Source organism: Amblyomma americanum, chromosome 5, assembly GCF_052857255.1.
Source record: "Amblyomma americanum isolate KBUSLIRL-KWMA chromosome 5, ASM5285725v1, whole genome shotgun sequence".
Lineage (NCBI taxonomy): Eukaryota > Metazoa > Arthropoda > Arachnida > Ixodida > Ixodidae > Amblyomma > Amblyomma americanum.
The window spans coordinates 134,158,528-134,230,343 of record NC_135501.1 but is presented as its reverse complement, the minus strand read 5'-3'; the positions used below and the strand labels follow the sequence as shown (position 1 = coordinate 134,230,343).

The 71,816-nt window shown below is 45.0% G+C and overlaps 1 protein-coding gene and 4 long non-coding RNA genes across 8 annotated transcripts in view; 1 reads left to right on the top strand and 4 right to left on the bottom strand.

The window, feature by feature from the left end:
• LOC144135051 (uncharacterized) overlaps positions 1–6,068 on the top strand; it is an 8,560-nt gene extending 2,492 nt beyond the window's left edge. The window contains exons 2-4 of the long non-coding RNA XR_013315359.1: positions 4,175–4,239; positions 4,884–4,967; positions 5,741–6,068. This is a non-coding gene — a long non-coding RNA (uncharacterized LOC144135051). The remainder of the gene's footprint in view (positions 1–4,174; positions 4,240–4,883; positions 4,968–5,740) is intronic.
• Positions 6,069–8,526: 2,458 nt separating this feature from the next.
• On the bottom strand, positions 8,527–22,240 carry LOC144135050 (uncharacterized). The gene is made up of 5 exons (XR_013315358.1): positions 20,162–22,240; positions 14,075–14,144; positions 13,227–13,316; positions 11,784–11,885; positions 8,527–8,666 (listed from the first exon to the last, which is right to left on the bottom strand). It is a non-coding gene; the product is annotated as an uncharacterized LOC144135050 (long non-coding RNA).
• Positions 22,241–24,685: 2,445 nt separating this feature from the next.
• Positions 24,686–48,657, bottom strand: LOC144132697 (uncharacterized). 4 transcript variants are annotated; one of them, XM_077665286.1, is made up of 5 exons: positions 48,508–48,657; positions 31,355–31,424; positions 29,740–29,829; positions 27,760–27,861; positions 24,686–24,840 (listed from the first exon to the last, which is right to left on the bottom strand). In XM_077665286.1, exons 2-5 carry the CDS (start codon positions 31,416–31,418, stop codon positions 24,830–24,832), a joined length of 267 nt encoding a protein of 88 aa, XP_077521412.1. In that variant the 5' UTR covers positions 31,419–31,424; positions 48,508–48,657; the 3' UTR covers positions 24,686–24,829. The 4 variants fall into 4 exon arrangements, with proteins under 4 accessions (XP_077521412.1, XP_077521410.1, XP_077521411.1 ...); XM_077665284.1 differs by lacking the exon at positions 48,508–48,657 and adding an exon at positions 37,358–37,555; XM_077665285.1 differs by lacking the exon at positions 48,508–48,657 and adding an exon at positions 32,085–32,262.
• LOC144132698 (uncharacterized) lies at positions 43,929–48,402 on the bottom strand. Its single transcript, XR_013314912.1, has 4 exons — positions 47,983–48,402; positions 46,711–46,775; positions 45,752–45,838; positions 43,929–45,042 (listed from the first exon to the last, which is right to left on the bottom strand). It is a non-coding gene; the product is annotated as an uncharacterized LOC144132698 (long non-coding RNA).
• A 17,865-nt stretch (positions 48,658–66,522) lies between the features above and the next one.
• LOC144135049 (uncharacterized) lies at positions 66,523–69,349 on the bottom strand. Its single transcript, XR_013315357.1, has 3 exons — positions 68,703–69,349; positions 67,432–67,496; positions 66,523–66,559 (listed from the first exon to the last, which is right to left on the bottom strand). It is a non-coding gene; the product is annotated as an uncharacterized LOC144135049 (long non-coding RNA).
• Between the last annotated feature and the right edge of the window lie 2,467 nt (positions 69,350–71,816).

Below are 71,816 nucleotides of genomic sequence, written 5' to 3'. Positions count from 1 at the left end.
TCTGGCTGCGCCCTTGCGGATTCCTTTAATGAGTATTTACTTCATTATTCTGAGCATGCCACAAATGAAGATTTTTACAATTTTATGCCCGTTAGAAATAATTATTCTGCTTTTCTAAGCCCTGTAACAGAGGATATGAAGTTACATCAGTTTTTTCTGCTTTAAATAATTCTTCAAGTTGCGGTGCTGAAGGAGTTCAGACACGTCCGGTGAAATATGTGTTGGATGTGTTACGTCCATATTTAACCCATATTTTTAACCTTTTCCCAACGAGTGCATGTTTTCCAAAACGAATGCAAATCGCTAAACTAACTATGCTCTTCAAAAAGGGTGATCCTAATGATATTAATAATTACCGACCCATCTGCGTCTTAAACATTTTTTCAAAAGTAGTGGAGAAGCTTATCTATTATCAGATTTGCTCGTTCTTTGATTTAAACAAAGAAGTTAAGTAAACATAAAGAGTTTATTTTTTGCGAATTTGAAAAAAGAACTTTATACTAATTATTTATGTCGACTTTTATAACGCATTCGATTGTATTCATTACTCAACTTTTCTGAAAAAACTGGAAATTTATGAAATCCAAGGAGATTTTTTGGCACTTATCAATTCATATCTGAGATTTCGAGAACATTTCGTGCAAATCGAAATGGACGGTTCTAATTTAAAATTGAGAGTTGAAGGCTTTCCTCAGGACAGCATTCTTGATCCGGTTCTTTTTTAAAATTTACATCAACGATCTCACTAACCTCTCTACTAAGCCTAACTACATTTTGTATGCCGACGACGCTAGTATATCTCTAGCTGCTCCAGATTGCCATATCTTGCACAATGACGCGAATTCTCTCCTTAGCAAGCTTAAAAGGTGATAAATAGTGAACCATTTAAACACAAATGTTAATGAGACAAAAGCTGTAATATTTAGTCCTAAATAGAGGCAGGTAAATTGTCATGTAAGCTTAGTTTATGGTGGTGCAGCAATATAAATCACAAATAATATTAAAATTCTGGGTGTTGCATTTTCTCAGAGCATGCTATAGATTGTCACATTGATGCTTTTTTAAGTAAGGTAGCTAGAACAGGTGGCTTTATTTCCCATTACAGATCATATCTCCCGCATCAATTAAAGATCCTGCTTTATAATTCCCTGTTTAACTCTCTTCTTAATTACTGTTTTCTGATCTGGGGCACAACCACGTATACAAATCTGCAATAGGTCTTCATACTTCACAAAAAGCTTATCAGAATACTTTCCAATCTACCATACAACAGTCTCTCGCAAGGTCTCTTCCCCAAAACAAACAAGGTACTAGTATTCAATCTTTACAATTATAAGCTACCACTTGCATTCCAGCGGGAACTAAAATATCATCTAGAATCTCTGCATGAGTTGTCATTACTGAAAGAGCACTTTGTGTTACCCTACGGGTCATAAAGAGGAGTGGATTTTATCAACTCCTACATCCAAATACGCAGTGAAAAAATTATCCTTCACGCTTCCAATACTATTACAGCAACTATAAGAAAATCCGGGACTCACGTGCTCAAAATATCTAAACACGAATTACGAGAGCTTCACTGCATACATTCTTAAAAACTGGGCACGTATTCCTATAATATGTATATTTACTCCTGTGTTTATATTACTGCTTTGTACCCTCAGTATTTATTGTCTTGAGTGTTGTTCTATATTCTGTTTCTATTTCATTTTATTATGGAATGATCCTGTTATTTTTGCTCTGCCAAATTGTGAAGAGATAATATGTATACTTGTGTGTGTCTTTCCCTGCTTTGCTGTTGCTGCACGGGCCTGTGGAGGGGGCTGCTGGCCTTTGTGAAGCTGCCGTTTACGAGCAGCTTTTACCCACAGCCTCCTCCATCATACCGAAGGAAAGAAATAATAATAATAATAATAATAATAATAATAATAATAATAATAATAATAATAATAATAATAATAATAATAATAATAATAATAATAATAATAATAATAATAATAATAATAATAATAATAATAATAATAATAATAATAATAATAATAATATAAAATAATAATAATAATAATAATAATAACTGCTTTTTCATCCTGCAGGGCGACCGTTGGCAGCGCCACTGGGAGTATAGCGTTGGCGTTGGTTGTGGGATTTTTGTTTACAAAACATATTAAGAGATGATAAATACGGGTTAACCAATAGAACCGGCGGCAAAATGTTGAAACAGCAAACAAAAACAAAATTGCCTTCCTCTACTACGCTGAAGCTTAGTCATCAAATGAAGCAAAATCTCTGCCCGTCTCTGCATTTCAGGCGCTGCGGGGGCATCGTTCTAACTTCGGCTGAGACCTTATTTTCTTTGCCAATTTAAAATATGAATTCCGGTCGAAACCACGCGTTCTCGCCTGGCCATTTATGTATTGATATCGACTCGGTGAGATCTATCAAAGTGTGCAAATATTTTTGCAATCGTCTCCGACAGTAGAGTGGCCCTTTAAAGGAATCGTCATCGTTTGATAAGATTGTTGCAAATGAAGCTGGACTTCAGTGGTGCTTCTCTCAAGCACCAGTCACCTTTGCAGCATTCGAAAGTCGAATTAACAAAAGTGGAATCGCTCGATGAAACCTTGATTGTCATGCCAAGCTTTCTCGGGCAATATATTTGTGAATTGAGAAATGGTATGGTACTGTTGTGCCACTATTGAAGGTAATAACCCATTACTGTGATATGTAGCAAAATCTTTGATTTACAGTGTTTCCTTCGATTCCATCGAACAGTGAGGTCTGCCACAGAGTACCAGTGGGGAACGATTTTGATGATAGCAAAAACTTGATAAGAAAAAAATACAATATTGCCCTTGGGTAATCTGAAGATATAATGATTGTTATACTGAATCTTTACATTATATGAAAAAAATGCGTTCGTAAACAGTTTCCTGTTAAAGAATGCTTTTATTCACAATTTCTCGGTATGGGCTCGTAAACAAATAGCGATCTTCACTTTGCGTAAGTTATTTATCATATTTCCCCAGCCTTTATGTAGCAATAGGCTTAGACTAAAGAATGGCTATGGCGATGTGACGACGCTCTCTCGCGTGCGCACGGATGAGCGAAATTTGACACTTTGCTGCGGTAGGTAACGCGCGGCAACAACGCTTGTTTGATTTTACCTTATTTTATTTCTTGAGGCTCCCGCTACAAAATAGGGGAGCAGTCTATATATACCTTAACCTTAGCATCGCGTTAGCGTTTGCTGGTCCGACTGGACAGGAGCGCGTTGGTGAATCCCCCACGTAAGTGCTTCATTGCAGTTGGTGCCCATTAATCCTTTGAAGGCGATAGAAATATGCCCAGGCCCTGACCAGAGGACGAACGCAAAATTTTGGTTCGAAGTAGATTGCAGTGCTGAGGGACTACAGATCTGGCACTTTCTCCATACTAAAATGCGCTTTTTTATGATGCTTTAGTTATGGTTTAGTCGGTGACTCTGAATGCGAACTTTTTCTTTGGCATGGCGTGCAGCTTTAGCGTAGCAAAAATGCAAAGAATAATAAAATATTACCAACAATAAAATGTCAGTGCAGCAAGATTTATCTTGGGTTTGTGCTTAAGGAGTGAAGGCCACAGATTACTTACACATTTTACGCGCTATCAGCCCGAGATTTTTGCACTTTTCCTTGCTCTAAACCATTCGTATACGGCCATCTCTCGTCATTGTCTGATCATTGCAGTCCCACTAAGTTTATATCGTCCGACCTTTAATGGTTTGGCGTGGTGGATGAATCAGCGCGTAGCTTTTCGAAATTTCGCTCAGTAAATCTCCATGTAGGTTTCACGCGAATGCTTTATCAACAATATATATTCTCACTGTGTGTTTGCGAGAGGAAAGCAGTCACCGCTACAGCATAATTGGAGAGAAGAAATTACACTGCATAAAATTGAGCAATGCGTCATTTGTTTGCACGCCAGTCGCGGTACAATAAAGCAGTGTGCGCCATTGACATCATCGACGCTTGATTGTGACCGATAAATAATTTACCAGGACCCTAAAAGAACTGGCTTGATATGTATCTATGGTAGAGTAAATCAGTCACATCTTTTCCCCTCCCCTTTTACAATAAAGGCCACGCATCATGATCGGCAACAGAGAATCATGCTGTTATTTCATTCGTTATTTCAGTGCTGCGATGAAGCTCCTTGCCTTCGGGGTTCTGATGTGTGCCTTCCTGGCTGAAGCGGCAGAAGGTGAGCATAGACATTTTGTCAAAGGCGCAGCCGCTGTCACATATTTTTACTGCGAGCTCTCTACTTCTATGCCCTCCTATTTATATCATCAGTTGGTTACTTGGTTTGGCTTTGTGTGTGTACGAGGCTTAAAGTGCCAAAGCGATTCGAGCTGTGAGGGAGGCTGTAGTGGAGGGCTTTCTTTAACGCGTACAGATATCGCACAGTACACGGGCCTCTAGCCTTTAGCCTCCATCCAAAGACTACCGCCGCTGTCAGATTCGAACCCACTTTGGGAGGGCCAGCAACCGAGCCCCATAACAACTAAGTTAATGCGGAGGCTGATCCGCAGGTTACTGTTCAAGTTCATAGCATAATGCAAGGAATGCGATTACGCCACAACGCCGATCGTGCAGAATTATTCATATTATGTTTCGTGATACTATTTTTTTACGGAATTAAATTCTTTTTTGTAAGTTCTAACAACACCTTTAGCTAGAGTTCGAAAATAAGCCAATGCCCAGACTTTTTTCTCCTTTCAACGTGAGAATAAAACTGGCCAACCTTTCTAATCCAGAGGCAGGCGTTATCGCCTATTTGGGCGTGAGAAACACCGTGACGTGTGCACAACAAAACATTCTGTTTCTCTGCCACATGTTCGTAAGATCCGGCGTGCCCAGCTCTGTTCTGCCAGCTTGACGCCAAGGTGGGATGCTACCTCACAGCGGACCAGTGTCGCTGTTTCTGTGGTGAGAGATACCTCATGTTTGTCTGTTGGTTTCATTTACTTTCTCGGCGCGCAACTCTTGATAAATGACAGGATAATGACTGTTCCTGAGAAATATGTTTTGTTTTATATTCTCCAAAGTTAACACTCCTAATACTCGCTGTCTTCAATGATTAGCGCGAAGGAACTATGTGGGTTTATTATGAATTACGACCATTCTTTTTTGTATTCCTGAGGTTAAAAGCTTGCTCAAGAACTGCTAAAAGAGGAAGTGACCACACCGATAGTGTCCATAGAGGCGCACAATGTTCTCTGATTTTTATCAGGCTTTCTCTCTCGATATTTCAGGCAGGTAAACATCTATCGATTGCACTAGCGGATTTTCATTCGCAAAATTTTGCCCAGTGATGTCTGCGCAGTTTGCATGCCTAATGTGTGTTTTTGAGTTGTGCGTTGTAGATACGTAAAAAGATCAGAGGGCTTTGGAGAGACAGCTGTCGGTGTTCCTAGTGTCCGCGTAGTTTAGTATGCGAACCCAACGCGATCGCTATTTCGACACAGTCGCATACATAACGCCGTTACGTATGCGAATATGTGCCACATGTACTTCTTCCAGAGTCGTGTGTAATGCCCGTGAGCTCTTTTTTCATTCGAGCCTCTTTGCGTTTATTTACAACCGTGCCTATCAATGTCATTTTCTTTTGACGTTAGAATATTTTCCAATATTGACCGCGCAAAGTAGCGTCACCTTCCTGCACGGGAGTTTCACGGATATCCTTTCTTTTTTACTTGCAGTGACCGATGAAGAGCCCTGCTTCTATTTACGCGACAAATTTTCACCGGAATGTCATGCACCTGATGGACTGCATTGCTCGGCAGAGTTTGGAAGCTGCAAATGTCGGTGCGGTCCTCCGCCTCCTTTGAATTCTCATTGAAACCTTGGATATTTCTTTCTGCGCTTGAAAGCTGCACAGAATGCTTCAGCTTCGCCCACTGTCTCAAGAATGTTGCATCGGCATGATTGCTATTGTTCATAAGCACTACAAATCAGTGCCAGCAGTGGCAACTGTACAGCTAGTTCTTAACATGGTCTTATCTCTGTGCAGCACTGCAGGCGGTATGAATCATTATGGTCAATAAAGACTGTTCTACGCCCCTATCTAGAGAACGCGCTTCCTTTTTAGACCAGCTCAGTACTGATGAATTCTATCCGGAGTACTATAATCTTCGAGGCTACGCTGACACAGAAACGGAGTTTTTATGCACCATGCTGACGGACAACACCACTACCACTTTAGTAGATAGTGAAAACATCCAGAGTTGCGAACCATTGCCACAATTAAGAGCAGCGACGGCAAGTTGGCGTCCTTTCGAAAATGGTTTGAAATTCATTTTTCGCATCTAGAATACTTTTGATCCCTTGGTAGGGGTTGTTGAAGACTAGAATAAAATATTAGAAAAGGGAGACAAAAATTCAAAAATACCACAAAAACAAAAATACCTCCGGAATAACATAGGATAACACTTTCACGAAGTCAAACGCGAACACTGACATCGAGTGCACATTTTAATGTTGCAAAAAAGAAAAAGAAAATGTAAAACGTACATCGGAAAGGCGAGGTCATTTCGCCAAAAGCAGAAAATAGTGCCCACCGAGCCCGTAGTTACATAGAGAGAAGAGGTTAAAACTCTACAATCTAGTCCCGAAAATAGCAAGAAATCGCTTGCGCCTCAATGAAAAGCAGGAATTTTATAACGCCGTCGTGATCAATTGTAGGATTATCTAATTTGGGGCACTTCTTAATCCGGTTGGTAAGAGATACTAGGCGTGTGTTTTAAATCTGGCCCGGAAAGAAAGCAGACCGAGGCCGTGGCCCCTTGTTGTGTTGCAATGGAAAGAAAAAAATGTAATTTTACCTCTCAAATCTTATTTCACTTCTGTTTTTTTCTAAGCAAGACATTTTTACAACAAATAGAACAATGTCGTTAGCTTAGGCGCAACGTCATCCCCTGCACAGCAAAAGTCTGAACCTGCGATAACTGCGCACCAGCCTAAAGCAGGAGTTGACGAAGAAATGGAACGTAGGGAGCGTTAATTTTGGCCTGAGGAGTTACATATATGGGGAAAGCGATACTAGGTGGTGCCCTCAGGGCACGTAGACCTTTTCGCGTTGCTCGTTGGGTGCTGAAGTTTGCGTTTATCGCGACAAATTTTCGCTGTGATCTTGAACGCAATCGTATCGTAATATACATTGAGTCCACTTCTCTAATCCTATAAAATGCAGTTCGTTCTATTTTCGAAGGACAGCAATTGCATACCCGCAACTGTTCTCCCCCTACATCTAAACAATTTTTCTCTTAGTCTGGGTGCATTTGGAACCCGATCCTTCAAAGCTGTAACTTAAATTTGCACTTGTGCTTACAGCACCTCTGAAAATAACTTCGTACAGATCTTGTTCGCAATAAAACGCTTTTGCAGCCTTTTGTGGCTATGCCAGTGGTTTTTCCGCACCAAAAGGTGCATTTATTGCTGAGAAACTGTATATCAAAGTGGAATTTTTTTTCCTTAGCCCTTTATTCAAACTTGTGACGGCAAGATGGCAATCAACTCCGTGATACCCGTCTAGAAATAAATGGTGGTTCCGCCTAGCTTCCGGGATCCAAATGCCAAATTATTCTTAGCATAATCTAATTTTCATTGTGTAAACTGCCTTGGCGGCATTACGCTTTTTAATTGTATGGCGTTTTCTAGCCTAAAAAGCCATATTTCATTTGAAGTAGCTTTTGTCATTATAATGAGGCGATCTGATCGATATGGGTACAACTCAAGTCATGTTCAGTCTACCATTAATGAAGCCGTAGCTGAAGAAATATTATTGCTCGTGATAACTAGCTACTACTCTCACTCCCGGTCATGAATTACGTAAGAGATGTCGTCGTGAACTGTGACCGTATCTGGGCTGGAAAAAATTTCTATCAGGAAAATCGCGACGCCTTTCTGCTGCTGAAAGTAGGGGGATAAAATCTCCCTCTCTTCAGCCTACAATGGGGTCGATCGCTTTTCAAGGCTTTTGAGATGTTCTATGATTAAAAAAGTGCTTATGCATTGTTCCATCAAAATAAAGAATATAGGAGTAGAGCAGAATGGAGCGGGGAACAAAACAGAGTTAGGGATATGCATGCGAAATAAAGAGGACTAGGGAATGTCAAGTAATGCGTAGGACAAATCGTCAGTACTGTCTCAGAGTTACAGGATGAACTCCAAGGGATGGGAAATGCGGCATGGAGCGACAGGGCGTTAGGTGAGCGCATGAGAACAGCAAATTTTCGAGCATACGGTTACTGAACTTTTCTTAGGTGATAGGTAATTGAACGTCACTGGCAGAGGTATCTGCGCATCAATGGACTTTGATTCCTGACGGTGATCAAAAAAAGATTGCTGTATCCATGACATCAATTATTTACGCACAATAGGCGGGGCTTTATGCGGTGAAATCATTTCTAACAACGAGTTCGAAAAGGGGTCAGATAAAAATACACATATTTATTGCTCCAATTCTCAATAGAATTTGTTTCAAGCTATGCTTGCTGATTTAATACTCGACTTCTCAACTGATGTCTCCTCTTGATATTTTTTCTGCTAAACAAGCACTGCGACTCGGGGATCCGGAACCCCTGAGCGCATTGAGCTGGCTTGGCTCAGTCAGGGGTCACTTGGGAACTGCAAAAAAAAAATGGATTCGACAATTAAGCGTCAGTGTCAAACAGAACCATCGGAGTTATTAGAATTCTTCGAAAGGATTGAGAACGACGCTGTTCCCGGCGCTGGGTGAGTTCGTCTAGTCGGCGGCGAGCCTCCGCGATTGCATTGTCTAAAGCTGTGTCTTCATCTGGGGTATCCACATGTGATGGATGCACTGGACGTTTTGGCGTACCATTTTATCTGGGAAGGTGAGCCGCTTGTGCATATGTACGCTGGTGAGGAGACGTATGGTGAGCAGCGGGCTCAGATAAAGAAAGTTCAGGGAAGTCGTTGTCGTCACATGCGAGAGCTGTAAAGCGATTACTTGTAGGAACATCCATTTTTGCAGGCGACTTCTGAAACTTTTTCGCCTGCTTCTTCTTTGGACAAGCGGGGAAGCCAATGTCATGGTCCGGCGATTTGCACAGTGCACAAGGAACTGTTGGTTCATTCATGTCGGCCACAGCTGCTGGATTAGGGCAGGTATTTTGCATATGTCCTTCTTTGTGGCAGTGATAACAAAAAATACGACGAGGTCAGAAGGGCTGTGGTTTGACGATCGCACCGTAGTAGGTAAGGTACTTCGGGAGAGTCAACGGGCCTTGCAGGATGAGCAGGTATGAGCCCCGGCGACCCATAGGCCGTGCTTGCATACAACGTGAGTTGAGCAGCGAATATTTGCGCGCACCTCCTCGGGAGGGCTCGTGCTGTCGACATGATAAACCATGCAGCGGAGTGTGTCAGGACCAGATGCAAAATATATTTGCACGAGGACATGCTTGCTGTCATCCAGGGGGATCCGAGTGACTGCGCAAAGTTTCTGGGCGTCCATCAAGGATGACAAGTTTACCGTGATGGTGTTCGATGGGCGATGGACGACATACCCGCAGTAGTTCGAGAAGCCAAGAGCGTGGTAAATTGTGGCTTGAACATTCCGGGCAGGGATGGCAGTCATATCAAATCGCAATGTAGGCTTGATGGTAACGCGGAACGAGTTCGCAGCAGGCGGAAGAGAGCCTTGACTCAAGGGAGGCATCTGTGGAGGAGGCTCAGACGCTGGTGACGGCCCTTGGTGGGAATACTGAATTGGCGCGACGGGCACAGTTTCTTGAGTGCCACTAGCACGGATGCGGTGGAGCAGTCCATGTCACAGGCCAAAGTCGTACCATCGGAAGACGGCGCAGGCTGGAGGCCCGGAGGCGCTGACGATTGCGTGGACGTGGAGGCTGCGTCAGGTGGCAACACAGCGGGCATCCGCGTAGCTGTCGTCGACAACGCTGAATCCATGAAGACGCGTAGCGCGGCCTCGCTCGGCAGCGCCTAGCTAAGCCTAGCTTGCCCCTGAGCGTTCCGGTTGGGGTTTCTCACTTGAGAATGCGCCCACCTTGCAGGGAATTTCTCCGCAGGGGCGTCGTCAGAATTCGGTCTCACGTAGGGCACTGTCCGACCCACGCCACACGCGAGAAGACAGCGAAAAGCGAAAACACAAGACCTAGAAGCAGACACATAGCCACCCACTAGGTCTTCGTCTTCTTCGTCGAAGCCCCAACTCGCTCTGTCGAATTGCAAAGTCAGTCTACAGGCACTCTATCCTCTGAGTCCAAGCTCCTCGTGTAGTCCGACATGCTGGCTCGTGGGCTGCGTTTCGTCGCAAGTACTGTCGTTCAGATTAGACACTCTAGACGCGTTTACATTGAAGGCAGTTCTCGAACAGCACGATAGAGAAACCGCGCAGAGCAGCAGACGACTAACAGCGTGATTACACAGTTAGGTGGCACTGGTGAACGTCGGAGTCGGCTGGTGTGTCGTCTGCGGTGTCGTCTGCTATAGTGCCTGGTTCTCTTTCATGCGCATGCTATAGCATTTGAGAACTTCTTTTTCATGTAATGCTGCCTACGTTTTCTAGTTTGAATGAATGTATTAGCGAGGAAATGTAGTGCACACGGCCGCATGTCAGACTGCAGAGTAAGCTTACACGATTCGGGGAAACACCCAGTGGATAGAGCACCTTCTGGGGTATGTCTGTTTTCGTACCTTACATTTATAGTGGCGTTGTACAAAGATTGGTTCAAAATGACGCAGCATACTTTGTCACACATTTCTTAAAGCACTCGCCAAGTGTTAAGAGGCGAGTCCATGAATGCTCTGTGAAACGAGAACAATATTTCTGATGAAGACAAGTTTCGCAGCATGAATAAAACGCACACAGAAGACAAGGAACAAACAAGACCGGACTGTGCTGCACTTCCAACTAAAAAAAATAATGCTGCGAAACTTGTCTTCATTATGAATAGCAACCAAATAGCTCAAACCACCGTGTTACTTCAAATATTGCTGAAAGTTTTGCTTACATGTGTTCCTACTGGCCGCGCTCCCATTCCGTACCCCCAGCCGGGAATGATTCCCACGCTTAGGTGTTTTAAAAATGCATCACCATCGAATATTCATCTTCCATAATCTATTCTAGGTGTGTATTCATATCGGTGCTATGCCTAATTTTCACTCCCAAGTTTTCCCCTAGTCTTTCCAGCCGTCGACAGCAGCGCCCCCATATTTCGATTATAACAGTTTGGTGTTGGTCTATACCATATCATGCTTCTACGTCCCTTTGCTGCTCGGCACACTGAACGTGCTGCTAGTTAGATATGCTTCATGCAAACACTTGCGATACAAAGAAAACAGAACAAATTATATTTGGCCCCGAAAAAAGTGTAAATACGTCTGACCGTATTCAAATTAACTGATTACATGAGCACGGTAGAGAAACGCGCACCCAGATCAAAACAAGTGCGAGCAGAGTTCAACAATACTATGGGCACTACGAACTCATATCGTTATTTAACTGAAGTTTCCGTGCGTCCAGACAGGGTTACCTTCCGACCCATCTTTTTTAACGTATGACAAAACCTGTAGACTAAAGTAGCATTCCTGAGCTCTGTATTCCTGAGATAAGTAGTATTCCTGAACACACAAAAGTGAAAACATGCGGGCCTGTTGCGTTATCTGTCGGGGCACTGCAAAATAAAGTCATTATATAACGCAAGGAAGCCTCAATGCCTTAATGCTTACTATTATGGAAATAATAACCGTACGCACCGCATTGACAGTCGCAGGCGTCCCCTTGGCTCCTGCAGGTTAGCACGCGATCTTCGCGGCATGGCTGGTCAAGCAGTGAGGCACACGAATCTTCGCCTCGGGCTTGAAAAAGAGGGAATGAAAACGGTAAAGAGCGATAAATATATACTTGAAAACAAATTCCTGCTGTTCGTATCCACTGTACTGATATGAGGTGTTGGCAAGGCACTATTATTAGCGGAATCTCAGAATTTGGCCAATTTAAAGGAGGGACGAAACATATAAAAAGAGAGAGAACAGAGCTTTATGGCGAAGAAGCGCTGATCACCGAGCATCTCCTGCGCCGCAACCGCCGAGGACTAGGCATGCCATGTCTCAGGAAAGAGATATTGCCGATGGGGAGATTCATTAGCTGCCACGAGGATGAACCGGAAATGTTTCGTTTTTGCACAGGCTTTGGGGTATTGAGGCTAGGGAGGAGAGGGTTGTGGAAAAACGGGTACGGTGAAGGGGTCTTCTGGTTCATGCGGCGAAAAGAGGATTGCTAGAGGTTGGTAAAAGATTTGAGGAGCAGGAAGTGTGTGAACAGATTCTTTGATGCAGTTACTGCAAGAAGTATATTGTGTTTATATTAGACAGTAGTGCACGACGTCGATGTATCGGACAAGGTTTTTACAGGCATGCGGTTTTGAAACAATACAGCTAAAGAAACTAATTTCTGACGCGAAAATTCTCACACACTAATAATAACAGATTTTTGCGCACATAGGTATACAGGTGAAACTCTATTTCTAAAACATATATAGGTCTTACTACAGCCAGTATTTTAAGAACTCACTCTGTGTTGAAGTGAAAAAGAAATGAAAGTTAACATGTGATTGCATATATGCACTGAGGGCACGCCTTCGCTTCTTAGTGGGCTGCTGGAATGTATTGCTGAAATTGTTAATGGCTGTTAGCGTAAACCTGGAATTAGAGAAGAGCGCTGTAGGTTTTTGAAAAGCTCAAGAGACGGCATGGTGGAATTGGAAGAAAAGGGCCGCACAAGTGAAAAATGCTCCGTAGAAAGGCTGAATTACAAGTACAGGTCCCCGCTTTATGAAACGGAACAATGTTTCGGCCATCACTTATTGATTTCTAGGTAATTGCGTGAGACAAGCACGGCATTTCCTGCTTTCTAACTACTTTTTTAGGTTACGTATAATATTCAAAGTTGATTTTCAAGAGTGGCATAGAAATAAACGAAAATTTCGACTTTTTTGCATACTGGTTGTTATCTTTGATCTTGTAGTGGAGACTTCTACATTCTGCCGGATACCGGCTCGATGGCTTGTTTGTTCCAAAGAAGAAAAGGTGTCCTCACTAACTGCGACTGAAATATTGTGTTCCGCCATTAAAACAGTTCAAATGTTGACATTTATGTGCACGGAAAAGTCTGCTGAACAGTGGCATAGCGGCACTTACCGCAGACGCAGTGGCAGTCTTCCCCATCAATGAAGCATGCAGCTTTGCCGTATCCTTCGGGGCAGTCAAGTTGCGGGCACTGAGGATGCTCTGAAGGCAGAAACGATGAAACATATATTGGGCTGACTAAGATCAGCGATTGCAGAGTGATGGAAGAAAGTTTTAACGGTTCTTATCTTTATCGACACGAAATATGGGAGTGCTGGCTCTCTGCAAAGATATCAGTAAGATCGCAGCTATACTGCTGCTGGCTGCCTACGGTCACTTTAAATCGCCTTGAGGTCTCGATTTGAAGAGCTTGTATAGAAATGTTTTTCCGCCAATATTTTCCCACAAGTGGGTATGATGGTTTGCCGTCTTTAGAAAACTTTCTTTGTGAATTCCGCTTATTGAGGTTCGTATAATTGATTATTTATTGTGTATGTATAATAGAGGTAATAAGCACACACTGGACTTCGCTGTGGGGAGTTTTGATAACGTAACAATTTACTGATATCAGAGAACTTAGAGCACCGATCAGTGATTCATTATTATAGAATTTAGAAGTGATACCTATGAAGCTTTCAGAATTAGCCAATCAAAGCGGAACCAAAAACCCAGCTATTGCATCTCTATGATTGCAGCCTGCTATAAAGAAGACGGAGGCTTTTTCTAACGTTTCGCTATTCATCTTGACTGTGCGGGAGCAAGTCTGGGTGGAAAAATGTTCCAGAACTGTCCTGTTTTTAGCTTAAACTTGTCTTGTACACTAGTAAGCAGTGAGCTGCTATTACTTGTCAAGCCTTCGTATTGCTTACATGTGCCTCTCGCTTACCAGCCGTGGGGAAAAGCAATGGGTGTGTACTTACGTGCGATTGTCGAGGCGACCAAAGCAAGGAGAATAAAACTCAGGACGAGGTGCTTCTCGGACATGGCTGGCTACAAAAAGAAGCGCGTAGATTTAAACTTGTGTAGTTCCTATAATCCACCTTTGGTGGCGGCTCTATGCCACAGACAAGGAATACAAAGGCAGCACACACACAGAGGTCCACTGGAAACTTTCGTGGTGACTGAAGGCCACAATAAAACCCACTCTAAGGTGCGTTTAACGAATAGGAGCAAGAAAAAAATAAAAAGTTGATTTTGGGACAGTTGCATTTCTCCTGCTTACCTAATTATTCCCACGCCATTATAGATATGTATATAGATTATAGAGATGCAGCGATGGCGTAGAGGTAGAACATCCGCCTCGCGTGCAAGAGGACCGGGGTTCAAATCCTGGTGCCGCGCAAATCTCCACCGTGTTTAAAAAAAAAATCCGCGTGTCGATGGAATTGCATAACCAGGCCTGGTGCGGCCTGATCTCGGTGACCAGAACCGACAACGCACTCCCTCACCAGAGCAGGATTTGGCCTCCCTGGTGTAGTACTTGGCCACAACCTTCTATGATGAAACCAATTAACCCTCGGCCCTCAGTCCCCAGCGGCTGCAGAGCAACTGACCACAGCGGCGGTCAGACCTGTGATGCAGCGGAGGGTGCTAAGAATCTCTGGCTCCTGACAGGCCGCCATTGGAATCTGAACCTGACAACGTTTAACGCTAGAACTTTAGCAAGTGAGGCTCGCATAGCAGTGCTGTTTGAGGAACTAGCGGGAATTAAATGGGATGTGATAGGGCTTAGCGAAGTTAGGAGGACAGGTGAGGCGTATACAGTAATAAAGGACGGACACATACTGTGCTATCGCGGGTTACAGGATAGTCGAGAACTAGGTGTGGGATTCCTCATTAATAAGGATATAGCTGGCAACGTAGAGGAGCTCTACAGTATTAACGAGAGGGTAGCAGCTATAGTAATTAGGCTGAATAGGAGGTACAAGCTGAGAGTGGTGCAGGCCTACGCACCCACATCCAGCCATGATGACCAGACCGTTGAAAGTTTCTATGAGGACGCAGAATCGGCAATGAATAAAGTAAAATCGCAGTACACTGTACTGATGGGCGACTTCAATGCGAAGGTGGACTAGAAGCAGGCTGACGACCACGCGGTAGGTGACTATGGGATAGGCTCTAGAAATAGCAGGGGAGAGTTATTAGTCAAATTTGCGGATAGAAGTATTTTCCGATCATGGATACCTTCTTACGCAAACGAGAAAACAGGAAGTGGACCAGGAAGAGCCCCAATGGTGAGATTAAAAATGAAATCGACATCATACTATGCGCTAAACCGGGCATCATTCAGGATGTGGCCGTCCTCGGAAAGGTGCATTGTAGCGACCACAGAATGGTAAGGTCTAGAATTAGCTTAGACTTGAAGAGGGAACGGAAGAAGCTAGTGAAGAAGAAGACCATTAACGAGTTAGCCGTAAGAGGCAAAGCACAGGAGTTTAGGATAGCGCTGCAAAACAGATATTCGGCTTTAACTGAGGAAGATGATCTTGATGTTCATTCAATGCACGATAATCTGACATCAATAATTACGGAGTGTGCAGTAGAAGTAGGCGGTAGGACATTTCGAAAAGATACCGGGAAGCTATCTCAGGTGACGAAAGATCTGATTAAGAAGCGCCAAAACATGAGGGCATCTAACCCTACCGATAGAATAGAACTAACGGAGCTATCAAAGTTAATACATAAGCGCAAGGTAACCGACATAAGGAAGTTTATTATGGAGAGAATCGAGCAAGCTATAAAGAACGGAGGTAGCCTAAAAACAGTGAAGAGGAAACTAGGCATAGCTAAAAACCAGATGTATGCATTAAGAGACAAGCAGGGCAATGTCATTAGCAATATGGATAAGATAGTTAACGTAGCCGAAGAGTTCTACACAGACCTGTACAGTAGCCAATGTAATCAGAGCGTTAATGAGAAAGACAGCAGTGCACAGCAATGCGTCATCCCGCCAGTAACGAAAGATGAAGTAAAGAAAGCCTTAGAAGCAATGAAAAGGGGAAAATATGAGACAGATACTGCGCCATTTCCTTTCCCCCAAAAAACCAATTATTATTATTATTAATATTATTAGCTGGGGAGGATCAGGTAACAGCAGATCTGTTGAAGGATGGAGGGGACATCGTGCTAAAAAAACTAGCCACCCTGTATACGCAATGCCTTATGACCTCGACTGTACCAGAAGCTTGGAAGAATGCAAACATCATTTTAATTCATAAGAAGGGAGACGCCAAGGAATTGAAAAATTACAGGCCGATCAGCTTACTATCTGTTGCTACAAAGTATTTACTAAGGTAATCGCTAATAGAGTCAGGGCAACGTTAGACTTTAATCAACCAAATGATCAGGCAGGCTTTCGTAAATGATATTCCACAATAGATCATATTCACACTATCAATCAGGTGATAGAGAAATACGCAGAATATAACCAACCTCTATATATAGCTTTCATTGATTACGAGAAAGCATTCGACTCAGTGGAAACCTCAGCAGTCATACAGGCATTGCATAATCAGGGGGTAGAAGAGAATTATGTCAAAATACTGGAAGATATATATAGCAACTGCACAGCTACTATAGTCCTCCATAAAGTCAGCAATAAAATTCCAATAAGAAAGGGCGTCAGGCAAGGAGACACGATCTCGCCAATGCTGTTCACCGCATGTTTACAAAAGGTATTTTGAGGCCTGAATTGGGAACAGTTGGGAATAAGAATAAATGGAGAATACCTAAATAATCTGTGATTTGCTGATGACATTGCCTTGCTGAGTCACTCAGGAGGTGAACTACAAATCATGATCAATGAGTTAGACAGGCAGAGCAGATCGATGGGTCTAAAAATTTACATGCAGAAAACCAAGGTAATGTTCAACAGCCTAGCAAGGGGACAACAGTTCACAATAGGCAGCGAGAGCCTAGAAATTGTGACGGAATACGTCTACTTAGGGCAGGTAGTGACAGCTGATCCGGATCATGAGAGGGAGATAACTAGAAGGATAAGAATGGGGTGGAGCGCATATGGCAAATCCTCGCAGATCATGAGTGGCAGTTTACCAATTTCCCTCAAGAGGAAATTGCACAACAGCATAATCTTACCTGTACTCACCTACGGGGCAGAAACGTGGAGGCTAACGAAAAGAGTTCAGCTTAAGTTAAGGACAACGCAGCGAGCCATGGAACGAAATATGATAGATGTAACGTTAAGAGATCGGAAGCGGGCAAAGTGGGTGAGGGAACAAACACGAATTAATGACATCCTAGTAGAAATCAAGAGAAAGAAATGGGCTTGGGCAGGGCATGTAATGCGAAGGCAAGATAACCGCTGGTCCTTAAGGGTAACGGAGTGGATTCCAAGAGAAAGTAAGCGTAGCAGGGGGCGGCAGAAGGTTAGGTGGGCGGATGAGATTAAGAAGTTTGCAGGCAAAGGGTGGATGCAGCTGGCAAAGGATAGGGTTAATTGGGGAGACATGGGAGAGGCCTTTGCCCTGCAGTGGGTGTAGTAAGGCTGATGATGATGATGAATATGATGATGACGATGATGATAGATATGTCAGTCGTCACAACCCACAAATGATTAACGGGGCTGAGAATAGCACATTGCCAATTCAATGTAAAACGAACACTGATTACAGATTCAAGTACCCCGATATCAATTTATTGGGACGTTGTAATGACAAACCACACATGTTGACTGAATACAGAACTTTTGAAACCTAGAGAAATCTACAACACCATGCACGGCTATTGCCTCCGCATGCTCTATTCCGGTGTTCAATGCGGCGACCTCAATTCTGTTCTATGTGTGCAGACCTCTGGGGCAATTAAGCACTGCTATCTTTCTGGTGCCGCCGATAACGGAGTCGTTTTATCATTTTCACCAATATGAATTGAAGATTAGGAAAGTTTCTTGACATCTCGACTTGATTACATCAGCGATGAAGTAGACAAAACACTAGTAATAATGAAAATTGGACTCAGTTGACTTGAAGACAAAAACAGTAGCTAAATCTTTCGATCAAGAATTAAAACGGCAACAGTGTGAAACTGTGTACTTTTCAAATGCGCACAGCTTGGCATTAGGCGGCATGCTATGGTGCACGTTGTTCTTGTTGATGAAGGCATCAAGAAATTCGACCATGGACATTCAAACACCACGTGCTAAATTGCGCTCCCATCCGCACTCCGAATGAATAAAGAAAAGTAACCTAGAGGCTTGCTAACCAGCAGCTAAAGTTGGCTGGTATGCGCGATGGTGCGAGGTTGCAATGAAGAGCGAGTGCTGTGAGCGTTTCCTGTCACTGTGACCTGGTTTCGATACGCAAAGGCAAAGCGCTGAAAATTGCCGTATCGCAACGCGGCCGCTCACCTTCTCCTGCGTTGTCTACGCGGGTAGAAATGAGAGCAAAATGTTTGCCCCCGCTTTTTTAAAGCCGCGCAGTACCTTATACGCTGCGCTACGTACTGCCTGGCAATTGCCTAATTCGTCAAGGGCTGCATGCGGCGTAAATATTTTGCGCCTCTCTTTGTAATCTAAGCTTGCGAGCTCATGTGACGACGTTTCGCAGTATCGACACTTTATGGGGTCGAAAAGCCTCGGTGAAAGTATTCGTCAATATTTAATTACCAAGCGTTCGATGAGGCGAGGAGAAGGGGCAAGTTTTGTTTCTGACCCCATGTTTATGACGCTACTTTAAAACTGGATGCGATTAAGAACAGAAGCACTTTGTCAGGTGCGGTATCTTTGAAAGTCACCAGCTGGTGCAGCTAGCAGCATAAACATACCTGCCATATCTTCATGCGCAGCCTAAATATTGCAGAGCTCAGGAGAACGAAGAGGTGTTCATCGCGGCATATAAATTACATTTCCGTTTGTATTCTTGGATATTGCAATATTCGTCGCGATTCCGAGGCCTGACGTCCTCCATTCATTTACAGCGCCGATTAATTCCGGGCGAAAGGAAACGGAGCCTTTTTAGTACGCGTTATTCTAATTCGTTCAAGGTTTATTTCGCTTTCAGAACTCGATGTCTTCATGCTGCATCCGACGTAGTGGCTATACGGATTACCCATCTGCTCTGCTTAATACTTTAGGCCCACCTAAAACAGCTTGCATGTATAAGAAATTTGGTAAACGAATGGTTTCAGCTCTTATCTGCTCCAATATGCAGCCATCAGAGCGGCTGGAAGAAATTTTTGGGAGTATATATATTTATAGACTTGGTGATGATAGGAGCGGCGGTGATAGCTAGATTATCAATGCTGAATTCGGGGCTGAGTGAGCCTAAAACCATGTATCCAGGACTTTTGTATCCATTTCACTGATTGAACATTCGCGTAAAATTTCAGCAGGCTTCAGTCGCACGCTCATTTTATCTACGCACGGTCATGGAGCTTTTCTCGCTTGCGTAACAGATGATAGCCCCCAAGAGGCTCTTCCCTTTGAAACTATCACATTATTGAGCTGTCCCGCATTGTTTGTTCTTAAATCTACATCTTTCTCTGTTGCTGCGTAAATTTCTGCTTTACAGTAGGTTTATGTGAATAATCCACTTAGCAAATCAATACTGATAACACAGATGACAGGCTTAAATTTGACTCACACCATTAAATGTCTCTGAAAAAAGCTACCCTTCCTCCAGCCAAATCAAATTACACCGAAATCAACTCCCAAATAGTTACCGCGGACATTTTGAATTACCTTGGCATGCATACTTGCCTTGCTTATAATCGAACAGCTCCTATTACACTTGCATGAGCCTCGTCTCCAGTCGTCATTCTAGAGTCTTGACCATTGATATGATTGCAAGCCAGCGTTCTGTCACAAACCAGAGTTATCACGCTCACATACCGTGAAAAGTCCATTATAAAGAATTACACCATCGCTGGAGCGGCATCATCGAGCGTTCCCCTCCCCAAGCGGTATCAGTGGATACTTCGAGCGAGCCGCACTGGAAAATGTGAGGTGGAAAGGCATTTGCAAAACAAAGGGAGGAGATTAGGCTTCCAACCTTTTTTCACAAATCCACAAAAGAGCTCCTCTGGTCAGGTGCTTGGCTTTCCTTGGGGTGATATGTCTGGCAAAAAATTGAATGTCCCCCGCCTTAGTGCAGACCAAACACCTTTGCAAATGATACTTCTTGGCCATTTTGCACTGGCGTCAATCAAATCATAATCAAATGAAATAAGTGCAAATGACTTCGTCTTGGCAGTCATAGTAGGTTGTGGACACAACCTTTTTTTCAAATTAGTTGTTGCGGACTTGGGCCTGCGTACTAAGCGGCCTGCGCAGCTCTGATTGGGGGACCTCAGTAGTGCGCACTTTATATTCAAAAGGGCCAAGCTTGCCGCAGAGTGGACGGAATCATAATATATAGTGTGTGGCGGAAATATTACTACAGAATGCATCCTTTCCAAAACGTCACATTATCGGAGTTGACAGAAAGATTCTAGAATTCGTACTCCCCAATGGGTTCGTCGCTTTGCGGATCCTTTGGCATCTGTGGAGTGGTGTCAAAACTAAGAGGTTCGGCTTTCTGTATACGCTGGATAAATGGCAACACCATGCTCATTTGTGCAGTCAATTGCATGTTTACAATCTCCGGCGTAATGAGCTTAATTCAAATGAGAACTTTATTTGAAAACACAATGAGAACATCAAGTGGAAAAAAATGAGCTTGATTCTGACGACCTTTCCGCCTCTCAAAATTTGAATTTTAATTATGTAAGTACATATACTGCAGGCACATCTCGGGCCCATGCAGGAGGAGAGATACATAAAAGAAAAAAAAGACAGCAAACAGATGCTTTACCTGAAAAACACATGAAAAAATTCACTTGTAGCCAGTACAAGTTATCACGCCGCGTTTGCAGCGAAAAACAAACTGCCACATATTTCAGGCCAAAATAAAACGGCCACAGACTACACAGCTAGGAGCTACCAAAGTCCTTAAATTTACTGGAAAATATTTCTATAGCAGTACTCCGAACTATGTCTTCCGATAATTTGTTCCAACGAGCAGACGGCAATGGGAAAAATGAGTCTTTATACATGTTATGCGGCTAATAGGCTGTAATGTTGCTGTGATTGATTCGTGATGAGTGCCTGCAAGGCTTTTCATGATGGTGCGCTGGCTTTCTTTATTTATTTATTTAAAATACCTTACAGGCCCCATGGGGGCATTGTGTAAGGGGGGTTACAGAGTAAGCAGCCTTGTAAAGTGGTATACAAAAGATACACCTCAATACAGGACTCATCAACATTGCTACCAAGATAAAAACATGAAACAGGAACAACTGTAGTAATGAAAGGCCACAAAGGTACACTTAAGGAAATAACATGAGTAAAACTTAACGTAAGGCATTAATACTAGAAAGTAAAATACACAAAGAATGCACATATCAGGGAGTACAATACTTGAAGTGATATTCAGGGAAAAAGACGCAAAAAAGCAATAATATATACAGGTCCTACAAGTGAACACACGACGCAGCATAAAATAGCAATTCACAGGAGCGAGATAGCAATGCATCACAAATATCACAAGAAGTTCGAAGCAGATTGCCAAGTGTAAGAAACAAGATTGTTATTTGTAAGTGCTATTATGAACAATGCTCGTGTAGGAGATGACGAAATTTTTCTTGATCTGACTCGGAAGCAATGTGATCAGGCAGATTATTCCACAAGCGAATGGCGGTAGGGAGCGCGGAAAAGTTAAAAGCATGCGTCGTACCGTACATCCGCGCAAAACTTAAGTGGTTATTTAAACGACGAGACGTGTTCGAGGCGGTCTGGATATGTAGTGTGGATTGTGTGGCATTATAAACATATTTGTGAAACAAGGATAACAGAGCGATATTACGGCGAAGAACTAAAGGCTGTATGGAATGATCGAGTTTCATTTGCGTTACGCTGGAGTGATGGCTATAATTACGTGAAATGAAACGGGCAGCTCGGTTCTGGACTGATTCAAGCATGTCGATTAAGTATGCAGGATGTGGGGACCAAATGGAAGATGCATACTCGAGCTGAGGACGAACAAATGTCTGATAGGCCAATTTGCGGATGTGGGAAGGTGAATTACTCAGATTACGACTTAGGTAACCTAATGTCCTTGAAGCTTTTGCGCAAACGGCTGTAATATGGTCTGTTATCGGTTATCGGTTAGGTGAACACCCAAATATTTATACGATACTGTATGTAACAATTCGTTATTATTGACGTTGTATAAAAATGTGAGTTGTCACGCTTACGACTAAAAGAAATTACCTGACATTTTGACACATTTAAAGCCATTAACCAGGTGTTACACCAACTATGAATTAGGCTGAGGTCATTTTGAAGGGCCAGGTGGTCGTCAGTACTGTTAATTGATATGTAAATAATGCAGTCGTCAGCGAAAATACGTAAGCGAGAAGAAACATTAAGTGGCAAATGTCATTGTGGTACAGGAGGTAGATAAATTGCATTGTGCTTAGATTAGAGCGATTGTGTTACAGGACGTAAAGAAATTTTAATCTGGATGTTAACCTGCGATCAGATAGCGTCTGTAGCTTTGATTTTGTTCTTAACTCAGACACGCTGGATTAACGAGTGAACACTGAATATATGAAAACTTAGGGCCAAATTTTGTGTTCATATAATTTTGTGGATTAAATTATTTTGGTACATGCCCCAAATGAGATCCGTATAATCTAATTTAGGCCTCACAACGGATTTATATGCATGAAGTTTTACTTCGGGTGAGGCGCTGCGGAACCTTCTTCCCTTCTCAGGAAGCGGAATTTTTGTGAGCGTTAGAACACAGAGCATGCGTGGGGCTCCCAAGTGATGTTGCACGCTAGCGCAACCCCAAGTATTTAGTTTGATTAGTCTCACTAAATGCAATGTTGTCTAAGGTGTACATAAAATGCGGCGGCTTTTTCTTATAAGCAAAAGTGATGCTAGTCGTCTTTGATCGGTTAGCATTAATCCTCATCTTGAACACCATGCTTGAATTGACTGCAACAAGTAATTTAACTTACCTTGATCTTTCCTGGCATTAATGGTTGAGTAGAAAACGCAGTCGTCTACAAAGAACCTAATTTGGACTGGGCATTTAACACATGAATGAATATTTATACAAACTATAAGCAAGAGGGGTCCAAGGACAGAGCCCTGCGGAACCCCTTAAAAAACTTGCGAATTGCTTGAAATGTGCCCATTTATGGCAACACATTGTTTTCTGCCGTTGACAGGTGATCCAAGATACTAAATGTTCTTTATGTCCAAAGGCTTTAGGGTTTTTTGCTTGGAGGGAAAAGCTTGCAGTCTACTTTGAATTTTTTAAATACGACTGAAACTTTCGATCCGCTTGCTTTTTCCTCAGCGGCAGAATTCCAGAGCTTCTCGCGCAGACCGCGAGCTCGTCGGGAAAAGTCGTCAGATAGTGAAATCTCAGAACCCTTCAGCTTTCAGGAACAGGCTAAAATTTTTGCTTTTTCCGCCAAATCTAAGAGCCTCAAAACAATAGGACGAGGTTGGTCGTCATTACTGGCACCAATGTTGTGAATACATTAAAAAAAGACCACGACCAAGTTTCACCTTGAATTAGCTCTCTTTTACCCGGTCTTCGAGCACACTGGTATCATAATCAGATACCTCCTTGACGGCATAGATTAAACTTTCTTCTACTAGTTCTCTTTTCGATGTCACCAACTTGTATTTCCAACTCTTCCCTTACTTTGTTCGTTGTCTGCAACGAACCGTTCCCGTTTGTCGGCAGCGGGCCGCCAGCACTGTGAACCTGTGCGAAAACGACGAATTGAACAGCAAGGGTAAATGAGTTAAAGGGACATTGAGGGCAACTCCACACAATTACTGTTCTCACAAAACTTTTACTGAATCGCTGTTTGTGGCTATGCTGACGTCTGTGCACGGCAAAAGGCAGGCTTATATATCGCCAAGAAAATTAGGTGCAAAATTCATCCGACCATATCAATGAAACTCGGGACGTCCTTGCTGACAAAGATGGTTGCCATCGTTTTCATGTCAATGGCTGGGTAGCGTAGGCTATTGGATTGGCTTCAAGAATCGATGTCGCGACACGTGTATTTCGTTTTTGGCATCTTCTAGCTTAAGAACAGCTCAGTCATCGGTGATAATGGCCTCTTTCTTATTTGAATGAAATGCGCTATCGAGAGAGCCCAGTGTACCAGTACACTTGGCCTTAGTTTAATTTTAAAAGGTATTTTGGAGCCCCAAGAGAATGAAAAAGAACAACGAGAATATAAAAAAATACCACGTGTTTTGCACCGAATAACCTTGCAAGGCTGTTAGCACTCATGAGCGCATCAGTACAGGGAGACAATGCGCTGCCTATTGGCCATTTCCCCATTTTCGGGACCAGCTATAGTATAGTGGAGTTTCAGTGTCGCCTCTAATGTGCAGGGGAACAAGTTGATCGCCGTAAATTATTTTTGTGTGCTCGCATGAGGTACTTACGCAGGATGTCCAGGGCTCTGCCGCCTTTAAATTGTACAAAATAAACAATGCAAAAAAAGAGACGTAAAAAAGATCTCCTTTATTTCTCGAGTTATAAGCCTGAGCTCATTCTTAATGGGTCTACTGCAACGCAAGCACGGTATGCGAAGTAGTCAACACACCCCAGTAGCCCGAGTCAGCTGTGTACTGCCACTTGTCACTTCAGAACTGCAAAGAAACAAATCAGGCAGTTGAACTTGCGGCACACATAGTACCGTTTGCATTGCACAAAAGCCTTGAATCGAGCAACAGCCTCACTGAATCCAGTCAGACTGTCAACGGCCACTACAAACGGTCCGGACAAGCCGGGCATTCGGGTAAAACGCACGGTAAAAACTATGGGTTGTCCGCACACATTCCTAAATCTGGGGAGCTTTGAATACAATGCACCCCATTAAAACAGACTCTCGGCTGAAGAGAGGAAGATCACTATAAAATCTGACCCAAAGCAAGTTGTACAGCCTTCACAATGAAGCGACCTTCCTTTTTAAGCGTGAGGCCCCAGCATAAGTGTAAGCTCAGCCGTCAAAGATAATGAAGATGAAGCTAGATGTGAACAGAACAAACCCGAAGCTAAACTGAGCTCGCACGATGCACTACAGAGCAGCGCAGCATTCAAGAGTAGTTCAAGAGGACTGCACATCTCCTGCAACTGGCAGAAATGCATCGAAAAGGTCACAGGTTTGTTTAAACGAATGTGCCAGTCCACGCAAGCTGTGTTATAAAAGAGTTGTTTTGATAGAAGTAAGTTCGCAAGATGTAAATCACCACATCGAAAAAAAAAATTTCTTTGAGCATCAAGCGAAGTACTCTACTCATGATCTGCAAACACGCAGTCAAATTGATGTGAAGAATGGACCCTGGTTTGTTTAATCGACTGATGCTGTTTTCATTGCAGAGTTTAAAATTTGCAATCACATCTTCGTAAATTCGCAGCACAAAACATTATTTTTACTTTTTCTATCCCCGCCTTCCATGGCCTACAGCATACTCCGGATAGAACGAATTTTTTCTCACTCATGCCAGTCCTTCCCAAAGAGCCTTGACTGTATTTTGAATTTCGAGTGCCCTCTTGAAACGCGACAATATCTAACAACTGCACTGCCTTTCCTATCATTTTCCGTGCAGTCTTTCGAATCTCTGATAATCTTCAGTACCTCGAAGCGCAGTTCCAGAGCTTTGAAACAGTGCTACAGTAACTTTTTTGTTTTGGTGATGAAATCCATGTAACCTTGACGTTAGCGTAACAATAGTGACACATCATTATTCTCTTCAAACCTAGAAGTACATGTTGAATAGAACCACCTTAATATTGAAAATTCATTAGCCTATTTCGGCTAATGCAACATTGCAATCGTGATGTTCTCTTATAATGTTGTTTATTTTCTAATAATAAATGCCTACATTAAATTCACAGTATATATAGTCGTACAATAAAGAGATGCTTTCAGAAACGGGTCGACAATACCATTCAGCAATTAGCTTAACACTGATTGTACTCTTACTATCAAAACCAAATGGTGAGAACGGCCTGTCAACAAAAGTACAACCAAGGGGGCTCAACATCTTCCAACAAAAACCGGTGATTGGACTCTGAAACTTTTAAATGACGTGAAAAACGTGTAATAAGCAAGTTCTCTTACTTTTTCCTACAGCCTTCAAGAACATTCATTTTACTGTGAATTTTAGTGCTCGCGGTTGCCACTTCCCATGTAACTATCTTGTTGAGCATCCTGGAATGTTGAACTAGTTCTTGATCACCCCAAAGTGCAGCCCGGCGGCCTCCTATTATGTGAGCGTTACCACCCTTTTCTTTATGCTATATGTAGCCATGAGTCCCTCATACAGTGACGATGTAATAAAATTGCTACTAGGCTGAGCATCTTGGTGTTGATACTGGCATAACAATTAGGAATGATGTAAAAGAAAATCAATTTCATTATTGCCACCTTCTTACATCGCCTCCTCCGTTTGTCTCAAAACACATGAAAGACATCCACTGCAGGTGTAAGTCAACTTAAACATACACGATATGTCCACTGTTATTAGGATTTCAGAAGCTACTCTTGGGCAAACGTGCACAACATGTTAGCTACTTCCAATGAAAAGAATCAGGAATTATTTTCTTGTATTCGTTTTCAGTTTCTTTATTGGTTTTTGTGCACTTTACTAGCATCACCGGCGCTTTTAATTTGCAGTGCAACCCCTCCCCCCTTTCCCTGTCGGCTGCAAATATAGCGTTTGCAAGGTTCATAAAATTTTTGTACTTCGAAATGGCCCGGACACAGCACGCACGACATATCTTCAAACCTTCAATGCAGTGATGTTTCAACCTTTGTAATTTGCATAGGGAACTGAGTCCACACATATTTTGTTGATTTATTTAAAGCCCGGTTTTGTCAGGACGATGTTTTCGGCTGTAGAAGTGACATTGTCCACGGAAGTATTGCTCCGCAGAGAAATATATTGCGAACTCGTTTTAGAAAACGGTATTTTGTATGGCTACCACAGCTAAACGTCTTAAATGTTCTGAAGCCATGTTTAAGTGCGCATTTTTCTAATATAACTGCTAGCTCTGAGCAAACCAGAGGGAAACTGAATATTGCTATGAGGGGATCATGATCACTCTCGTTCGGCTACTTATATCTTCAAATGGGAGGTCAATGCTTAATGCGCAGATCTCAAGCAACGACATTCTGATTACAAATGCGCCGAAATGACGAAGTGCTAAGCCGACGAGTGAAGAGCCTGAAGACAGCATTTTCGCTTAAGGAATTTCTAACACGCCACTCTTGGTCTTTAGAAATCGCTGAGGTATACAGAAAGAATCGCAACTCTTGAACAACACAGATACTAGCTCACCCTGCCGGAAACAAGACAGTACGTCATTGTGTTACTACTGTGTAAAGTAGGCCCGCCGGACTAAATTGCGATTGTTAGCATCAATTTGTCGCCGAAGCCATACCAGAAGGCGCATGCTGATAGGCTGCATCATCTGCAGTGGCGCGAAAATAAACGACAGGTATCATGGGAGCATATCAGTGAAGCCCCACCATTTTCCTTCCTTGGCACAGTTACTGTACGCACCGCATTTGCACTTGCAGGTGTCTTCTCGACTGCAGCAACTGAGCGTGTGACCCTCAGGGCAGGTGCGTGTGCGCAAGGAGGCGCACGGGTCCTGGTCACGGGCTGCAAAAATAGAGCACGCGAAGGAAGAAGACTTATTACATTTGTAAATATTTCAAAGCTGTTCATTAAGCCCCCCAACAGGGAAATAAAAACTTTGGGGCTTTTGAAACTGGGGTAGAAAATTACAGAGACGTAAAAAAAATTACGCGTCGCTAACGATCTGCAATGCAATACGTTAAAATCACTGAAAGCGAACCAGGTGTGTTTTGGACGGCGTTAATTAAAAGTGGGATAGTCACCGGCGTATGTGGATTCGATAATCGTTGGAAATGGACGCCTCAACTTGGCATTTCACACTAAGTTGTTGCTCGGGATGTAATGCTCGAAGGTGTTCTGATCTGTCGTCGCAAACATTCAGACTTAATAGCTGAAAATGGTCCGGCTGCAGAGGTACCAAATCTCGCTGAAACACTAGTTTGTCGCACTCTGAGAACGAGTGGCTGAACGGATTTGCACCCAACCCACGCTCGTGTTCATAGGTCCTACCTTCCCACGTTGCGCGTGCTTGGGCTTTCTTACCGGGGGCATTGGCGGCAGTGGCACGTAGCCCGTTGCAGCAATGTTCGTCGACGCCGCTTATTGCTCGGAGGTTGAGGGCTGCTGCCTCTGCGCATAACGGCTTTGGCAGTGGTGGTCGACGGTCCAGCAACGGTTGAAAGCGTCAGTTAGAGGTCCTACAGCCATGTATACCCTTCACGCGCACAAGAGTCTTCCTGCTGACGGTCGGTCTCGCGCCTACGCCGATAACCGTCAGATTAGGCAGAGCGCACCACGGTGTCTTGACCGTGCTGACCCTTCCAGACTCGCTTTTGAGAGCGCCGACGAGCGATAGTCGTCGCTGCTACTTCGTTCCTTTGTACTGATCGCTACTGCGGGGGCTGTGCGTCTGACACGGCACTTTTCTTCGGACTGCTGCTCCTGCCTATACCGTGCCTCATGCTCCTTTCTTCCTCTTGGAGTGGAAGAAGGAAGCGTGTTCAAATAGCGTAACGGAGATACGCGTTGGACATCACGGAATGCCCTCAGTAATGATCTTTCGGTCTAAAACTTTAAAGCCACCTGGCAACAAGCACAGACGATATAATTACCATTATTAATGCAGTTTTTGGTTTTTCGTCGCACGGGAATGTTCGAGGACAATGTAGAAAAAAGGCGAGCAGGGGTGATGAATGTGTTGCGGTTGATTCGGTCAAGAACGCAAGAATGGGGGATGGTCAAATTTTTCTTAATATTATAGAAGGTGCCAGGAGACTGACTGATGTAGACATTTAAAGACTGATGTCATCTTTGCAATGGGTACTATTGTCCCAAGTCCACGCGATAAAAAGGAGGATGTCTTGAATCTAGGGAGCAAAAATCTAATTAGGTGATAGATAATGTTATAAGAATTATACTGATAAGAAGATAGATACAATAGCGTTTTCACATCATATATCATGATTACCTTTAAGAAAGTGGTGAGCATTGCAAGCGGGGTAAAGCATTCAAAAAGCAGTCAGAGGTTGTGTATAGTTTCATACTGTATATCATCTTAGATTATTCGCGAAGAAACGTATTGCAAGCCTGTTTCTTTTTGGCAGTCTTCGAAAATACTGCTAGAATTCTCGTCAGTTTCAGTAAAAAAAATGTCAACTCTCCAATATCTCTCCTCGGCTCATGGTTGAAAACGAAAAAAAAAGGTGCTATAGAAGCTGCCAGTTATACGGACTAAAACATTTGATAAGTGCATTGTACAGGACAGTGGGGCAACAACGGTTCGCACTAAAACGAGGAACTCATTTGTGTGGTAACAGCTTTTCGCAATACTGGTTTGCAGCAGTTTAAAAGATTTTGTGTGCATAGAAAGTTTCGGGAATAAAAAAGTCAACTGCTACTTACTGCAGGTGCAGATGCAGGCCCGATCGTCAATGAAGCAGGCAACTTTGTTGTTGCCTTCTGGGCATTCAACTTGTGGACAGTGGGGAAAATCTGAAGACGGTATTCATGAAAAAGAAAATGTGTTTTAATGCTTTAGAATATAGTCTAGACATTGAGACTGGTTTCTGAGCACTTCTCTTCATCAACAGTCAACATGCATGTGCTGGCTCTAATCTGGAAATCGGGTAATTACGGGCAAAACATACCTGCGGTTTCAAGGCTTTAAGTCTCCGTTGTTGTTCGCAATATGTAAATCGTGCTAACTTTATTTTCTTGGCTGAGATTTTGTAAAAAGTAGATAAAATGTTTGTTTTTTCACTGAATCGTTCGAGGTGAATTCGGCATAGTTAAATTGTTATCAATAATATTTTTGTTGTACGCCTAAAGAAAAGATCCGGATAAACTCTGATTCTTGCACAGAGAATTGTTTTATGATTCTACATATTTGCACCTGTTACGACTGAAAACTAGAGTCTTATTTCATTTTGGAAGAATTTCACATAATGAAGTGAAAATATTAATCAAAGAAAAATTAGGTATTCATATTGTTGGCGGAACCCCTCTATTGCGTGTTGATATGAGAGCAGGCTGCTATAGGCGATATCAGATAAGATAATGCAATTATTGTCTGGTCGACTTTTGGAAATAAGTCTTGACCATGTTTTAGGACAATTTGCTGACTAATGAAAATAAAAGTATGTGCCGGTATTTTGTTACATACATGTACATACATACTTACATAGATACACACTTAAATGCACAACTTATTCTTCAGCACGAGAATGTAGACTCCAGCGCTTACGCGCAATAGTGTTTTTACAAATTTGTTTAGCAGTACCTAAAACAATGCTATGGCGAGTTCCATGAAAACTTGCATGCAAAATATATTACTCACGAAGAGCCTGTACGCCTATATTTATAAATTTGAGTTGATTCATCTGTTTAAAACTTAACGAGGAACTTCGATGAAAAGTGTTTTTGTTAAATATTATTTTTTATAAAGGAACCGCACAATCATAAACGTTCACCGTACTATATTACGTAAACTTATCTAGTAAAAATATAAAATGCACCAACGTATTTCTTAGGCACAAAGAAATAATTTCTAGAAAACATCAAGAAAGCACATAATTTCTTAGCATGAGCACAGCATATAAAATGCAATTTTTTATGTCTATATGTTTTCGATATATATTACACTCAAAGATGATTTATAGATATTTCGACTATGTCGCATGATATTGCTGGCGCGGTCGAAACCAGGTGTTTCAGGAAAGATTTTCAGATTAAGAAGTTTTTAGAGATACTGTGAGCGCAGCTGGCACAGGACAGGGCTAATTGAAGAGACATGGGAGAGGCCTTTTCTCCTGCAGCGGGCGTAGTCAGGCTGATGATAATGATGATGACCCCTGCTGTGCTCAAATACGAAGGATTAAACATACCAGGACTCACACCTTAGTGCTCCGCCATTGCCCACTACACTGATAAGCAATGAATTCTTATAAACATCGTCAAATCTAATTGTTTAACTGCTTAACATAGCAGGAGAGTCGCAAATAAACGGTCGGGAACTTGCCTTCAGTTGCTGTGGCCACAATGGCAAGCAGAAGAAAACTGAGGGCGAGGTACATTCCGGACATGGCTGGCTGCAATTAGAAACACGTAGACGTCAGCTTATTTAATGCCCATGCGCCAGCTACGCTTTCGCCACTCATTCCTCAGTGAGGAAAACGAAGGCCCCACACGGAAAATTTCCTACTTGTAACTTTCGCGGTGGCAGGATAGCAAGGTCAATATCGTATTTGAAAAAGCGGAAGGGGGGGGGGGGAGGCACAGTAAGGAGACACCACGAGCGCTCCTTACTGTACCTTTCCGCTCTTTTAAATATTATCGGTAACCAACAAGTACAATTCACAACACTTGTGAGGGTCAATATGCTGCGGCTTGAAGAAAATGAATAAAGGTGAAGCAGTTATATTCCCATACGCGTGTTTTCAGTGTTCGTAAATATATTTCCTTGGCGTTACCACTGAGAGTATTTTGAACATTTGAAAAGTTTAGCCCAGTTGAGAATGGCGCATTATCTAAGGAACTTAGGCGCATTGCTCAAAAATAAACAGTCAACACTGAACAACAGCACCTTTTTGAAATGATAAAAAGGTAGTACTGAATGGCATTTTCGCGCCGAAATTATTAGGAACTCAGGTACTTAGAACACTTTAAAAGAGGTTACAGAGTCCTGAAACTCCGGTTACACGGGGCGCGTGGCGTTCTTCTTGCACAGAAAGTGCACAAGCAGCATTTACCTGTGGTACGTGTCGGTGGTCAGCAACTCAAGAACAGCAACAAAACTACACCCGAAGGAAGCCTAGGATGAACAACGGATGCGGTGAGCGAGTGCGCTCAGCGCTTTTCACCACCCCGAGCTGCTTTCAGTACGTGGAGGCAACGTCCGGAAACAGCCGCCCCGCTACGCCGCCGCTCCTTAAGTATTCTCGCCTTGTCTGCGCGGATGCGATAAGCGGAAGCCCTCTACTCGAGTAGTTTTTAAACCGTCAGCAGCACATGCGTGGCGCGGTGTATTGCCTGGCTTTTGCGTTATGGGCTAGGAACGCCTCGGCGTAAATATTATGCACCGCTTACCGTAACATAAACTTCGAGCTTATGCGGCAAGGTTTCCCTTTGGTTGCAACTCTGAAGCCTGTCACACGTGGGGCGTTTTTCGGGGCCATTCGTTGGCGCCGGTGGCGCCGCGAGGAACTTTTATCAGTGAACCACGCGTTGCCACCGAAAATACAGTATCTGCCGAAAGCCGACTTTGCTCCACCGCGGGAAGCTGGGAGTGGAGCTAGCCAATGAGAATCGTGTGAGAGCTCTTGCGTTTCTTGGGCGAGAGCGCGAAGCAAGAAACGCGAGCTTTCAGCCTGTGCGAATATGCTGTTTCGTGCGCTTAGTCTCTAGTGCGCAAAAGAAGTTCGCAGATAGTTTCACTGAGAGCACAGATTTATTCATCGTAGAACAAACTATCAGCCATTTACGCGGAAGTGTCGATGGTACTTGTTCGGGGGCAATATATTTTTTCATGTTCATTTATTTCGGACAACAATACATGGTGTCCGCGGGGCGAGGCTAAAGGAGATCAAGAAGTCTCCTGATGAGGCCTAACACCCGCATTACACGTCGGTGCAGATGGTGCGGAGTAACATATCGGTGAGAATCAGTGGTACATCAAACACAGCGAGACAGGAATTCAACATAGTCAATTACGCAAGCATTGGTCAGGCAGAAAATAATACTGAAGAAGTTATCAACAATGAGCGATAGTAAGTGGTATAGAAAAGAAAAACGCATTCGCACAGAACAGCAGGGAATAACAATGAATTGCATCAGGTATACATAAGAAAATTTCACACTAGGGTGTTCAAAATATGGCTCATTTTCTTCGTGAATTGATGAGTCGTGACACTCTCCTTGGCACAAGCAATTAATGTTGGATATGTGCTGCATAAAACTGTTATTTGGTGATCTGTAGTCCCGACCGCGGCGGCTGCGTTTTTATGGAGGCAAAACGCTAAGGCGCCCGTGTGCTGTGCGATGTCAGTGCACGTTAAAGATCCCCAGGTGGTCGAAATTATTCCGGAGCCGTCCCCTGCGGCACCTATTTCTTCCTTTCTTCTTTCACTCTCTCCTTTATCCCTTCCCTTACGGCGCGGTTCAGGTGTCCAACGATATATGAGACAGATACTGCGCCATTTCCTTTCCCCCAAAAACAATTATTATTATTATTATTATTATTATTATTATTATTATTCTTATTATTATGATATGTAGTCTGGGTGCCGTAAATTCGTGCGAGGCCTAGAACCAATTTATGTGTGATTGCTCTATTCTAATATTAACGACAAAAAGATTCAAAGTCATGTTTTATTTTTTGGTAGATTTGGAGTGCTAAGTAGTGTTTATAACACAGAAAAAACGGTAACACCTAACAAGCAGCAAACATGCCGCTGGACGAACAGGATATCTACCCAAAATGCGCAAGGCTCTTTTTTGTAGAGAGAACAACCTATCTTAGTCAGTTTTGTTACATGTTCCCCAGAATAACACTCTATACACAATTCGAGAAGGAATATAAGAAAAATAGAACTGTTGCTTTACATCAAATGGAAGAAGGTAACGAAGTCCTTGAATCAACCCAATTGATGTTGATATTCGTATCTGCAGACTGTTGACGTAATCGGTCCAGCCCAAGTTACTGCGGAAACGAACTCCTAGAAACTTTTGAGAATTCACGTGCTCAATTTCTGTGTTATTATAATATAGTCGGATATTATGATCAAGAGGCTTGTTTTTAGCGCGTAAAAGCACATATTTCGTTTTTTTAATGTTTACTTCAAGCTTATTGACATCAAGCCATGTTCGCAGTTGATTGAGCCAGCTAGGTATTGAATCTATATTCAAGGAAGCTAAGGTTGGCACAGGAAAAGAAGACATTGATTTCATCAGCCTAGAGGACCATATTTGAAGTTGAGTGTATATTTACTATATCATTAATATATAAAATGAAAAGAAGAGGGCCGAGGATAGAGCCTTGTGGTACACCGAATTTTATTAAACCTGTGTCGGAGCTAATCTCCTGTAGCCATGTAGACTGCCTCTGTCCTGTAAGATAGCTTTCCAACAATTTGTGTGCAATACCGCGAATTCCATATTTTTCTAGCTTTAGTAATAAGATATCGTGTTTAATTGAATCAAAAGCTTTGCGAAAGTCTAAAGATATTCCGATGGTGAAAAGCTTTTGTTCGAAGTTAGAAAGAAGGCGATCTTTTATGTCCAGTAGAGCAGTCTGCGTGGATTTACCAGCCTGGAATCCATACTGTTCTTTGCATATTAAGTTTTTTTTTTATCTAGGAAGTTTTGTAACATTTTATATACCACACGCTCTGCGAGTTTAGAAAACAGTGGCAATATTGAGATACGACGAGAACTGTTCATATCATTTTTGTCACCTCCCTTGTAGATTACTGTAACTAGAGCTGATGTCATCTTATCAGGGAAGATACCAGTCAGGAGCATTCTGTTGCATATATGTGTTAAAGGTGGACTAATGCTTCTAATAGCGGCTTTTACTGGTACCGTACTTATATCGTCATCACCTGGTGAACAGTTATATTTAAGGGAATTAACGATAGCCTCTTCATCTTCAGACGCGGAGGTCAGGTATAGAGACTCACAACAACTAGTTTTCATATAAAGGTCTATGGGTGATGGGCGACACGTGCCCGCTGTGATATTACAAGCGCCTGCATTAAGAAAATGTTCAGTAAATGTATTAGCAAGTGTTACACCAGAGCAGGAAGTTCCATTAATCAGTAGCTCGGAAGGCAGACGAGGTTTCCCATTGGATATCATGCCATTTACAACTCTCGAGACCTGTTCGGGTTTGTCCACTATTGAAGCAAATTTGTTTTCATAACAGGCCGTTTTAGCTTTGTTTAGATCCATATTTAATTTGTTTCTAAATTTCTTAAATTCTTCAAAATCGGTTGCGTCTCTTGTTTCTAAGAAATGAGCAAATAACGAGTTTTTATATCGAATGCGCTTGAGAAGAACCGGGATAATCCATTCTTTCTTAGCTTTTTTGTGCTTAGGGACAGCAGCCATAGGAAATGCAATATTGTAATTGTGTTGTACCTTTTCTAAAAATATATCGTACGCTACGGACGGATCATTTTCTAGATATACTTCTGCCCTACAAGTTTCAGCCATAAGTGAACAAAAATAGGAAACTGTATCTTCATTCACTGTTCGTCGCTTGTACTTAGGTTTAGCAGAGTGTTGCTTATTTGAAAAGAAGCCAAAAAATGGCATATGATCGCTTATGGCTGAAGAAAAGACACCTGCGGTAACTGCATGCGGGGAAAAATTTGTAAAACAGTGATCATTGAGTGTTTCTGTTTGCTGGCTTATTCTGGTAGGTAGGTCGATAACATTTTGGCAACCATGTAAGAACATCAATTCAAGTAGTTTAGTCTGCATCGGGTTTTTCTTAAGGAAATCAACGTTCATATCACCAAATATAATGACACGCCATCTGTTTTGATTTGTTAAATTAGGGAAACTATTAGAGAAGTCACCGAATGCTTTAAGATTACCATGACGGGGGCGGTATACTAATATTCAAGAAATGTCGCGATGCAGTAAGCTAACAACTTCAAAGTTTTCATTTCCAACACATGATTCTGTAAGAACGTCATAGGGGAAACGTTCGTGTACATATAGAGATACACCACCTCCGCGCTTGCCGTGTCGGTACATAGAAATGTGATTGTAGCATGGAATCTGCACAAATTCCGCGTCAGAGCTATACCAAATTTCTGTGAAACCAATAACATCAAAACCACGATTTAGTTCCACAAATTCAGCTTCAATTTCTTCTACCTTATTCTTCAAACTGCGTACGTTTAGGTGATACAAGGAGAGGACCTCTTGAGGAGCATAAACGCTGGCATTGAACAATTGATTAAAAAGGTCAGGGTTATAGTAAGCCATCATTCCAAACACAGATTTAGCAAGGTTATAAGTTTACGATGCCTATACAACCTTGCTTAGGTACTCCTCTGAAGCTATCCTTATTGCTGGAGTGCCAGTCTTCCTCCTCACAAAAATCTTTTCCTTTGTTGACCACACAAAAGTGTAGTTCTGCTCGCGAGCTTTCGTTTTAGCTAGCCATCCAAGTTTCTTGTTAGTGGCAGTCAAATTATCAGAAAATTGTATCCTGTCATCCTGTTCATTGAGGGCTGTGCGTTTTGCAAGCTATGCATCTTTAAGAGCCCGCCTAGAAAACCTTATCAGTGCCACAGGTACCTTCTTTTGGCGTGATGAGGGACGATGCAGGCCTTCAATATCGGAGTACGATATGAAGGGTAGATCGAGCGTCACCGCAAGATTATTTACCTTTGATAGCAAGTATTCTTTTTCCTCAAAGGGAAAGCCATGGATTTTCATGTTCTGTCTTCTGCTGTATTATTGTAGATCGTTTAGCTCTTTCTTTAGCTCGTTTTGATCTTTTTCAGTGCTTTCAAGTTTAGTGCGTAGCCTTAATCTCTCCATCATGCCTCTCAGAAGTTGTTAGTAGTGTGCCGTATGTGTTAGAAATTTACGTAACATATTTTTCAATGCTTGTTACCGTCTCTCTTAACGGCGTCAGGCCATTCAGCTTGATAGTAAGTGCAGCCAAATTCTTCTTGATTTCAGAAAGTTCTTTACCCAAAACAGGTGGGAGCACGAACGTTTGCCCACTAGGAGACGAAGGCAAACGGCATGTTGGGCATTTTAATGTTTTCTTATCTGCTTCTTTTTTTGCTTTGTATACTCGCTCGTTAATGGCGGCGCATTTAACACGTTGGTAGGGCTGACAACATTCTGCACATGACATGAAATCTTGTCCATCAGAAAAATCCTCAAAACATGCAAGGCAAGTATCCGTCGGCACAGTACTCATATTGAACACAAGCTAGGGGCACCAGCGGCAGCGGGACAAGTGGTTACTTTTTAAATACAGTGAACATCAACCAACCTGCGTAAAGCAAAGACGATGGTCAGGCGCTGCACGATTGTTCCTGCCGCTGCCTCTGCTGACCAAAGTGTGAAGCATCCGTCGGCAGGCTGGGATTTTTTAACAGGCTTGAAGGGGATGTTGTCTGCGGTCCGTCCAGAATACTTGCGGGGCGAGAGATGCAGCAGTGTAGATAGTCGATGTTAGTCGGTAGCTAGTCGGCACAATGCTGGTTCTGCGTAAAGCAAAGGCTATGGTCAGGCGCTGCACGATTGTTCCTGCCGCTGCCTCTGCTGACCAAAGTGTGAAGCATCCGTCGGCAGGCTGGGATTTTTTAACAGGCTTGAAGGGGATGTTGTCTGCGGTCCGTCCAGAATACTTGCGGGGCGAGAGATGCAGCAGTGTAGATAGTCGATGTTAGTCGGTAGCTAGTCGGCACAATGCTGGTTCTGCGTAAAGCAAAGGCTATGGTCAGGCGCTGCACGATTGTTCCTGCCGCTGCCTCTGCTGACCAAAGTGTGAAGCATCCGTCGGCAGGCTGGGATTTTTATAACAGGCTTGAAGGGGATGTTGTCTGCGGTCCATCCAGAATACTTGCGGGGCGAGAGATGCAGCAGCGTAGATAGTCGATGTTAGTCGGTAGATAGTCGGCGCAATGCTGGTTCTGCGTAAAGCAAAGGCTATGGTCAGGCGCTGCACGATTGTTCCTGCCGCTGCGTCTGCTGACCAAAGTGTGCAGCGGCCGTCGGCAGGCTGTGATTTTTTAACGGGCTTGAAGGGGATGTTGTCTGCGGTCCGTCCAGAATACTTGCGGGGCGAGAGATGCAGCATTGTAGATAGTCGATGTTAGTCGGTAGATAGTCGGCACAATGCTGGTTCTGCGTAAAGCAAAGGCTATGGTCAGGCGCTGCACGATTGTTCCTGCCGCTGCCTCTGCTGACCAAAGTGTGAAACATCCGTCGGCAGGTTGGGATTTTATAACAGGCTTGAAGGGGACGTTGTCTGCTGTGCGTCCAGAATACTTGCGGGGCGAGAGATGCAGCAGTGTAGATAGTCGATGTTAGTCGGTAGACAGTCGGCACAATGCTGGTTCTGCGTGAAGCAAAGACGATGGTCAGGCGCTGCACGATATCTCCTGCCGCTGCCTCTGCAGCCCGAAGTAAATAAAATCTGCCAAACACGTGGCTTGAAGAGCTACCGCAGAAACAACGCCAACAGTCATTCCATAATAACTAACCGTTGCCATGCCTAGTGCCTACTCTCTATTTCATGGCATCATAAACGTGCGCAAGCAACCAATCAAAGATCACACAGTTGCATGATTACATGCGAAAAATCGGCTGTGCCCTTTACTGAGCTTCATATGGTGCCATGGAGGTGCTACGTGCTGTTCTCAAAGTGTAGTCCACCCACCTGAACCAGATGAATATCTTATCTCAAACATACATAAATATGTAAGTAGTGTACCCGTACGTAGCCTACTTTGCACTGTACTATGTAACGTGTTCGGTCTTTATTCTTGACCAGTTCGGCTCCACTGAGTGATCGCGAAATCCGGTCCTCAAAAATGTGGCCTCCCGGCAGCAGAATATAATTATGCATCACACAGACATGGCTTTTAACCTTTCCTCGCGTCGACGAACAGACACTCGTAGCGGCACCACACCTCCCCTTCCCCACCAATCGAATGGGTGCATCCAAACCTAAGTCTACTTCGCATTTTTTTCTGCTCAGAAGAAGACGACCTCGCTAGCCTTATGTACGTTTGAAGCGGACGTATGGAAGATCAGGCCTGCAAAATATGTTTAAAAGGTAGGCGATGATAAGAAAGAAAGGTTGGGGCCTTGACGCTTCTCAGATTTTACCTCATTCTCTCCTATTTGGTGCTGGGCTAGCTGCGGCTATATTGTCCCCGCAAACTTACTAAAATTAGGAGCCCACTTCACTCTCGATACCCGCTGCTATACGTTTTCCTTTTCGTTGTATCCACTACGTTGCCCTAAGGCACTGTCGATTCTTTCCTCTGTGTATTACATGCTCCTCCTCTGTCCATACCGTCTTCATCATTTCATGGTTTATGGTTTAGTGGAGTTTAACGTCCCAAAGCGACTCAGGCTATGAGAGAAGTTGTAGTGAAGGACTTCTTAAATTTCGACCACTTGGGGTTTCCTTAACGTACACTGACATCGCAGAGCACGCGGGCCTCCAGAATTTTGCCTCCATCGAAATTCGACCACCGCGACCAGGATCGAACCCGCGTCCTTCGGGTCAGCAGCCGAGCGCCTTAACCACTGTGCCGCCGTGGCGGCTCTTCCTCATTTCTGGTAGGATAGCAATACCTCGATTTTCTTTCCTACCCGACTCTGTTCTGTTGCTATCTACTAGCATTACAACTTTACTCTCTCTTCCTTGGCTTCGCGCGCTCTCCTCACAATAATTTTAAGCCCTTTCCTTAGCCTTCAGATTTCGCCCCTTCTGTAAGTACCGGCAAGACAACACTTGTACAGATTTTCCTCTTGTGGAATACAGTAACGTTACTGTGGATAACCATAGAGTAGCTGAAAATCCATTCCACCGGAATGTTTTTCTGCTTCCTATCTTTAGCTTACGCTCGCGCCAAGGTGTTCTAGCACGCCCAAACAAACAACAACGACGATCCTCGTGGGAAAGATTACGTACATAAAACTATCCATGTGAACACCTTACAAGGGTTACCGTGAAGGCGACAGGATCCTTTTTTGTCAGCATAGCTTTCTCAGGGCACGGAAGAGGGCCAGTGTTCTTTGCGATTAGTTGTTATTGAAATTCGGCACCACTGCAGTAGAGACAAAACTGAAAACGGTTTATGGTTTATGCGGCTTTACGTCCCAAAGCAACTGAGGCTATGAGGGACGCCGTAGTGAAGAGCTCCGGAAATTTCGACCTCCTCGGGTTCTTTAACGTGCACTAACATCGCACATTACGCGGGCCTCCATAATTTCGCCGCCATCGAAATTCGACAGCAGCTGTCGTGATGGAACCCGCGTCTTTCAGGTCAGCAGCCGAGCGCCATAGCCACTGAGCCCCCGCGGCGGCTCTAAAACTGAAATACCTGTGTTCTAAGACACCTAAAAAAGCTCAAAAGTCCAGTTGGAGCGTTATATACGGACGAATCGGTTTCGAATTACAGCATGAATTTCTGGATGTGAAAACGAAAAACTTACAATTTGTTTTCGAGTGTTTTGATTCTTCACCTCAGACATATTGTTTTTTTAGTTCTGACAGAAGTAAACATTGTTGGCGAATAATTTCAGATCATTTCGTTTCTGGACTCTAACATCAACACCGCCTTAGCGTTGCTCACGTTAGAGTAGAAAAACAACGCGTCCATAAAATCAACAAAAAAGGTACACGCGCATTTTAGAAGGCTGTTTAGAGCATTGTTGTACTCTTTTCCAAGCGTCTCGCACTTCAATCCAGAAATGAACAAAGTTTTTAAGAAATTACTCATTTTGGATACCTTAAATATATAATAAGTTATTTTGTAAAATATTTGGTAGCATAATTCAGGGTGATTTAATCCAAAACAGCACCGAATATTAGTGTTCTCCTGAAACCTAGCTGATATATTGGGACATACTGACATAGACCTTGAATTATTTATATTCCTGAGGCGTTTAAAAACACCAAAATTGTTTTTCTTCAATTCTTTCATCATTTCATTACAACTGGTTGCGTAGCGTAAAGGCGCTTTTGCTTGAGCCACCAGGTATTATTGCACCAGCTTCCTAATGAGGGCCAGACTTTCACTGGCCATGTGTTGACTAGGACCCTTGGGTGCGAAATGGTTTCCAAAAAAATTGCCTTTGAATACTGATGGGGCCGCCGAAACCAAGTTGGCCATTGGATGTTGGGCCAAAGTGCCTTTTGGTCAATGAAATGAAATCTCCATCGTCATTCATAAATTATTCCCGGGGAAATATTCTAAGCTCTTCAATCAAAACTTAGGTTAGATTGATTTAATATTTATTTAAATATGTACAAATCGCCCCATTGGGAGTTAATGCACTGGCGTGCGAACAAAGTTCAGAAAAGCAAAAATCCGCTGAATCAAAGTAAACAACAGTGAACGACGCTCAGCGACAGTGCGGGTACAGTGACTTCGGAGCGAGTTTACGGCGCCTAAAAATGTTTAACTTGTGACATAGAAAATGCTTGTGACATAAAAAATGCTAGTGATAATTCGTAATTACAAGATGAAAGAGACAGCAGTCCAGGCAAATTGTAAAATTATTGCTCAATAAGTGGTAGTAGCTTTGTTTTAAGAGTGGCCCGGAAGGTTTCCTCCTGTGGTTCAACTATTGCTTTTGGGAGCCCAATTCATTAAATTTTATGCAAGAGGAAAAACCTGCGCCGAATACAGGTGCTCGAATTAAATTTCTCGTTGTTCCCGGCTATCGCTTCTACTTCTGGAAATGTATGAGGGAGGTGCTAGATAAATATACAGGTAATTCCCATACTGTTTATGCAGAATGCCGATAAAAAGGAATATTTAGAAGCTATGCCGCAACGGTGGCGAATTCCAATGTAGTGGCCTTTTTCACGGGCCGACGCTGACTTGAGGATGATTCGTGTTTAAAACGAAAAGTGCTGCATTACTTTGGATAGCTTAAAGGTCTTTACTAAAAATTTTAGTGGCCGGATTTTACACTGCCATAGCGAATTCTAGCCTCTGCATGCAAAAAATAGGAAAGATTGAACTGCACAAAAAAGGTTGCAAACAGCTCTGGTCTTAGTATCGAACTTTTATAAGGCTTCAATGGGACTAACACTCTCGCAGTGGGAAGAAAACATGGCGTGCGAGCGTTAAAAGATACCATGGCGGCTCCATTCGCGTACGAATCTTAGATGTGCTTTCAAAAACGAACAACAAAACGTGGTCAACTTCATCCCGACACCTTGTACTGGCCAGGACATGGCACGCTGTAGAAATTCTTTTGTGCTTAAAAACGATAAAACCGAACATCATGAGCAGCTGTTCATCTGCAAAAGCTTAAAATAATTCTTTTTAACAAGCGCCTACAAACCCCTCTCTTCCAAACTGTGAATAATCACAGCAGCATATGGCATAATCACAGCTTCAGAGACCTTTCCGCCTTTGAACGGAACCATAGAGCAAGGTGTTGCTATAGTTTTAATTGCAGGAGCAGCTGCTGAACGAGGAAGGAAGGAATACTTCAGACGTTGCTGGCACATACCCACTACGGGGAGTGGCCAAGACACAGGCGGTTAATTGCTGGATCCAGGAAAGTTTTGACGGGAAAATGAGTGGCAATAGGATGTAGTCTGATAGATTGGAAGACGGAAGGACAGGGCTCCTGTTAACTTGGAGATCGAAATAAACAGCACCGCTACTCCGAGACACTGCGATAATTTATTCTGGAAACTATCTTTAATGGATATTTTCTTTTTTCCATGCACATGCAATGAGGCACGTTAGTTTTTCGTATCTGCGCCCAAAGCATGAAGTATCCTCTTTCGCCAGAGAACTAGTCCCAAGGCATCTGAGAAGGTTCGGAAATTGAGGCTATAAAAGGAAAAAGTATGATGGTAGGTTATGGTATAGTCTGTAGATTTCAGCACCTCAACTTTGGTCGAAAATTAGCGAAGAAAGCGGCAACACGTGCAGCGCTTGTGGACCAATGCCATAAAAAATGCGTGTTCACTACTTGAGATAAGAAAATACATAAAAATAGGCATTGAAAGCAAAGCTATTACTGCTCGGGTGCGTGCCATTAGTACGAGTACTTGTTTGGCGAGATCAGCGGACAGTGCATGTCATACGTACACGAAGTCTGATAGACAAGGGATGACCTACGCACAGTTGTTGCCATCGTATTGCCCTCCGAGGACGAACAAAAGCAACCCGTCTTTAACGTCTTTAAGGAGAGCAGTATGTGTAAAATTAAGGAAAGAGTTAGTTTTAAATTCTTTGAAAGCAGAGCTGGAGGACACCGAGACAGAATAGAAGACACACAAACGGCCCAGAACGGCTACTTTATTCTATTTTAGAGTTAAGAAGATTTTGCAACAAGAAATGTGAACTAAAATTCTCATTTATGTACTCAGGTTCGTTTTTAGGGCTGAACACGCCACATCGAGGGACATTCCAAGAGCGTAGCATCCCAGGCTGCCGTGCTATGCTCATTACGCTCAATCGTGTTTTCTCGTGTTAGGCGAAGCACCAACGCTGTTTTCGCTGCTCCGGACCTTCGCTGGTCAAGAGATATTGCGCACAAAAACTTACAACAAATTAAGAAACATTCCCATAATTCCTGGCCTTCAGCGACTACCGTTATCTGGAGGCCATCAATACCGAAAATCGTGTTATTTAGTGGGGATAATTTCAACTAGTACCGTATAAACTAAACATTCCGGATAAGTCTAAAGAGTGCGGAGTTGCACAGCGGGAAGATGGTTATTCTCACGGCCTGCTAAAACTCCACACTGCAAATTCTTATATACTTAACGCTTCTTGCGCTCACAGGATCCATTTCCAATGGCTGTAGAGAATCAGTGGGTAGAAAATTGAATATATTTTATTTCTGTCACAGCATACATCTTTGAGAGGGGACACAAGGGAAGGAGCTGCGATCCATTCTGCCCTCAGTTTCAGCAGGAACCACCGCTACGAGAACACAAGAACGCGACATACACCAAAAAATTCAATACTGGGAGAAAATTCAACGAGCAATACATATCATGATATCGCAGTTGATTATACTGTCCAAGTAAATAAAGCACTAAAATTAGGCATTCTTGAGGTGTTTTATAATATGATATTTTTGTCTTCGAGAGCAATAAGGAGTGTTGTTAATTTTGTAACATATTAACTGAGCATGATAATTAGTGCACAAAAATGGTAATTAGCAAGTATTACGCTGCCGTAGTTTGTGCAAAACATTCGAAATTACCGTAGTGATTCTTAATGTTGAACTGCACGGGGAACGTGGCGGTTGCCGAACCAACTAGAATAGTTTATGGAGGTCTCATGGGTTTGGCAGAGGACTTAAGAGAACTGCGGTGTTTCGGTTCTTTATCACTTACTTTTGTTCTCTGCAAAACTCAAAAAAAGATTCAACCATTTCTTAGAAGCCGTTAAGCTTTTTCCTACTCCTTCCGGATAGAGCCAATGTTTCTGTAGCGTTTATGCCTTCTGCCTGCTAGAAATGCCTTAATTTACCTGTTTTGCGGCGTCATGCCAATAGTGATTTTCTTCGAATGAAGAAGGATTTTATCATTATTCTACTACTTACGACGTGTATAAGCAAATGACCAGCCGTAGCGAAGTTCGGACAACCAAAAACAAAAGTGAAAGACAGTCTTTATTCAACAAGATTATTCATAGGGCATAGCGTAATGACAGTCTACTGAATAATCAGTGGCATGCTTTTAAATGCTGCCGTTGTATTTAAGAGCCAATGCAGAAACGCATGCATTCTATTGCGATAGAGCATTCTCTAATCCTAGGCAAAATTTTAAGAGTTCCACGCACTCTACACAAAAGGAATGAGGCCAGGAATCTTCAGTGCGTCTTCAAGGAGGCGAAGTACCGCAGCGACACTTGCAAGGGGCGAAAGCCTCGGTATAGCACTGCAAAGCTTCAGGAGCACGGCATGCGGACGGGAGGGATTCGCGCACGTAGTCGCAGGGATCTTGGTCTTCCACTGCAAGTAAATACAAAGAGAAGTGCGCAGTGAAGCTTTCAACTTGGCAATGGGCTCCTGGTAGTGTGGGAAAAAATGCATGAGTAGAAGGATGGATCCGCAAGAGCTAATAAACGCCGAACAACTTGAATGAAAAACAAGGTTCTTTGTATCAGGTCCGGTTCTTAGAGATATGGATATCTTTTTTTAGCGATAGAATTTTTGCAACTGGGTCATGGTAGCTGAGCTCATTGATTTCAAGTACTCCGGTCAGCTGCCTGGTCACCAGGACTACAGATATAGCACATTGTTCACAGCACTGGGACTAGCTTCCGTGTGCCGGCGCGCTAAGAAAGCACACACACTACGCAAAAATACGCTAATACGACTCCAAAAAACAATCTCCCCACTAGGAAGAAGGATGGAACCGCAAAAAGAGCGAAGCGCTAACAGCATTCCCTATGGCCTACATCTCTCAGTTACCTCATGGTTTCCTTTCTTCGCACAGGAAGGTTTTAATCGCATTAACCAGGAAAACAATTATAAAAATTCATACTCTGAACTAGGATACATTATAGCTAATTCTTGATAACGAATAGTAGGGCTCTTATGGTGTGAAACAGTCATAAAAAATACGTCTTTTAATGGCTATTTTTTTTGTTGCTGCTCGGCAGCGCGATTAGCGGTGAGAAATGTATAAAAAACAGATAATACAGTAGATTTGGCTCACCGCAGAAGCAGCGACATTCTTCCGCTGTTATGTAGCATCCAACTTTAGAGCCAGGTTTGCAGTACAGCCCTGGGCACACCGGGTCAGCTAGAAAGGCGACACAGAGCGAAAAAGCTCCGGTAACTAGTTTTCGCAGACTTTTCAACACTCTATACTCGATCCCACGGATAAAAGTGATTGTGCTATGAAAGAAAGATAACAAATCGTCTGTTTGCGCAATCGAATGAGATGCGGAGAGGAGTCAAAGAAAGCAGGGGTGGCGGATATGTTAGGATGAGCAGGTGGTGTACTAAGAAGTCTGCAGGGACGGATGGTGAAGAGTTCGTGCCGGACAAAGTCATCCTAACGTGCCGCACGTGCCTTTCAGCAGCAGCGCAATTGTTAGATTGTTGATTATGTTTATCCGGTCGCGAGTACCAGTTGACAAACAGAGGTTAACTTGCTTTACTAAGAAAAAAACACAACTAAGATGAATATAGTCAGGGCACTGGTGGCAAAATAATCAAACTTGTGCCGTCTTCTTTCATGTGAATGTCCGATTTGTGCAATCCATCTTTATGCTACAATGAACCAACTTACCTAACAACGCGTCATGCAAAATAATGAAAGCTAATTGAGGAAAATGAACTTCGGACTGCGTTAATGATTCAAGAGCATATAAGCCAAAAACAAGGTAGAATTTATAAAAGCAGCATAAAACAAAACATTACTGTCTGAGCCTTTTCCGGTAAAGAGGCCTAACATAACACCCTGACTTCGTTTTAATGGGTGGCAGAAATAGCAAGGCCACCCAAACAAACCTCCTGCAAGGTATAATATAGAAATTTTCCACAAAATAGCCCTATCTTGAGGGACTTCTTTTTTAGCAGAACCCACGAATGGTGCGTTCCGGAGTGGTCGAAATAGCAAGGCCGGAAATCGGAAGTAATGAATTACGCCCCTCCAATATTCGTGCTTACCTCTAGCCACTTGCGTCAGGAGGACGTACACAAGGACACCAATCGAAAGGAACTTCATCGCTTTACTGCCAAAAGAAATGAAATCAACAAAGCAATTTTCAATGCAAAGTAAATGACGAGACATGTTCTGTCAAATGAAATAAATAAAGGTATTCGGCACATCAACCTTACGAGATAGGGTATATAATACTGTTGTATTCCGCCGGATTCGCCCCGAAAATAATTACCATCTGAGCAGCTTTACTTTTTATGATACCAGTGAATACGTGGTGGATGGCTAGCTTTTGCGGCGCAACTTGCACAGAAGGAAATAAAGGACCGTATATTTGATTGCGGTGATATTTCCTTACAGTCAAATTTCACATTGGCCGCCACCGTACGGGAAAAAGATTTCCTTACGTTGATATGATGCAAGCATGCAGATTGTATGAGAGCGTTAGTGAAAGATTGAGGCAGCATATCATGGCACTTGAAAAACGCATGCCGCTAGTCGCAGAGCTTCAAACTAGCAACACCCTCAATGTAATGGTTAGAACACAAGGTTCGCTTCTAGAAACTTAGTGTTAATTACGTGGAAGGCACGAAGCCTGTCGATTGCGCCTATCAAGGCAAAAAGAAAAATGTAAACAGACAATCCTTAGTCTGTAGTTTTTCGTGTACATTGAACAGTCAATTCTTTTTAACTGTCCTAAACCTCCGCTGTTCAATGGGGGGGGGGGGGGGGGGGGGGAGAGACATCAAAACTTAAGATTACAAGGATACTGATCCCTGCCAGACGAGCTCATGTTTGGCTACTAGATGGCTCAAGAATCGCCGTGTATACGCCGTTCGACTCATGTGCCTAAAGAAGTCATACTCAGTCCTGAACTGGCCTGAAGATTCCGAGAGAATTTAAAGAACGAGTAGACATAAGTTCACTGCACTGTCTAGTTTGAAAGACCTGAGTAATAAACCTTGAAAAATATTCGTCACCAAGCTTGCATACCTATACATATATTTACGTGCCTGACAGTATCTGTAACATTCCCCCATTGTTGAAAGATTCGATTAACCTTCTAAAGACCTGCACGTTGTCTTCGCAACGTCACTGCAGGCATTTCTGGTTCAATCAATGGTCGTCAATAAAAATCAACATTCTGAAACTTTTTGAATAAAACGCAGGCAGACGTTGGTTAGAGCACATTAAAGGTTAACTAGAGGAATTTAGATACCAGGTGCGTAGTCTGGAGAGTGCGCTGATATCATCACTTAGAGTGCAGGGAGAGCATTTACCTTTGGTGAGTCTCTGCGGCCAGCAACTCTAGTGCAGCACAAGAAATTGGTCACAAGACGTAGAGTAAAGTAGAAGTGCGGTACACGTTTCTCGGCAGGTAGAGCAGTTCTCAGCGCGCCGAGGTGAAGCACCGGAAAAAGTCGCGTCGATACGCAGCCGCCGCTTAATATTCCGTCTTTGCTTGGGCGGGTGCAATAGAGGAAAGTCTTTCCTCTGCATTTTTTTAAAGCGGCAACAGCGTATGAGTTGCGAAGTGATTTCCTAATGTTCGCGCATTCGCCTATAGGAGCTGCAAGCCGTAAATATTATCAACCGCTGTTTGTAACAAAAGCCCGCAAGCATTTGTGAGAGGCCTTCTTAGAGGCTGACACACAGAGAGGTGAAAAAGCGCTGGGTAAGACGTTAGTGAATATTTAGTCAGGTACTTAGACCAATGTAATAGAGGTTGCAGAGTCCTGAAACTCCGGACTACACGGGACGCGTGGCGTTCTTGCCTGCACTGAAAGTGCACAAGCAGCATTTACCTGTGGTACGTGTCGGCGGTCAGCAACTCAAGAACAGCAACAAAACTACACCCGAAGGAAGCCTACGGTGAACAAAGAATGGGGCCAGTGAGAGCGCTCAGCGCTTTTCACCACCCTGAGCTCCTTTCGGTACGTTAGGGCAACGTCCGGAAACAGCCGCCCCGCTACGCCACCGCTCTTTAAGTATTCCCGCGTTGTCTGCGCGGGGATGATAAGAAGACAGCCGCTTCTCGAGATGTTTTTAAACCGTCAGCAGCATATGCGTGGCGCGGTGTATTGCGTGGCTTTTGCGTTATGGGCCAGGAGCGCCTCAGCGTAAATATTATGCACCGCTTATCGTAACATAAACTTGCGAGCTTATGTGGCACGGTTTCACTGTGGTTGCAACTCTGAAGCGTGTCACACGTGGGGCGTTTTTCGGGGCCAATCGTTGGCGCCGGTGGCGCCGCGACGATGTCTTATCGGTGAAGGACGCGAAAGCACGCGTTGTCACCGAAAATACAGCATCTGCCGAACGCCGACTTTGCTCCACCGCAGGAAGCGGAGAGTGGAGCCAGAAAACGAGAATCGGGTTGGAGCTCTCGCGTTTCTTGGGCGAGCGGGCGAAGCAAAGAACACGAACTTTCAGCCTGTGTGAACATGGTGTTTTGTGCACTTAGTCTCTAGTGCGCAAACGAAGCTCGCGGATAGCCTCACTGAAAGCACACATTTATTCATCGTAGGACAAACTATCAACCGCACACACGGAAGTGTTTTGCGGTATTTGGGGCGCAATGTTAATAAATTAAATCTGCCAAACACGTGGCCTGAAGAGCGACCGAAGAAACAACGGCAACAGTCATTCCATACTCACTAACCGTTGCCATCAATAGTACTTATTCTCTATTTTCTGGCATTATAAACGTGCGGAAGCAACCAAAGATCACACAGTTGCATGATTACATGCGAAGAATCGGCGGTGCCCATTACTGAGCTTCAAATGCTGCCATGGAGGTGCTACGTGCTGTTATCAAAGTGTAGTCCTGAACCAGATGAATATCTTATCTCCAACCTACATAAATATGTAAGGAGTGTACCAGTACGTACCCTACTTTGCATTGCACTATGTAACTGGTCCGGTCTTTATTCTTGACCAGTCGGCTCCGCTGAGTGATCGCGAAATTCGTTCCTAAAAAATGTGGCCTCCCGGCCGCAGAATATAATTATGCATCACACAAACATGGCTTTCAACCTTTCCTCGCGTCGACGAACAGACACTCGTACGCTGACTTGATGACCAATCGTGTTTAAACCGAAAAGTGGTGATTACAATAGATAGCTTAACGTTCTTTACTAAAAATTCTAGTGGCCGGCTTTCACAATGCCGTAGCGAATTCTACCCTATGCATGCAAAGAAATAGGAAAACTTGAACTGCACAAGAATGGTTGCAAACAGCCCTGCTTTTAGTATCAAACATTTATTCGGCTTCAATGGACCTAGAACTCTTGCAATGGGAAGAAAACGTGGCGTTAGTGAGTTAATAAATACCATGGCGGCTCCACTGGCGTACGAATCTTAGATGTGCTCTCAAAAACAAACAAAAAAAAACGTGGTGAACTTCATCCCTACAGCCTATGGTGACCAGGACATCGCACGCTGTATAAATTCCTTTGTGCTTAAAAACGATGAAACCGAACATCATGGGCAGCTGTCCGTCTGCAAATGCTAAAAATATTTCTTTTTAACAAGCGCCAACAATCGCCTTTCTTTCAAACTGTAAATAATTCCAGCAGCATATGACATTCTCACAGCTTGAAAGACCTTTCTCCGATTGAACGGAACCATAGCGCAAGGTGTTGCTATAGTTTTAATCGCAGGAACAGCTGCTGAACGTGGAAAAAACAGCACCACTTCTCTTAGACACTGCGATATTATATTCTGGAAGCCATCTTTAATGGATATTTTCTTTTCTCCATGCACATGCAATGAGGCACGTTAGTTTTTCGTATCTGCGCCCAAAGCATGAAGTATCCTCTTTCGCCAGAGAACTAGTCCCAAGGCATCTGAGAAGGTTCGGAAATTAAGGCTATAAAAGGAAAAAGTATGATGGTAGGTCATGGTATAGTCTGTAGATTTCAGCACCTCAACTTTGGTCGAAAATTAGCGAAGAAAGCGGCAACACGTGCAGCGCTTGTAGACCAATGCCATAAAAAATGCGTGTTCACTACTTGAAATAAGAAAATACATAAAAATAGGCATTGAAAGCAAAGATATTACTGCTCGGGTACGTGCCATTAGTACGAGTACTTGTTTGGCGAGATCAGCGGACAGTGCATGTCAGACGTACACGAAGTCTGATAGACAAGGGATGACCTACGCACAGTTCATGCCATCGTACTGCACTCTGAGGACGAACAAAAACAAACCGTCTTTACCACCTTTAAAGGCACACTGAGGAGAAATTTAAGTTGGCTTGCATCGATAGAATACCAGCTCCTGATCCAAAAACGCCGCTCTTACTGAAAACAAATCTCCGGTAAGGTAGAAAATAGCAAGAACCAAAATACTAGTATCGCCATCACGGGACAATCTCGCAAGTACAAGCGTGGCGACGTCCTAGGACAAGGGCCGCCACCTTGGAGGAATTTTCCTTTCTACATGAAAAACGCGGATCTCTGAGGCAGACAAAGGAAGGTTGCGTGGTTCAATATTCAAGTAAGTTTTGTTTTAAAACCTATAGTGCACGTTTATAACACAAGAAAGACAGACAAAAGACAACCTGAATGTTGGAAGCAAAGAAAACCGATGCTTGGCGGCGCCACAGGCAGCCAGGAGAGTTTCGATTTGTTATGGCGCTTCGCGTCTATGAGCTTTGGTTGCCCCGTGGTATTGTTTTTGACGCGCCTGGATTTACAAGCGCCGAGCACCAGAGCAACTCCAAGTGCCGCTTCATGAGCTAGCTAACCTTTGAATGAGCCTGTTAAGGCTGGTCAGATGATCGCTACGGTCGATGAAAAGCTATGATGGCACGACTATGATGGCTATGATGGCAATATAAAGCTATGATGGCAATATAAAGAGCGCTTGTGTCTTCGCACGCTCACCCGGAGAAACATTCACGGCTGTGCCAGTCAACTTCAAACTACTTAACGGAAATCGTTTATTAGGGACGGGAGCCAAGGTACAAGGCAGTTAAGAGAAATTGCTGATGACCTAGCTGTGTTGGGCAAGGATATACGTTGCGAAAGTGCGGAGATTTCTGCATCGGAAGAGTGCATTCGCTAGATGCGCGTTTATCGTAGAGCTCACCCTGAGACGTCGTGGCGGGGTGGTAACGTCTTCGCCTTAAACAGCAGAGGCTGTGGTTCGATTCCGAGCCTCAGCACAGGATTTTTTTTTATTCAGTGATTGAGCGGGGGGGTTTCAGTGGCTCCCATAGATGCCGCCACAGAATACGTCGGTTAGCGGTTAACCGCAGGCTGTGTTAAGGCGCATTTATGCTCCGGCGCAACACGCGCGCGCGCGCGCTGCACGGCGACATCACGTCGGCCAAAGCGAGACCCTCTATATATGGCTTGCACTGACGTCGTAGCTCGGAACCCTGGGATACTGTTCCGCCATGTTGGTGCAGTCGCAGAGGCCGTGGTGCACTTGATGCAATTCGCGCGTACGGTGTACTTCGACGGCGTTGCGATGGTTATCTGCGCTGTTGTTGGATGCTCCAACCGCACTTGTTGGGCGAAATCAACAAACACAAACTTTTTTCGTCTTCCAAAGGTCATCGAGCATCAAGGTGACCGTACGAAAGCTTTATGCGCGAAGCGACGGGAGGTGTGGCTGGCTCGTATAAAACGTGCCGATCTCAACAGCGAAAGGACGGGCATACGTGTTTGTGGCGCCCACTTTGTAAAAGGTAAGTCCGTTGCATATGCACAATGTTTATTTAGGTGCATGACGTACAAGCATAGCGGAAAATCTCATTTTAAACAAATTTTTCTTGCATTTTGTAGGCAGACCATCAAAACTCTGGGAGGAGACGGACCCGGACTGGGACCCTACGCTTTTGCTCGGCTACAGCGCAAAACATGGTGATCCCGGTCGCCACGCTCGCAGGCAAGACGACGGACCCAGAAACGCGCGGCTCAAGCGGAGTGTCAGGCTGAGGAGTCGGGAAAAATAGAGGCTACGAATCCAAATTAACATTGGGCACATCTCTGCGAAGGCACACGTCACTGTCGATCTTGTCGCGCTACCGGACCGTCGAAAACAGCAACAGCGATGAGCTTGATCAGTTAATGCGGGCCATAATGCGCGACGCGACAGGCGAGACCTAAATTGTTAGTCGACAAATCTGTAGCGAGCGATAACAATCTCTAAACGCATGACCGTTTCTTTTTTGCGCAATAACTTGTTGGGTTTCCAAACTAAGATAAACCAGCAACGGTTCCTTTCATATGCCCATAAAAATAGAATGATTCGTGATTTAATCTGAAGTCGTCCAGGTTCAGTACAAATGAAGAAATGAATCACTAGCCTGACAGTTTGTAAGCAGTTCTTTTTAAAACTTTACTGAGTGATTGCTTACACTCAGTCACTTGTGGATTTAATAACCGTTATTTCTTTACTCTAATCCTTACAAAGATCAATGTCCTGCGGCTTACCTCTCCAAGTAGAAGCACCTTGTCCCCTTGCAGCTGTTTTTCCGACAGTCCCTTCATCCAGCCGCTAGTGAAATAATTATGCGCCTCGGTGGACTTAAACGCCTTCATTTCTTCAAGGGCCCGAAAGCTTGCAGAAAAAACAAGGTAATTGACGATGTCACCGTAACAAATCTCTGGAAATATGTCGACATCGCTTGTGTCCGTTCCCGGCCGCAGCATGAACGGGTCGATATTATCGCAGAGACGCACTTTTTCCGCATACCGAACGCGCTCCGACCCCGTAAGATCTAAGCGGTAGGTAGCGTCTAAAGGCTGCTTATTGAGAAGCGGCGGCATGCCACACAAAAGCAACAAACTTGCACGTGTACACCACTAGCGAGGAAACGCGTGCGACCCGCACTCCACCGACTCCGCACAGACTGCACCAACATGTCCGCCGCAGCGCGCGCCGCCGGACGTGACGTCACATGCAAACCATGTATACTCCAACTGCGCTTGACCGCCGACGCGTTCGGCGGCTTCGGCGCACTCGGACCGCACTGGCTGTGACTTGGAGCAAGTCTCTATTTCGCGCCGAGTGCGCCAGCCGCCGCCGGCCCGGCCAGACTGATTCGGCTCCGCGGCGAGGTGCTTGTTGCGACGTAATTCAATAGCTTCGGCAGTTGGGCGGAGCTGTTCTTTTCAAGATCTCGGCTAATTCAATCCATTCACAGTACGCATCTCAAGACAAATGCAAGTGGGCGAGAGAGTCCGATCTAGTGGGCCCGTTGGATCTAGCGGAAGCCGTTGAAGCGTCGTGCGCCGGCTTTAGTTTCAAGCCGCCAACTTTAAACGCGACCGCCCTTAAGCACCCACCCGTTTTTTGTCGCAAAAAATAAATAACTGGGCCCTTCCGCGCCGTTCAAGGAATCACAATCCGTTGGCCCCAAAGCCCCGGCCAGCCTCCGATGGGTGCAACGCGGCGACCTTGTCCTGGCCCCTCACGACTCCCCGCACTGGGGTTATGATATTTATTTTGCGACGGCTGCTCACTGAGGAAGCGGGAAACGACCCGCCGGTGCCTAACCTAACCGTGCTCCCTCAAAAGCATCGCGCGCTCTGTGGGGCTGAGGAGGCTGAAATGCAGGCCAGAGTTTTTGCGAGAACTACGTCGTCGTGTTCGGGAACGGGATCCATCATAACGCTGGCAAGACGCCGGTGCAAACGTAAACGAAGCGACGGCAGCGCCCCCCGATAGATGCATTCAACGTGTGGCGGCGGTAGCTTTCATTTCGCAGCTGCTAGACCGCACCGCTAGCCACCACAAATAACGGAGTCTGCGTTTACGTCACGTTTCACGTCACTCCGTCCTACGACGTCATAAGAGTTCTCCGTGACGTTATAAGAGTTCTCGAGTTTGAATCGGAGCGGCGGGAAAAACTTTTTCAAATTCTAATCCAAATTTCTTTAATATAAATGCATCTTTCGCTCGCAGACAAGCGGCAACAAAGCCGTGAAATGCCGAACTATCAGATTTTGCTAACGAAAAAAATCCTATACAGTTCTCCTCAGTGTTCCTTTAAGGAGTGCAGTGTATGTAAAATTAAGGAAAGAGTTTGTTTTAAATTCTTCGAAAGCAGAGCTGGAGCACACCGAGACAGAATAGATGATACATAAACGGCCCAGACCGGCTACTTTGATTCTATTCTAGAGTTAAGCAAATTTTGCAATAAGAAATGTGAACTGCAATCCTCATTTAGATACTCAGGTTCGTATTTATAGATGAACACGCCACCTCGCGGAGCATTCCAAAAGCGTAGCACCCCGGGCTGCCGTGCTATGCTCATTACGCTCTATCGTGGTTTCTCGTGTTAGGCAAAGCACCATCGCTGTTTTCGCTGCTCCGGACCTTCGCTGGTCAAGAGATATTGCGCAAAAAAGTGACAACAAAATAATAAACATTGCCACATTTTCTGGCCTTCAGCGACTACCATTATCTGTAGACCATCAATACCGAAAACCGTGTTATTTAGTGGGGATAATTTCAACTAGTACCTTTGACAAGACTAGAGAGTCCGGAGTTACACTGCGGGAACATGGTTATTCTCATGGCCTGCTAAGACTCCTGGCTGCAAATTCTTAACTATGAAACGCTTCCTGCGCTCACAGGATTCATTTCCCGTGGCCATAGAGAATCGGTGGGTAGAAAATTGATTATCCTTTACTTCTTTCACAGCATACACTTTTGAGAGGGGACACGAGGGAAAGAGCTGCGATATGCACCTCGGAGGCCCATTGTGGCCAGTGTCGGCAGGGAGCGCCGCGCGAGAACACAAGAGCTCGGCATGCACAAATAAATTCAATAGGGGAGCAAATTCAATGAGCAATACATATTGCAACGGATATTCTTGGTGAAGATGAGGTGAACGAAGTGTCTCGGAGGTACGCGTGCTCCGGACTTGGGTGCTCTTGAAGAAGAAGTCACCGGTGTTGCGCTTCCCACGTGCTTTTACTTTTTATTAACTGCGTTCAGGTGAATAGCCACCCGATTCTTGGCCGATCCACCAGTGTGGGTATGTGCCATGTTTTGGTAGGCTAACAACAACAACAACAACTTGCGTGCTCTCTGCTGTGCACTGTGCGGGCCCTGTGCTCTTGACCGGTCTGCTGTGCCCGGGGCGTTCTTGTGTCGTTCCCGTCTTGGACCACATAACATCTTTGGTGGAGGTGCGGAGTTTACGCTGAGCACACCACGCAGCTTCGTAGTGGTCGTCAGGCCGGGTCTTCCACCATGGCTCCACCCGGCGAGTCAAGGAGCCCCACTACCCACACTACCGCTCTTTTCGTGATCATGGTTCCTCCTCGCGACCCCGGAACCTTTTCCGCCACTGTTGTCACGGATGTCGAAGACTGGTGGGGCCCTATGTTAATGCTCGCCAATGTGATCTTTTATCTCAATGGCACGGCACGAGTGTGGTACGAGACCCACGATGAAGACTTAACAAGCTGGGACACCTTTAAGGAGAATTTCAGGACGCTATTCGGTAGGCCTGATGACAGTCAGCTCGTCGCTAAGAAAAAACTCGCGTCTCGAGCACAATCTTCGACAGAAAGCTACGTGGCCTACATTATGACATCTTGGCTCTTTGGTACAATGTTGACGCTGCCGTGAGTGAGACCGATGAGGTAGGCCACGTGCTCAGAGGCATTGCAGACGATGTTCTCAACTTGCTTGTTTGTAAAGACTGTGCCACTATTGGCTCCATCATTAAAGAGTGCCGTAGATTGGAGCAAGTGAAAGGCCACCGCATTCCGCAATCGTTTTCTCGCCTTCCTAACACGGCCACGACATCTTCCTGTGAGGACAAGCGATCGCCATCCCGCGCGTCCTCGGACGCCCCTCTCGTCACCGATTCAGTCACCCGGATCGTCCGACCTGAACTGTAGGCCCTCGCACCTGTCATATCTCCACCATCCGTCCGTGAAACTACCCTGCCCGTTGTGTCGCTTATTCAGGCTGTCATCAGGCAAGAACTTACAAACCTGGATCTTTTCCACCAGATGTGTTCCATTGGCCGCTGTTGTGCCCACGCTTTCTTCCTGCTGTAGAGTTTGGCGAAGTTGGGCATGGGGAGGATTCCCTGAGGACCACCGCGATGGTGGGTGAGCCCTCTGGGGAAGACGTGGCTGCAGGAATGCCGGAAGCAGCGACGACAATAGCGTCCCCACGTGTTCGAACAGGAATGCCGGAAGCAGCGACAACCATAGCGTCCCCATGTATTCGTTCAGGAATGCCGGAAGCAGCGACGACCATAAGCGTATTCGTTCCGGTCCTCAGACGACGAAGTGCGGTATCCATGTGGTCCCCTTCGGTCTCGCTGGGGTTGAACAATTGCCCGAGTGCCGCACCTTCGACAGAGGTTCCGCGTTCCGGTCATCAGTACAAGATCTTTCAACCCCTGCTGGGAGACAGCCTACATTCCTGTGTCATGCAGGCGCCTTCCGGGTCAACATGGGCGCGGTCCGGACACACATGCGCGCCCACCTGGAGGCCATGGGGACGACAACGTGACCGGGTCCTGTTCCCTTTCCCTCGACCAGGCTGCGAGGAAACATGCAGGACCGCCCTGCCTTGGGTAGTACCATCAGTGTCATCGTGTGATTCGACATCATTCTTCGAACTGTATTCCCCAGGTAGGGATCTGGGGAATACGAAAAGTATTTAAGGAGCTGCTAGTTTGGTACCAGAGGAGATCTCCCCTCTTGAGAGATACCAGAGACTCTCGACTGCTAAGAAGCTCTCTTTACTGAGAAGCACTCTCAGTTGCCCGTAATTGTACATTATGTAAATAGTCGTTGTATAAAGTTTTCCAAGTTTTCTTCCTCCGATCGTCCTCGTCTCTTCTCCGGCCCAGTCACGCTGCCTGAATCCCAACAACTGGTGGCAGCGGTGGGATGCTGCTACCTGAATTCCAACAACTGGTGGCAGCGGTGGGACGCTGCTACCTGAATCTCAACAACTGGATGGCAACTGTGGGACGTACGCGTGAAGTTACCGGCTCCAACGGACCTCGGCAGCTACGGGACTGACAGGCGTCAGCTATACCTTGGCAGGGTGGGTGCCCAATGTTTTCCGTTCATTTAGCCAGACCGTACTAGCACAGGCAGATGCTAGGTGCGGATTCCTGTTGTCTAGGAAATTGATTAAGGGAAACTGTTTTGTCCACTTCAAGCTAGGGCTTTTGTTTTAGTGGGCTTGTTAACGCATGGTGGAACTCGCGATGGCGAAGTTAAATGTGCAGGAGCTGCTCGAAATTTGCCAGGAGCTGGGGATTTCGCTATGGTCTGCGAAAAAAAAGGAAATTCTCGAGGTTATGCGGCAGGAGGAGGTGACTACTGAGGAGGTCGACGAGGCTTGGGAAACGATTGTTGGAGGCAAAGAAGAGCAGAAAAGACGGGAGTTGTGCGAGCAGAAAGAAAAAGATCTTCGGTTGGCTCAAGAGAGACAAGAGTTGTGCGAGCAGAAAGAAAAAGAAAAGCTTCGGTTGGCTCACGAGAGTCGGGAGGTCCGCGAACATGCTCGAAAAATGAAGGAGCTTGAAATCGTGTCGAAAGGAGGGAATATGGCGCGTCTTAGCCCTGTAACTTCGGTAGAGGAGCACGGGAGGCAGAGATTGCAGGATGTCGTCTCAGCATACCGCATGGGAGGCGATATTGCACTCTTTTTGGTGAATTTCAAACGTGCATGCGGGAAGGTGCACATCGACAAGAGCGCTTGGTCTGAGAAGTTACTTCCTCTCCTTCCTTGCGAGGCGGTCGAACTGGTGGCTCGCCTTTCACGGGAAGAGTGTGATGACTACGAGAAGGTAAAGAGCGCACTGCTTAGAAAGTACCGGCTTTCTGCTGAAGCCTTTAGGCAGCGATTCTGGCAGGCAAAGAAAGGCGGAGAGTCGCATAATGACTTCACGTACCGGCTTAAAGTCAACTTAAACGAGTGGCTTAAGACCGGTGAGGTGCACGGAAGTCATGACAAGGTACTGGAGTGCATCGCACTAGAGCAGTACTATAGCGCGATTCTAGATCTGAGCATATGGCTGCAAGATAGGCTAACAGATATAGACCTAGACAAAGCGGCACAGCTCGCAGACGAGTATTACGTTCGCCGAAACCTCCAAAGCAAGGCAAGGTACGATAACAGGTTAGGAAAGGGAGAAACCTATTTAAAGAGAATCCCCGACCGAAAGGTGCCACCAGCCCACCGGGATCACCGAATAGAGCAAGCGGGATCAAAAGGAGGAGGTAGCAAAAACAAGATGGAGTCACCCTAATCTGCCGATTCGCCGAAACAGCAGGCACCTGGAGCTCGCGCGTTTGAAGCGCGAAAGCCCATTGTCTGCTATAATTGCAACAAGGAGAGTCACATCTCAGTGAACTGCAAACAGCAAAAGATGGCGTTCGCGTTCATGCGAGTGTCGCAGGAAAGCCTTAAATTGCTTGAGCAATACATGCGGGACGTGGTGATAAATGGCAAGAAATTCAGGCCACTGCGGGATTCAGCGGCTACCATGGATGTTGCTCACCCGTCCTGTGTTTCCTCCACGGACTACACCGGAGAATGCGCCTGGATTAAGCAGGTCATCGAAGAACAGAGTGCATGCTTGTCTATAGCGAAGGTGCCTCCAGAGGGGACTTTTGGCAGGCAAGACACAGAAGCGGCAGTTAGCGCAAACGTGCAGACACACTTGCCCTACCTGTTTTCGAACAAATCAGAGCAGCTGCTGAAAGAGAAAGGTCTCTCTTTCACCTCTGGCTTGGCTTGCATGGCGCTAACACGATCTCGAGCGCGAGAGCTCGCAAAGGAGCTTGACTACGCTCAGATCAATGAGCAGGCACCGAACCACTCTCCCGACCAGTCGGGGGATCCTTGCAGAAAAACTGATCCGTCTAAACCGCATGAGCATGACCATGACCATGAAGGTGTTCCCGAACAAGCGGTAGCTCATGAAATCCAAGCAACTGCCGATTCCGTAGAGAATGTGGCAACAGGAACCAACGCGAAGGGTTCGACATTAACACCTGCTTCGACTTGTTGGGAGGAGTTGACTAAGGTTGATACGAAAGCACTTATTGCAGAGCAGAAAAGCGACCCATCGTTAAGAGCTCTAAGCAATAAGGTAAGCGAGGGAGTCGCCAGAAAGAACATCAGCTTTAATGAGAAATCAGGCCTTCAGTACCGGAAATACTGCGGCTCAAAGGGACGCGCATATGAGTAACTCCTAGTGCCTGAGAAGTACCGGCGGCAGCTTCCAGAGCTCGCACACGGAAATGCATGGGCGGGCCACCTGGGCATAAAGAAAACAAAAGCTAGATTAGCCTTCCAATATTACTGGCCTCGCTCCTGGAAAGATGTGGAACAGCTTGTTAGATCTTGCGACACCTGCCAGCGGATCGGCAAGTCGACGGATAAATGGAAAGCAACCATGACACTAGTTCCAATAATTACAGAGCCCTTTCGACGTCTTGTAATAGATACGGTCGGCCCACTGCCAGCGTCGAACTCTGGCGGTCGCTACATTGTGACCTCACTGTGCGTGGGAACCAAATTTCCCGAGGCCATTCCTTTGAAGGAGCTAAGTTGCGGATGTGTTGTAGACGCCCTTTTGTCAGTTTTCTCTCGCGTGGGGTTTCCTGCAGAGATACAAAACGATAACTGGAGCGTGTTTACAAGCTGCTTGACAACAACGCTCTTTGAACAGTGTGGGATTAAAATAATCCGCAGTTCCATTCACCACCCTCAGTCAAATCCAGTCGAGCGCATGCACTCTGTGCTAAAGCGGATACGTATTTCTCTGTGTTTTGAGCATAAGGGAGATTGGGAAGGCTGCATTCTAGCAGCACTCTTTGCAATGAGATGCGTTCCCCACGAAAGCACAGGATTTAGCCCCGCTGAACTAGTCTACGGGCGTGACTTGAGGACCCGTTGCGCATGCTGACGGAGTCATGGGAGGGTTACGGCGAGGATCCCTGTGTAGTGGAATACGTCCTGAAGCTACTGGAAAGACTTGCGAAAACCAGAGACCTCGTGGAAGCAAATGTCAGAGCCGCGCAGTCACTGTCTAAAGTGTACTACGACAAATCGGCACGCAAGCGTCAGGCTATGCTTAACATGGCGCTGAACATGCCAGAGGAAGAGATCTCAGACATACCTTATGTCATACATGAGGAAGAGCAGGCAGCGAATGAGCTGCTAAATTCAATCTACAAAGACCCACGTTTGACGGAAAGTTAACGAGGAGACATGAAAAACGTCGTCCGCGACTTTCAGGCGGCGTTTTCAAACAAGCCAGGAAAAACAACAATCGTCGAACACGACATTCAGCTGTCCAGCGAACAGCCGATCAGGAGCAAACCGTACCGTGTCTCTCCAAGACAAAAAGAAATTATTGAGATGGAGTTCCGCCGTATGTGCGAATTTGGCGTCATAGTGCCCTGCGAAAGTGACTATACGTAACCAATCATTATTGTAGAGGTCGCAGGCAAGGATCCGAGACCTTGCGTGGACTACCGGAGACTGAACTCAATCACAGTGGTCCAGACCTACCCCATTCCGAACATCGATGAGAGGGTTGAAACAGTCGCTAAATGAGAATACATATCCACACTGGATTTAGTTCATGGTTACTGGCAGGTGCCACTCACTGAGCGCGCCAGCAGGTACGCAGCATTCGTGTCCCCCGCGGGCACGTTTCGCCCTGTAATTTTGAGCTTCGGCTTGAAAAATGCTCCGTACTGTTTTTCAAAGTTAATGAACCAAGTTCTGCGGGGACTTGCAGATTTCGCTCTCCCCTACCTTGACGACGTGGCCGTTTTCTCACAAAACTGGAAGGAGCACATTGAACACTTGAGTATTGTGTTGAGCCGACTGCTTGAGGCTGGTTTAACGGTAAGGGCGGGAAAATGCCACCTGGGGTGCGCCGAAGTGAACTATCTTGGTCACGTGGTTGGACGAGGCCAACGCAGACCGGCAGAACTTAAAGTGGCTGCCGTGGTGGAGTACCGTCGCCCAACCACAAAATCGGAACTCAGGGCTTTTCTTGGCCTAGCAGGCTATTATCAGCATTATGTAAAGGGCTACTCTGATTTAGCCAGCCCCCTGACCGACGCGCTGAGAAAAAGTGAGCCTGCCAATCTTTCTTGGGATCAAAAGAAAGAGAAGACCATACCGAGTCTCCCACGCTGAGCGTCAGGTCATTAACGCCGAGGTTACGAAGATGCTTGATAATAACACTATCGACCCCCCCCCCCCCCCCCCCCTACAGCCCCTGGGCCTCGCCAGTAGTCCTTGTGAAGAAAAAGGATGGCTCATGGCGTTTTTGTGTTGATTACCGCCACCTGAACAAGATAACCAAAAAGGACGTGTACCCCCTCCCGCGCATCGACGACGCCCTTGATTGCCCCTACGGTGCCAAATTCTTCTCCTCTATAGTCCTTCGCTCCGGCTATTGGCAGATAGCAGTGGATGACCAGGACCGTGAGAAGACGGCGTTTGTGACACCTGATGGGCTGTATCGTTCAAAGTTATGCCTTTTGGCTTATGCAACGCGCTGGCCACCTTCGAGCGTATGATGGATGCCTTTCTGCACTGATCCAAATGGTCCACGTAACTCTGCTATCTCGACGACGTTATTGTCTTCTCCCCCAGCTTTTCCTCTCACCTCGATGACCTTTACAAGATCCTTTCCCTGTTCCGTCATGCCGGGCTGCAGCTCAACTCCTCCAAATGCCGTTTCGCGCGTCGCCAGATCACAATCTTGGGTCATGTCGTCAATGCCACGGTTGTTCACACTGACTCAGCTAAGATCCGAGCCGTGAAAGACTTCCCGGTGCCGCGTTTCTGCAACGACGTACGGAGCTTCTTGGGGCTGTGCTCTTACTTCCTTCGCTTCGTGCCCGGATTTGCTGACATCGCCCGCCCCCTCAGTGATCTGCTAAAAAAAATATGACCTTCACCTGGGCTGGGGACGCGTACAAGCAAACGCCTTTGCCGATCTAATCTCGAAGCTCACCACCTGGCCCGTCTTGGCACACTTCGATGTGGCCGCTCCCATTGAAGTCCGCACTGACGCCAGCGGTCACAGAATCGGGGCTGTCCTTTCTCAGCAGCATTCTGGGTCTGACGGCGTCATTGCCTACGCCAGCCGCCTCCTCTCCACATCAGAGTGCAATTACTCCATCACGGAACGCGAGTGCTTGGCCATTGTGTGGGCCGTTGGAAAATTTTGCCCGTATTTGTACTGACGCCCCTTTACAGTTGTCACCGACCACCATGCGCTCAACTGGCTCTCCTCACTGAAAGATCCTACTGGCCGGCTAGGTCCCTGGGCTTTACGCCTATAAGACTACGACTACACCGTGGTCTGTAAGTCCGGTCGGCTACACACCGATGCTGATTGCCTCTCCCGATATCCCGTTGACTCTTCTGACTATTCTGGCAGTAACTGCGCCGCTGACCTGTTCTCGCTCTCTGCTATTACTCACTTTGGCGATGAGCAGCGACGGGATATCGAGCTCCGCTCTATTATTGACCGCCTCAACTCCTCCCCATCTGACCCTGCTCGGCACCGGTTTGCGCTGCATCATGACACTCTGTACCGCAGAAGCCTGAACCCCGCTGGCCCCGACCTCCCCACTGCTGGACATCCGAGTATCTCGCGTACTTACGCCCGGGTGCGTCGTCGCTTCTTTTGCCCCCGCCTCTACCAGTCCGTACGCCGCTATGTTCGTGCCTGCGACCAGCGCCAGCGCCGGAAACGTCCTGCCACTCTCTCAGCGGGTATGCTCCAACCAGTAGATGTGCCCTCTGAACTTTTTTATTATGTTAATTGGCTTGGATCTTTTGGGTCCGTTTCCTGAGTCCACCCCCGGAAACAAATGCATTGCCGTTGCCACCGAATATGCCACTCGCTACGCAACCACGCGGGCCCTCCCAACCAGTACTGCTACTGACGTTGCCGACTTTCTCCTCTACGACCTCATCCTCCGTTATGGTGCACCCCGCCAACTTCTCACCGACCGCGGCCGTTGCTTTCGCTCCAAATTTGTCGACGACATTCTCCGTTCCTGCTCGACTAAATATAAGCTGACCACCGCCTATCATCCCCAAAACAACGGCCTCACAGAGCGCCTCAACCCACTCTCACGGATATGCTCGCAATGTACGTTTCTCCGGACCATCGGGACTGGGACAGTTTCCTTCCATACGTGACTTTTGCTTACAATTGTTTTCGTCATGACACTGCCGGGTACTCACCGTTCTATCTTTTGTACAGCCGTGAGCCCCAATTACCATTGGAGACGCTGCTTCGGACATTCGTTCACCGCCTTCTGAATATGCACACGACGCAATTGCCCGGGCCGACCACACTTGCCAGCTGGCTAGATACCGACTACAAGCATCGCAGGCCTCACAGCAAGACTACTACGACCGCCGCCATCTCATGGTAACTTTCTCGCCTGGAGCCTTCGTTTTGCTTTGGTCGCCATCACGCCGCGTCGGGCTTTGTGAGTGAGTGAGCGAATAAACTTTATTGCTCTAATAAAGGAGTCTTTCTGCTTGCCCGAAGATTGCCGATGTCTTCCAGGCTGAGTGTGGTTGGCGCCCCTAGTCCTAGGTACCACTGTCCCTGGCCAACCGGCATGCATGGCTCACTAGGTCTCTTTGGACCTTGAGCTGGCTGCTGGTTAGCCGGTCCTCCCACTGCTCCGCATTCGGCTCTGTTACCTCGGAAAGCTACATTGTGTGAGCTTTGCGAAAAACTTCTGTTCCGGTATGTTGGCCCATAGCGTGTGTTCCGCCAGGTCACCGCTGTCACCTACGTGATCGCCCGGCCTTCCCGGAGACCACCTCCCGTGCACTTCAGCGTGACGTTGTTCAGGTCTCTCCCCTCAAGCTCTACCTCTCGCCATCCGTTGCCACGCCCTAATCTACGCCGAGACGGTGTTTTTACGACCGGGGGCTGTGCAACGGATATTCTTGGTGAAGACGAGGTGAACGAAGAGTCTCGGAGGTGCGCGTGCTCCCGGCTTGGGTGCTCTGTGCTGAGCTCTGTGCGGGCCCTGTGCTCTGGACCTTTTTGCTGTGCCTGGGGCGTTCTTGCGTCGCTCCCGTCTTGGATCACGTAGCAATATCATGAAATCACAGTTGATCATACTGTCCAGGTAAATAAAGCACGCAAATTAGGGAGTCTGGAGGTGTGTTGTGATTAATTTTTGTCTTCAAGAGCAATAAGGAATATTGTTAATTTGTAGGACAATAAATGAGCATGATAATTAGTGCTGAAAATTGGTAAAGACCAAGAATTACGCTGCCGTGCTTTGTGCAAGACATTCGAAATTACCGTAGTGATTTTTAATGTTACACTGCACGGAGAACGTGGCGGCTGCCGAACCAACTAGAATAGTTTATGGAGGTCTCATGGGTTTGGCAGAGGACTTAAGAGAACTGCGGTGTGCAGGTTCTTTATCTTAGTTTTGTGCTCTCCGGAACTGAAAGAAAGGTTCAACCATTGCTTAGAAGCCGTTACGCTTTTTCCTACTTCTTCCGTATTAGGCCAATGTTTCTGTAGTGTTTATGCATTCCGCCTGCTAGAATTGCCTAAATTTACTTGTTTAGCGGCGTCATGCTAATTGCGATTTTCTTCGGATGAAAGAGGCTTTTATCATCATCCCTCTACTTACGACGTGTATCAGCAAATGACCAGCCGTAGCGAAGATCCGACAACCCAAAACAGAACTTAAAGACAATCTTTATTCAACAAGATTATTCATATTGCGTAGCGTAATGGCATTCTCTTGGAATAATAAGTGGCATACTTTTCAATGCTGATATTGATTTTAAGGGCCAATGCAGCAACGCATGCATTTTATTACGATATAGCATTCTCTAGTCCGAGGCGAAATTTTAAGAGTTCCCCGCACTATACACAAAAGGAATGAGGCCGGGAATCTTCAGTGCGTCTTCAAAGAGGCGAAGTACCGCAGCGACACTTGCAAGAGGCGAAAGCCTCGGTATAGCACTGCAACGCTTGAGGAGCATGGCATGCGGATGAGAAGGATTTGCGCACGTAATCGCAAGGATCTTGGTCTTCCACTGCAAGTAAATACAAAGATAAGTGCCTAGTGAAGCTTTTAACTAGGAAATGGGCACCTACCTTGTAGCGTGCAACAAAATTGCATAAGTAGAAGATTTTAACCGCAAGAACAAAGAAACGCAGAGCAAGGTTTTCTGTATCAGGTCCGGTCCTTAAAGATGTTAAGATTTTTTTAGCGATAAAATTTTTAGAGCTGGGTCAAGGTAGCTGAACTCATTGATTTCATGTACTCCGGTCAGCTGCCTGGTGACCAGGACTACAGATATAGCACATTCTTCATAGCACTGGGTCTAGCTTCCCTGTGCCGGCGCGCTATGAAAGCACCCACACGGCGCAAAAATCCGCCAATAGAACTAAAAAAAACACAATCTCCCCACTAGGAAGAACGAAGGAACCGCAAAAAGAGCGAAGCGCTAACAGCATTCCCTATGGCCTACATCTCTCAGTTACCTCATGGTTTCCTTTCTTCGCACAGGAAGGTTTTAATCGCATTAACCAGGAAAACAAATATAAAAATTCATACTCTGAACAAGGATACATTATAGCTAATTCTTGATAACCAATAGTAGCGCTCTTATGGTGTGAAACAGCCATAAAAAATACGTCATTTAATGGCTATTCCTTTGTTGCTGCTCGGCAGCGCGATTAGCGGTGAGAAATGTATAAAAAACAGATAATACAGTAGATTTGGCTCACCGCACAAGCAGCGACATTTTTCCGCCGTTAGGTAGCATCCAACTTTGGCCCAGGTCTGCAGTACAGCCCAGGGCACACCGGGTCAGCTAGAATGGCGACACAGAGACAAAAAGCTCCGGTAACTAGTTTTCACAGTCTTTTAAGCACTCTATACTCGATTTCACGGTTGAAAGTGATTGTGCTATGAAAGAAAGATAACAAATCGTCTGTTTGCGCAATCGAATGAGATGCGGAGAGGAGTCAAAGAAAGCAGGGGTGGCGGATATGTTAGGATGAGCAGGTGGTGTACTAAGAAGTCTGCAGGGACGGATGGTGAAGAGTTCGTGCCGGACAAAGTCATCCTAACGTGCCGCACGTGCCTTTCAGCAGCAGCGCAATTGTTAGATTGTTGATTATGTTTATCCGGTCGCGAGTACCAGTTGACAAACAGAGGTTAACTTGCTTTACTAAGAAAAAAACACAACTAAGATGAATATAGTCAGGGCACTGGTGGCAAAATAATCAAACTTGTGCCGTCTTCTTTCATGTGAATGTCCGATTTGTGCAATCCATCTTTATGCTACAATGAACCAACTTACCTAACAACGCGTCATGCAAAATAATGAAAGCTAATTGAGGAAAATGAACTTCGGACTGCGTTAATGATTCAAGAGCATATAAGCCAAAAACAAGGTAGAATTTATAAAAGCAGCATAAAACAAAACATTACTGTCTGAGCCTTTTCCGGTAAAGAGGCCTAACATAACACCCTGACTTCGTTTTAATGGGTGGCAGAAATAGCAAGGCCACCCAAACAAACCTCCTGCAAGGTATAATATAGAAATTTTCCACAAAATAGCCCTATCTTGAGGGACTTCTTTTTTAGCAGAACCCACGAATGGTGCGTTCCGGAGTGGTCGAAATAGCAAGGCCGGAAATCGGAAGTAATGAATTACGCCCCTCCAATATTCGTGCTTACCTCTAGCCACTTGCGTCAGGAGGACGTACACAAGGACACCAATCGAAAGGAACTTCATCGCTTTACTGCCAAAAGAAATGAAATCAACAAAGCAATTTTCAATGCAAAGTAAATGACGAGACATGTTCTGTCAAATGAAATAAATAAAGGTATTCGGCACATCAACCTTACGAGATAGGGTATATAATACTGTTGTATTCCGCCGGATTCGCCCCGAAAATAATTACCATCTGAGCAGCTTTACTTTTTATGATACCAGTGAATACGTGGTGGATGGCTAGCTTTTGCGGCGCAACTTGCACAGAAGGAAATAAAGGACCGTATATTTGATTGCGGTGATATTTCCTTACAGTCAAATTTCACATTGGCCGCCACCGTACGGGAAAAAGATTTCCTTACGTTGATATGATGCAAGCATGCAGATTGTATGAGAGCGTTAGTGAAAGATTGAGGCAGCATATCATGGCACTTGAAAAACGCATGCCGCTAGTCGCAGAGCTTCAAACTAGCAACACCCTCAATGTAATGGTTAGAACACAAGGTTCGCTTCTAGAAACTTAGTGTTAATTACGTGGAAGGCACGAAGCCTGTCGATTGCGCCTATCAAGGCAAAAAGAAAAATGTAAACAGACAATCCTTAGTCTGTAGTTTTTCGTGTACATTGAACAGTCAATTCTTTTTAACTGTCCTAAACCTCCGCTGTTCAATGGGGGGGGGGGGGGGGGGGGGAGAGACATCAAAACTTAAGATTACAAGGATACTGATCCCTGCCAGACGAGCTCATGTTTGGCTACTAGATGGCTCAAGAATCGCCGTGTATACGCCGTTCGACTCATGTGCCTAAAGAAGTCATACTCAGTCCTGAACTGGCCTGAAGATTCCGAGAGAATTTAAAGAACGAGTAGACATAAGTTCACTGCACTGTCTAGTTTGAAAGACCTGAGTAATAAACCTTGAAAAATATTCGTCACCAAGCTTGCATACCTATACATATATTTACGTGCCTGACAGTATCTGTAACATTCCCCCATTGTTGAAAGATTCGATTAACCTTCTAAAGACCTGCACGTTGTCTTCGCAACGTCACTGCAGGCATTTCTGGTTCAATCAATGGTCGTCAATAAAAATCAACATTCTGAAACTTTTTGAATAAAACGCAGGCAGACGTTGGTTAGAGCACATTAAAGGTTAACTAGAGGAATTTAGATACCAGGTGCGTAGTCTGGAGAGTGCGCTGATATCATCACTTAGAGTGCAGGGAGAGCATTTACCTTTGGTGAGTCTCTGCGGCCAGCAACTCTAGTGCAGCACAAGAAATTGGTCACAAGACGTAGAGTAAAGTAGAAGTGCGGTACACGTTTCTCGGCAGGTAGAGCAGTTCTCAGCGCGCCGAGGTGAAGCACCGGAAAAAGTCGCGTCGATACGCAGCCGCCGCTTAATATTCCGTCTTTGCTTGGGCGGGTGCAATAGAGGAAAGTCTTTCCTCTGCATTTTTTTAAAGCGGCAACAGCGTATGAGTTGCGAAGTGATTTCCTAATGTTCGCGCATTCGCCTATAGGAGCTGCAAGCCGTAAATATTATCAACCGCTGTTTGTAACAAAAGCCCGCAAGCATTTGTGAGAGGCCTTCTTAGAGGCTGACACACAGAGAGGTGAAAAAGCGCTGGGTAAGACGTTAGTGAATATTTAGTCAGGTACTTAGACCAATGTAATAGAGGTTGCAGAGTCCTGAAACTCCGGACTACACGGGACGCGTGGCGTTCTTGCCTGCACTGAAAGTGCACAAGCAGCATTTACCTGTGGTACGTGTCGGCGGTCAGCAACTCAAGAACAGCAACAAAACTACACCCGAAGGAAGCCTACGGTGAACAAAGAATGGGGCCAGTGAGAGCGCTCAGCGCTTTTCACCACCCTGAGCTCCTTTCGGTACGTTAGGGCAACGTCCGGAAACAGCCGCCCCGCTACGCCACCGCTCTTTAAGTATTCCCGCGTTGTCTGCGCGGGGATGATAAGAAGACAGCCGCTTCTCGAGATGTTTTTAAACCGTCAGCAGCATATGCGTGGCGCGGTGTATTGCGTGGCTTTTGCGTTATGGGCCAGGAGCGCCTCAGCGTAAATATTATGCACCGCTTATCGTAACATAAACTTGCGAGCTTATGTGGCACGGTTTCACTGTGGTTGCAACTCTGAAGCGTGTCACACGTGGGGCGTTTTTCGGGGCCAATCGTTGGCGCCGGTGGCGCCGCGACGATGTCTTATCGGTGAAGGACGCGAAAGCACGCGTTGTCACCGAAAATACAGCATCTGCCGAACGCCGACTTTGCTCCACCGCAGGAAGCGGAGAGTGGAGCCAGAAAACGAGAATCGGGTTGGAGCTCTCGCGTTTCTTGGGCGAGCGGGCGAAGCAAAGAACACGAACTTTCAGCCTGTGTGAACATGGTGTTTTGTGCACTTAGTCTCTAGTGCGCAAACGAAGCTCGCGGATAGCCTCACTGAAAGCACACATTTATTCATCGTAGGACAAACTATCAACCGCACACACGGAAGTGTTTTGCGGTATTTGGGGCGCAATGTTAATAAATTAAATCTGCCAAACACGTGGCCTGAAGAGCGACCGAAGAAACAACGGCAACAGTCATTCCATACTCACTAACCGTTGCCATCAATAGTACTTATTCTCTATTTTCTGGCATTATAAACGTGCGGAAGCAACCAAAGATCACACAGTTGCATGATTACATGCGAAGAATCGGCGGTGCCCATTACTGAGCTTCAAATGCTGCCATGGAGGTGCTACGTGCTGTTATCAAAGTGTAGTCCTGAACCAGATGAATATCTTATCTCCAACCTACATAAATATGTAAGGAGTGTACCAGTACGTACCCTACTTTGCATTGCACTATGTAACTGGTCCGGTCTTTATTCTTGACCAGTCGGCTCCGCTGAGTGATCGCGAAATTCGTTCCTAAAAAATGTGGCCTCCCGGCCGCAGAATATAATTATGCATCACACAAACATGGCTTTCAACCTTTCCTCGCGTCGACGAACAGACACTCGTACGCTGACTTGATGACCAATCGTGTTTAAACCGAAAAGTGGTGATTACAATAGATAGCTTAACGTTCTTTACTAAAAATTCTAGTGGCCGGCTTTCACAATGCCGTAGCGAATTCTACCCTATGCATGCAAAGAAATAGGAAAACTTGAACTGCACAAGAATGGTTGCAAACAGCCCTGCTTTTAGTATCAAACATTTATTCGGCTTCAATGGACCTAGAACTCTTGCAATGGGAAGAAAACGTGGCGTTAGTGAGTTAATAAATACCATGGCGGCTCCACTGGCGTACGAATCTTAGATGTGCTCTCAAAAACAAACAAAAAAAAACGTGGTGAACTTCATCCCTACAGCCTATGGTGACCAGGACATCGCACGCTGTATAAATTCCTTTGTGCTTAAAAACGATGAAACCGAACATCATGGGCAGCTGTCCGTCTGCAAATGCTAAAAATATTTCTTTTTAACAAGCGCCAACAATCGCCTTTCTTTCAAACTGTAAATAATTCCAGCAGCATATGACATTCTCACAGCTTGAAAGACCTTTCTCCGATTGAACGGAACCATAGCGCAAGGTGTTGCTATAGTTTTAATCGCAGGAACAGCTGCTGAACGTGGAAAAAACAGCACCACTTCTCTTAGACACTGCGATATTATATTCTGGAAGCCATCTTTAATGGATATTTTCTTTTCTCCATGCACATGCAATGAGGCACGTTAGTTTTTCGTATCTGCGCCCAAAGCATGAAGTATCCTCTTTCGCCAGAGAACTAGTCCCAAGGCATCTGAGAAGGTTCGGAAATTAAGGCTATAAAAGGAAAAAGTATGATGGTAGGTCATGGTATAGTCTGTAGATTTCAGCACCTCAACTTTGGTCGAAAATTAGCGAAGAAAGCGGCAACACGTGCAGCGCTTGTAGACCAATGCCATAAAAAATGCGTGTTCACTACTTGAAATAAGAAAATACATAAAAATAGGCATTGAAAGCAAAGATATTACTGCTCGGGTACGTGCCATTAGTACGAGTACTTGTTTGGCGAGATCAGCGGACAGTGCATGTCAGACGTACACGAAGTCTGATAGACAAGGGATGACCTACGCACAGTTCATGCCATCGTACTGCACTCTGAGGACGAACAAAAACAAACCGTCTTTACCACCTTTAAAGGCACACTGAGGAGAAATTTAAGTTGGCTTGCATCGATAGAATACCAGCTCCTGATCCAAAAACGCCGCTCTTACTGAAAACAAATCTCCGGTAAGGTAGAAAATAGCAAGAACCAAAATACTAGTATCGCCATCACGGGACAATCTCGCAAGTACAAGCGTGG

Coding starts and splice junctions, on each gene's coding strand:
- LOC144132697 (XM_077665284.1), bottom strand. CDS start 37,435: ATGCTTCACACTTTGGTCAGCAGAGGCAGCGGCAGGAACAATCGTGCA. Junction 31,425..37,357: donor ATCGTCTTTGCTTTACGCAG/GTTGGTTGATGT, acceptor TTCTAATTGCAG/CCAGCCATGTCCGGAATGTA. Junction 29,830..31,354: donor TGTGGCCACAGCAACTGAAG/GCAAGTTCCCGA, acceptor TACCGTCTTCAG/ATTTTCCCCACTGTCCACAA.